General features: G+C 38.6%; 1 protein-coding gene and 1 long non-coding RNA gene across 2 annotated transcripts; one reads left to right on the top strand and one right to left on the bottom strand.

Moving 5' to 3' along the window:
• Positions 1-39763: 39763 nt before the first annotated feature.
• Positions 39764-40215, bottom strand: LOC140886701 (uncharacterized). The gene is made up of 3 exons (XR_012151631.1): positions 40174-40215; positions 40009-40037; positions 39764-39880 (listed from the first exon to the last, which is right to left on the bottom strand). It is a non-coding gene; the product is annotated as an uncharacterized lncRNA (long non-coding RNA).
• A 27183-nt stretch (positions 40216-67398) lies between these two features.
• LOC140886450 (CBL-interacting serine/threonine-protein kinase 14-like) lies at positions 67399-69182 on the top strand. Its single transcript, XM_073293025.1, has one exon. The coding sequence runs from the start codon at positions 67718-67720 to the stop codon at positions 69068-69070; it is 1353 nt and encodes a 450-aa protein (XP_073149126.1). The 5' UTR covers positions 67399-67717; the 3' UTR covers positions 69071-69182.
• Positions 69183-72089: the final 2907 nt, after the last annotated feature.

The raw sequence follows: 72089 nt of genomic DNA, 5'->3' as shown, positions 1-72089 counted from the left end.
GCGAACAGTCTTGAAACTTTGTTCTTTTGAAGTTGCATGTAAATGGGGTAACATGGCACACACACACGTTCGCATTCGACTGAAGGTGCATCATTGATGATTGAGAGTCGCTATGAACTTATTTTTAGATGAAAGTGGTTTTTTCTGAGGCTATGATATGAGTGATTCGTCCTTACTTATGTGTTTGTTGTTGTTTCATTTTGTTTTTGTATGACTTGCTCGAGGGCGAGCAAGGATTAAGTGTGGGGGTATTTGATGGGCATGTTTGTGTTGCATATTTTAATATCATTGTGTTGTTATTTTGCATGCGTTTATGTGTTTTAATTAAGCATTGTGTTCATATTTCATGTATCGCATCTACATTACATTCTCCCGTGTTTATTGTATAGGACGTAGCGTTTTGTCGAGGAAAAGATGGAAAAGCTTTTGAGCGAGAATGAATTACGGAGCAGCAATGATCCAAAAATCATATTTAATTTTATATAAGTCAAAATCTGATTTCCACTATCTAGAATAAAGTTCAAGATGTTTTGAAGCAGCTGTCCAAATTTCAGCTCAATCCGACGGCTAGATCTCTTGATATGAATTTTGAAAAATCTCTGCTCGCTGGGAGAAAAGTTGCTCGCTCGATCCGCAACATCTTGCGGATCGAGCCAGCCCAAAAAATATGAAAACAGTAGGTTCGGAATTTTCGCTCGCTCGATCTGCAACATCTTGCGGATCGAGCGAGACATGCTGTTCGGGAAAATATTTGTAATTTAGGAATTTTTATTATTTAGGACTCTAGCCTTAATTAAAAGATATATCTCAAATTTTAGAGTCAGATTTTTTTTTTGAGACGAGATAGGAGACGCAGAGGAGGCTCAAGAACCATCTTAGCGGCTAGGTTTTATCTTTCTTGTTCTTAGATTTTAATTCTTCTTGTTTTTATTCTTGGTTGAGGAAGACGAACTCTTGAATTTATTTATCTTGTGAGATTCAGATTTTCATTGTTTGATTTTTATCAAGTATCAAGAATTATTCTGAATTGATTGATATGCTTGTGTATGAGATTTTTAGATTGGCCATCTTAGGATTTCATTATACAGTCGAATGCTAAATTAGAATTCAAATCCGTAATTGTTTGAAACCTCTGATTTGTGAAGAAACTATGATTAATATTTTCTGCTGTTGAATTTGTTAAATCGTAGGAATAATAATTGACTAGGCTAAATTCATCCGCTTGTGTATGGGTTGTCTAGCTTTATCAGTTTTACTAGTTTGAATGCTACCGTGGATTTAAATCTAATCACTGGTATTGGTTAGTTTATGGGGTAAGGGTTAACTTAGACTACTGTTGTCTAGTTAACTAAAATTAAGGTGAAACAGGAATTAAATTTCCAATGATGAATATTCGATGTGAATTAATTATTTTTAGAGAATCGATGATCGAGTGAATGATTTCAAGGGTGTAGTCGACCGATGCCAAGTCTCGTTAATTTATTGATCTTTCTTATTTTAATTCTTGCATAGTAGTTAATTCTAAAATTTCCAAATCCCCTTTTATTTATTTCAAGTATTTTTAAGAACACAAATAAATTTCACTTTCCTCGTGGGAACGATCCCTACTCTCGCTTGTAGTAGCCCGTACCCTAATTGAGTAATTAAAGGATTAATGCTAATTAAATAAATTGGGTGTCGGACGGATCGGAAGCTCCGAAGGCACGATCGGAAGCTCCGATGAGCGATCGGAGGCACCAATCGATATTACGTCAGGCATGACGTGTGGCAAGATCGGAAGCTCCGATCACCCCTATCCGGAGTCAACAAGTGATATTTTGACACGTGGCAGATCAGGATCTTCGGAAGCTCCGATAGCAGGATCAGACGTTCCGATCGAGGTTCGGACGTTCCCATCAAGGATCGGAAGTTCCGATCGTTGTCTATAAATAGAGGGCCGAGGCTTCATTTCCAATTGCCAATTCCGAGTATTTCCCTCTCCTTTCTAGTCTATTCGAGTAGTTCTAGCCTTCCTAGGCTTGACCCGGCGATCGGCGAGGCGTTCGGTAGTCGTAGCGGAGTTGTGCCCAAGTTCTGGAGGCATCGACATCAAAGGGCTAACGACGGACGAAGGTATAGCTTTTGCTTTCTATAAATATTTAGGAGTATGCAATAGCTTAGTTAAGGCTTTTAGAGCGCTTTAATGATAGTAGTATCATTTGGCAGTGTAGAGCAGACTATAGGCGTGGACCTAGAGTTGGTAGAGCTTGCACTGTTTTGAGGTACGGAAGTACTGTTCGAGATATCCTGACTGAGTATGCATGTATTATGTGACTGCATGGTTTATATGTCATTGATTTATGCTGCATTTATTTGCATCTTGCTGTATCTCTTTTGAGATGTCTGTTAGTAGGGTTGTACCCTATCCTGTTAGTGGATGGACTTCCATCGATTTGGGTTCGGCGTATCCACGGTTATCTCGGTATGGGAGCCACCTCCTGAAGCGACGGCACAGCGTGCTACATACCAGAACCCGGTCTGTCTCTGTTATCTTATCCTTGACCTCGAGTTTATAGGGAGTTCACTTTGCATGCATGTATACTCATACTCTCGTACTAAGCGTTTTATGCTCACGTCTCGTACTCTGTGTTTTTGGACACCCTATTTCATGGGGCAGGTTTGCGATTGGACGAGGCGGGTGGATCCAGGAGAGGCTAGTCAGTGGTTGGCCAGCTGGAGCTTCGCTTAGGTTTTATTACTGTTGTTTGGGTTGATACAGTTAATCGATTTGGTTGTATATTATTTGGATAAATTACAGATTCCTTTACTTGGGATTGCATAATGTTTATTGGTTTCCACAGTTTTATTCTGATATCTGTTTAATTAAGTTAATTGCATGCCTAAGTTCTGTTTAGTAGGTGATCCGGGTAAGGGTCACTACATTTATGGTATCAGAGCATGCAAAAGAATTCTTGGGATATAGTCTTATCATGAGGTATTTTTGTAGATGGCAAATCGTGACGACCGGAGTTCTCATGGAAGTATTGGTGGGCGTTGGGGTGATGCCGACCGGGAGCCTCGTCGAGAACGGCGTCATCGTCATCATGACGACGAGCGTTTCACTGTGCGTCGATTCTTAGCTATGGGTCCTAAGCCCTTAGTTGGAGGTGAGTCTCCGAAGGATGCGGAGAATTGGTTAGGCCGCATGGAGACGACTTTTCAGACTTTCCAATGCGCCGAGGAGCAGAAGATGGAGACCCTTGGTTATCTTCTGGATGGACGTGCGCGCAGGTGGTGGAGGTTTACTTCTGCACCTTTTGTTGCGGCGAGAGGAGTGGCCACCTGGGCCGAGTTCCGCACAGCTTTCCAAAAGCGGTATTTTCCTCCTGCACTCCGTCAGTCGAAGGCAGGCGAGCTACTGAGTCTGCGACAGGGAGCCTTGTCTATTGATGAGTATCAGCAGAGGTTCTTTGATCTGCTATCCTATTGCCCCAAGATTGCTGATAGCTCAGAGATGAAGTATAATCTATTCCTTCAGGGCATTAACCCTGAGATCCATGACCGTGTGGCGGTTGGCGATGACATGTCCTACGAGGGTTTGGTGAGCCGTTGTCACCAGGCAAAGGATAGCATTCGACGGAACAGGTCTTTCTCTCAATCGAGGCCTGCTAGTTCTTTGGGTCCCTGTGCCCAATCTTTCAAGAAGTCTGGATCTACTTCTTCTTCCTCTGGTTCTGGAGGTGTTGTCCGTTTTGGTAAGAAGGACAAGTGTGATCACTGTGGGAAGAACCATCCATCCGATAAGTGCCGTAGAGCTTCTGGAGCTTGTTTCCGTTGTGAAGAGACTGGTCATATCCAGAGGGATTGTCCACTGTCTGGGGGAGGCGGTTCTGGTTCAGGTTCAAGATCGGGTTCTCAGGCCACCGTTCAGCAGAGGTCGCAAAGACAACCTGCTGGGAGTTCTCATTTGAGGCCACGAGCTTCTGGCCAGGTGTTTGCCTTGAGGCATGATCAGGCAGTGGAGGAGAATGAGAAAGTCATCGCAGGTACATTTCTGCTTTGTGGTATACCTGCTCTTGTACTTATTGACACTGGTGCATCTCATTCCTTTATTTCTGCACGTTTTGTTAAGAGGCATAAGTTACCATACATTGCACTAGACGTAGTGATGTCTGTTTCTACTCCGACGGGCCAATCTGCTTTGGCTAAGCGTCTAGTGATGGGTTGCCCTTTAGAGTTCGAAGGGAACATTCTGTTAGCGAATCTCATGGTCCTGGCGATGGATGACTTTGATTGCATTCTTGGAATAGATATGTTGACTACCTATCGAGCTTCAGTGGACTGCTATCAGAGATTAGTACGCTTTCATCCGGAGGGGAGTGAGAGCTGGTTTTTCTATGATGAGGGAGCGCGACCTCCGATGCCTTTGGTATCAGCTTTGAGAGCCTGTCGAGCTCTGGAGTCTGGCGAAGAAGGCTACTTTATCTATGCAGTTGATTTGTCCACTGAGAGCATTGGAATAGAGAGCATTCCTGTTGTGGATGAATTTCCAGATGTATTTCCTGATGAGATTCCGGGTTTTTCTCCTGCTAGGGAAGTCGAGTTTGGCATAGAGTTGATGTCGGGTACTTCACCTATTTCTCGAGCACCGTATTGTCTGGCTCTGTCAGAGATGCGTGAGTTGAAGAATCAGCTACAGGATCTTTTGGACAAGGGGTACATTCGTCCTAGTGTATCTCCTTGGGGAGCTCCTGTTCTTTTCGTGAAGAAGAAGGATGGGTCGATGCGGTTGTGCATTGACTATCGGCAGCTGAATCGAGTCACTGTGACGAACAAGTATCCGTTGCCTCGTATTGATGACTTGTTTGATCAGCTGCAGGGAACGTCAGTTTACTTCAAGATTGACTTGAGATCTGGGTATCATTAGTTGAGAGTCCGTGATCAGGACGTAGCCAAGACTGCATTCCGTACTCGCTATGGGCATTACAAGTTTCTAGTAATGTCATTTGGTTTGACTAATGCGCCGGCTATATTCATGGATTTGATGAACCGTGTCTTCAGGGAGTATTTGGACAAGTTTGTCGTGGTCTTAATTGACGACATCTTGGTGTATTCGCGTAATACGGAAGAGCATGTTTCTCACTTGCGGTTGGTACTGCAGACTCTTCGAGATGAGCAGTTGTACGCCAAGCTGAGCAAGTGTGAGTTCTGGATGGATAGAGTGGTCTTTCTTGGCCATATCATATCCAGGGAGGAGATTTCTATTGATCCAAGCAAGATTGAAGCGGTACTTAATTGGTCGCGTCCGATGACAGTTGCTGAGATCCGTAGTTTTCTGGGTCTAGCAGGGTATTATCGTCGCTTCATTCTGAACTTCTCTCAACTAGCTCGACCTTTGACGCAGCTTACCCGCAAGGGTATGGATTTCGAGTGGTCCTCCGAGTGTGAGGAGAATTTCTGTGAGCTTCGACGGCGGTTGACTTCTGCACCGGTGTTGGCATTACCGTCAGGATCTGGAGGGTATGTGGTATACACTGATGCTTCTCTTCAGGAGTTAGGTTGTGTTCTGACTCAGAATGGGCATGTGATCGCATATGCTTCTAGACAGCTGAAGCTTCACGAGGACAACTATCCAGTCCACGATTTGGAATTGGCAGCCATTGTGTTCGCTTTGAAGATCTGGCATCATTATCTGTATGGCGAGAAATTTGAGATCTTCACCGACCATAAGAGTCTCAAGTATTTGTTCACTCAGGCGGAGTTGAACATGAGGCAGAGACGTTGGATGGACTTGCTTAAGGACTATGATTGCGAGATAAAGTACCATCCGGGAGCTGCTAATCTCACCACTGATGCTTTGAGTCGCAAGGTGCGACTATCCGCACTTCAGACTTGTTTGATGTCTAGTGCGATCAGTGACTGTTGTACTTCAGGTTATACCTTCAAGCATAAGAAAGGTATGCAGAGTATCCAGATGTTTGCGATATTATCTGAGCCAGCCTTGTATTCTCGGATCCGAGATGCTCAGATGTCCGATTCGAAGACCCAGCGTTTAGCTCGTCTAGCTAACGAGGGTAGCTCGTTTGGATTTCATTATCAGTCAGATGGCTTTCTGTGTTTGTCTGGTAGGCTTGTGATTCCGCAGGATGAAGAGTTGCGAGAGGAGATTTTGTCTCAGGTACATCGCACTAAGTTGAGTATTCATCCTGGGAGCAACAAGATGTACAAGGATCTACGTACTCATTTTTGGTGGAAGGGAATGAAACGCAGTGTTTATCAGTTTGTTTCGAGATTTTTGGTGTGTCAACAGGTCAAGGCAGAGCACCGACGACCTGGAGGATTGCTTCACAGTCTGCCTATTCCTGAATGGAAATGGGAGTTTATCACAATGGACTTTGTGACCCATTTACCGGTATCCCCGAGGAACTGTGATGCTATCTGGGTTGTGGTGGACCGACTCACCAAGTCAGCGCATTTCATTGCCTATAGCCGAGAGTACTCTGTGGATCGCATGGCACGGATGTACATTCAGGAGATCGTTCGACTTCATGGAGTGCCTGTGAGCATTGTCAGCGATCGGGACCCCAGGTTCACTTCTAGATTCTGGGGGAGTGTTCAGCGTGCGATGGGTACTACTCTCAGTTTGAGTACTGCCTACCATCCGGAGACTGATGGTCAGTCAGAGCGCACTATCCGTACTTTAAAGGATATGCTTAGAGCGTGCGTCATGGATTTTGGTTCAGCCTGGCAGGATCATTTGCCGTTGATCGAGTTCGCGTACAACAACAGCTATCATACTAGTATTGGGATGGCACCTTTTGAGGTGTTGTACGGGCGATGTTGTCGTACTCCACTCTTCTGGGAAGAAGTGGGGGAAAGACAAGCCGAGGGACCAGAGTTTATCCAGCATGCGATAGACATTGTTGATCATATCAAGAAACGGATTAAGACTGCACAGGATCGTCAGGCCAGCTATGCTAATATCAAGCGTAGGCCTTTGCAGTTCGATGTCGGGGAGAAAGTGTTTCTGAGAGTGTCACCTTTCCGCAAGATTCTCAGATTCGGCCTTAAGGGCAAGTTGTCTCCCAGGTTTATCGGTCCGTTTGAGATCTTTGAGAGCATTGGCGATTTGGCTTATCGACTAGCTTTGCCACCGCATCTATCCAGTATTCACGACATGTTCCACGTATCTCTGTTGCGATGGTATGTGGCGGATGAATCTTATATTTTGCAGCGGTCTTAAGTTCAGGTGAACAAGGATTTGACCTATGTTGAGAAACCTATTCGTATCCTGGATTATAAGGATAAGGTTTTACGGAACAAAGTCATTCCTTTGGTTTTGGTTCAGTGGCAGCGCCGAGGCACTGAGGAAGCTACTTGGGAGCTTGAGGACAGGATGCGTGAAGACCATCCTGAGTTGTTTTGATTTCATTCTTTAAGTGTATTCAGTTGCAAACTCTGTAAATGTTTGATTTGAATAAAGAATGTTTCTGATTTATGTATTGCATTCGGTACTTAAGATCTGATTTTGAGGACGAAATATCTTAAGTGGGGGAGAATGTAGTAGCCCGTACCCTAATTGAGTAATTAAAGGATTAATGCTAATTAAATAAATTGGGTGTCGGACGGATCGGAAGCTCCGAAGGCACGATCGGAAGCTCCGAACATGATCGGAAGCTCCGATGAGCGATCGGAGGCACCGATCGATATTACGTCAGGCATGACGTGTGGCAAGATCGGAAGCTCCGATCAGGATCGGAAGCTCCGATCACCCCTATCCGGAGTCAACAAGTGATATTTTGACATATGGCAAATCAGGATCTTCGGAAGCTCCGATGGTAGGATTGGACGTTCCGATCGAGGTTCGGACGTTCCGATCAAGGATCGGAAGTTCCGATCGTTGTCTATAAATAGAGGGCCAAGGCTTCATTTCCAATTGCCAATTCCGAGTATTTCCCTCTCCTTTCTAGTCTATTCGAGTAGTTCTAGCCTTCCTAGGCTTGACCCGGCGGTCGGCGAGGCGTTTGGTAGTCGTAGCGGAGTTGTGCCCAAGTTCTGGAGGCATCGACATCAAAGGGCTAACGACGGACGAAGGTATAGCTTTTGCTTCCTATAAATATTTAGGAGTATGCAATAGCTTAGTTAAGGCTTTTAGAGCGCTTTAATGATAGTAGTATCATTTGGCAGTGTATAGAAGACTATAGGCGTGGACCTAGAGTTGGTAGAGCTTGCACTGTTTTGAGGTACGGAAGTACTGTTCGAGATATCCTGACTGAGTATGCATGTATTATGTGACTGCATGGTTTATATGTCATTGATTTATGCTGCATTCATTTGCATCTTGCTGTATCTCTTTCGAGATGTCTATTAGTAGGGTTGTACCCTATCCTGTTAGTGGATGGACTTCCATCGATTTGGGTCCGGCGTATCCACGGTTATCTCGGTATGGGAGTCACCTCCTGAAGCGACGGCACAGCGTGCTACATACCAAGGCCCGGTCTGTTTCTGTTATCTGATCCTTGACCTCGAGTTTATAGGGAGTTCACTTTGCATGCATGTATACTCATACTCTCGTACTGAGAGTTTTATGCTCACGTCTCGTACTCTGTGTTTCTGGACACCCTATTTCATGGGGCAGGTTTGCGATTGGACGAGGCGAGTGGATCCAGGAGAGGCTAGTCAGTGGTTGGCCAGCTGGAGCTTCGCTTAGGTTTTATTACTGTTGTTTGGGTTGATACAGCTATTCAATTTGGTTGTATATTATTTGGATAAATTACAGATTCCTTTACTTGGGATTGTATAATGTTTATTGATTTCCGCATTTTTATTCTGATATCTGTTTAATTAAGTTAATTGCATGCCTAAGTTCTATTTAGTAGGTGATCCGGGTAAGGGTCACTACATCGCTACTATATGTTATTTAGTTAATCTGAGTTGGGTTAATTTGGGCGTGACACGACTAAGCGCTACCACCTATGCTGCTTACAAAAAACTTCAAAGTATATCAAATGGATGTCAAGTCAGCTTTTCTCAATGGTCTACTTCAAGAAGAAGTATATGTTAAACAACCACCAGGTTTTATCAACTCTTTAACTCCTAATTTTGTTTTTAAGCTTGATAAAGCTCTTTATGGCTTAAAACAAGCACCACGTGCATGGTATGATATGTTATCACAATTCCTATTAGATCATGTCTTTACTATAGGAACGATCGATAAGACTCTTTTTAAGTTTGTTAAAGGAGATCACATCTTACTCGTTCAAATATATGTAGATGATATTACATTTGGATCAACTAATCCTTGTCTATGTGAGAAATTTTCTAAGATGATGCAGGAACAGTTTGAAATGAGCATAATGGGAGAATTAAATTTCTTCCTCGGACTACAAGTCAAGCAGCTGGATACTGGAATCTTCATAAATCAAACTAAGTACACCAAATAACTTATCAAGAAGTTTGGTATGGAGAATTGCTCTTCCATTTCTACCCCTATGAGCGCTTCTATTAAACTTTACAAAGATGAAGCAGGAGCACCAGTTGAGGTAACTATGTATCGAGGTCTAATCGGTTCATTATTTTATCTTACGGCCAGTAGACCAGATATTATGTTTGTTGTATGTTTGTGTGCAAGATTTCAAGCAGCACCCAAGCAATCGCATTACATTGCAGCCAAAAGGATTATTAAATATCTTAAAGGCACTACAAATGTGAGTCTTTGGTTTTCTAAAGACTCATAATTTAACCTTCTTGGTTATTCAGATGCAGATTATGCAGGTTGCAAGATTGACAGAAAAAACACTAGCGGATCGTGTCAATTTTTGGGAGATAGACTTATTTCATGGTTCAGTAAGAAGCAAACATCAATTGCCACCTCTACTGCTGAAGCAGAATACCTTGCAGCTGGTAGTTGTTGTGCTCAAATACTGTGGATACAACAACAGCTTAGGGACTATGGAATCAAGTCAAATGAAGCTCCTATATTTTGTGACAACACGAGTGCTATTGCAATAACTCAAAATCCAGTGATGCATTCCAGAACCAAGCACATTGATGTGCGCCATCATTTCGTTCGTGAACACGTACTCAAAAAGGAGATTCAAATGATCTACGTATCTACTGACCAGCAGGCAGCAGATATTTTCACCAAGCCATTGTCGGACGCTAAGTTTTCTTATTTTCGCAATATTATTGGTTTAATTGATTTAAATTAATACAAGCATGAGTTTAGGGGGAATAATCGTTTATTTCATTTAAAGCACAAAATAATTTCATTACATGGAGTGCTTAACCCTAACCCCTAGTGAGTCTGAAGTCAGCATGAGCCGCAAAAATTCTGCTTCTCATTTCACGACTCCACTTTATCATCCAGACAGAGAGCGAGCCTTGACCATTGCAGACGTCATCCTCGAAACAGATGTTCTGCATCTCGTCTGTTTCTGCCAACAACATCATGAGCCGAATAGCAGATGGCCTTAGCACCACACCAGTGCTCTGGGTTCGCAAGCAACGCTTGCACCATAGAAACCCTGCAGCAAGGCCTGGACTAAGAGGCACAACACCTGAACGATACTGACGGCGAATGGCTTCCATCATATGCCACACGCTCATGCCTCTTTCCACAACTCTGCTTCTGTAGATGGACTTTCGTCTTTCGAAATCGGATTCATCCATTTTTGTTTGATTATTTGTTATTGTTTCAACTAAGCTATGATCTATTTACTTGTTTACATCACAGTATTTATAGGCGAAGAATACCGAAGGCCAAAGGTCATGAATGCCAACAGTTACCAACTGATTTATCTTCGAAAAAATCCAGAAAAGATACTGGCTCAGACTTTTGATAAGCCTATATTATCGATATTTGTGCACTCTTGCATTTATTTAAAAGCTTAAAATAAGTATTATTTGCAACAGTGATTTGTCATTATTAATATCTGTTTTCTTTCTCGATGATATCTCGTTTAATGTGTGATGTGACGTAACTTTATTGTTTATTGCTTACTGATTCATAAAAGCAGATAATGCGCAAAATAAATTTGTTTATTTCAGGAAAAAGAGAAGGACATATTACATGAGAGCCCTAAAGGCTTCAAGAGCCCTACCGATCTCCTTCTCCACCTCACTCTTCCAAGAGAGCATGAAGAACGTAAGCTCCCTGGTAGGAGAGCGAACGTAGCCAAGATCATCCGACCGGATGCGCTCCAGTCCTTCTAGCTCTTTGTAGAGCAAGAGGAGCAACAGGCCCTCTGGATTGAAGACCAACATCGGGTCCGATGACCCCAGCTTGTCTTCATATTGCTGCACAAGGGCAGCATAATCTCTCTCAGAATCGTGAGGATGGCCAGTTGAGAGAAACAGACGCAGCTCTTCAATCGTCTCCATTTCTTCAACAACCTGGAAGAACACAACATCTTTGTACTCTCGAGACCTTACTCTCGTCAGAACAGCGGCAAATTCTACTGCCAAATCACCTCCCGGACCCGGCATATTGTTTTCTGATTTATTGAATGATTTCTTATTGTTACATGACTGATATATTCACTTCATATTTATAGTCATAAAAAGAGAAGGTGAAACGTCGGGTGATATCAATCGTCTACTGAAAGGATCACGCATCAAATCAATACTCTGAAAATCAACGGCGTGTCCAAGACATCACATATCCTGATGTCAGACAATCAAGAATGATTACAGTCATTGGAATTCGAATCCAACCGCCTTATATTATATTTTATTATATTATATTCATCGTACTTACTTTAATTTACCGCGTATCTTTCACTCTCTCTCTCTTTCAAAATTCAAAATTTTAGGTGACGTGGCACCATATTTACCGATCATTTCGCACGTCTCACACAAACTTGTCTTGCAAATTGAACTCATATTCACTTTTTGCATCTGCATTCTTCACAAACTATTGATCAAATATTTTGTTTGCAGAAAAACTCAAGGATGTCTATCCAAAAGACTTGTCTGGCTATTAATTTCGATGAAATCCATTCCATCCAGAATGCGGAAATTTCAGCCATGTTCAACATGATTGAAGCTTTAGGACTTCGCAAATTTCTTAGCTCTGGATCAACGATCAGCTATGATCTGGTCAAGGAATTCTTTGAATCCGCCCAACTACATCATGGAAGCATCATATGTATCATCAGAGGACGGAAGATCGAGTTCAATCAACGTTTCTTCGGCGATACTTTTAACTTGCCCACAACTGGTTTGATGAAATGCGCAGACTTACCTGACGGTAATGCAACCCACTGGGCAGCTCAATTCACACTTGATGGCTCACCCATTAAGGTCAATGGCCTCAAACAAAGCTTGAAGCCAGCATACCGACTATTGGCTAACATAGTTGCAAAAACTCTTTTAGCCAAGGCTGGCTCCTACGACAAGATCACTCTCGAAAAGCTTCAGTACATGGCCTCCATTTCCTCCTGGTTTAACTTTAACTGGTCTTCGATTCTCTAATCTACTTTATGTGAAATGATTAGAGGCAAAGAAAAATCGGAAGGTTTTGCACTACAGATATGTTATCTACTTGCAGCTCTAGACATTGACTCCTCAGACTATGAAGTCCTTCATGCAGCCAAATGGTTAAATGCAGTCACAATACCTCTGTTCTTAAACAAGAATCAGGTGACTTCTGACCAGCTCAGGACTATCAAACGAGAAATTGGGGCAGATCAACAAACTGCCAAAAGCACTGCAGCTCCCCAAGTCAAGCGTACTCGACCGATCAGACAACCTATTCAAGTGGACTCTGATCTGGAGGATGAGGTTAGTGACAATGTTCCCTTAGTTCAAGTATTCGCTCACCCTTTTCCATCCCAAAAGGCAAAAATGGCTCCCAAGTCATCTCACCCGAAATCAAAGATGATCAAGTTGCTATCTACAGTTCACACCCCAACGTCTCAACTGACCACAACAACCACTAAAGTCTCAACATCTGAAACACTACCTACTCACTCAATCCAAATTCCCCAAATAACTTCCGAACCAATTTACAGCACCATTGTTACCACATTACCCATTTCTCTGCCCTCACCGAATTCATCAGTTGATATTGCTGCCGTCATCAGTCAGCAAATCTTGAGAACACAAGAGTTGGTTGTGAAGACCCAGATTCTTCCACCAAAAGGAATCACTATCCAGGAACCCTCGTTCTCTGTACTGACCACAACTTCAACCGACCCTCAGGGCAAAGAAAAACACCTCTCATCCCATTTCAAAGAGCCCAATCGGTAGGGAAAATGAAGGTTCTTATCATTATTTTTAGCATTCTCCGGGCTGTGCGGTTCAAACTACAAGAATTTGATGAATGGGTGCACTATCGTCTGAATGCTTCATATTCTCAGATCTTGCTTGAGAATAAACTGGAACACCTTTCCAAATTAGAAGACAAGATGTTCATTCTCACTGCCACATCAAGTCTTGAAACAGCACTCGGCAGATATAAGTTGGTGGACGTTCAGCTCCGTGATAGTCTCGCCCGATATATTCTTGCCAAAAGAGAAGAGCACTATCAGCCGATGAGCAAAACTGCCAAAGATGACACTGAAGTCATCTTACGTCTTAAGCAGTCAGTTGATGTCACTGACACCTTTTTACGAGAATATTGGATCAAATATTCCATCTCACTATCGGACGATGAATACATACAGGCGTATAACAACAAAATTCAGGCCATGATCCCTCTTCTAGATTCTCATGATAACTCGGAAGCATCTGACTTCATATTCTTAGCAGAGGAACAGGAATTTATTGCAGCACAAGACGAATGTCCCTTGACATATTTTCCGTTTGCTTCCTCATCAGCCGCTGAACCTACATCAAGTGCTGATCTCATCATAGACCCTCAACTGATTGACCCAATCACAACAGTTGCTGGTGATAATCTTCCTGAAATCCCACTCACATCAGTCTCAGATGTTATGCAATCAATTTTTGATGATGTACAACCAACATCTCCTCTTCTAGAGATCCATTCTGAAGACTCGCCTCACCCAACGACTGACGGCTCGCAGCCCTCCAGTCCAATTCACCAAACAGATCGGGTGATTGGAATCGATGTCCGTTCATCGATCGAGACCACCAAAGTCTCGCCTCCAAAAGATCAAACTGCCACACTTGCTTCAACTTCAGTTGCTGACTCCGAACCAGCGAATTATGCTTTGGAACGCATCGTAGAATATCTTCGCATGACCACACAGCGACTCAGCAATCGCAGACAAGGACAAGACGCTGGCATTGACAACACAAGATCAGCAATTATGTCTTGTCTTAACAGTTTGTCTTCTGAACTCGGCAGATGCGTCACTGAACTAAAAAATGACAAAGAACGCAATCTTCGAGCTATGGGTACTATTGCCGAACAGGTCTCTCAAACTGTTTGTCGCACGAATGAGCATACTTCAACGCAAATCTCAGTTCTTCAGGTTGACTTAACCGCTCATATCGACTCCCATATTGACACTTTTCAAACCACTGTCGGTGCTCAACTAGGAGAGATCATCTCTCATCTCACCCGTGGTGATGTCAAAAAGGGGGAAGTATCCAGAAAATCAGTTGACACCTCTCCACAGAGAATGCAAAGGAAGTAAGGTACATTTTATGTACATTTTATTTACTTAAAGCAATGTAGGTGTAATAGGTTTTCACTGCTACTTATCAATGATTGCTTGTAATATTAATTGTTCAATGCAATTCATCTTCGCAATGAATTCATTTCGTCTACTATCTTCTTTAAATGATTTTTAGGGCCTAGGTTTTGTCATCACCAAAAAGGGGGAAATTGTTGAATCCTGACTTTTGGTGAAAACAAAACAATACTTTGTTGTTTAGTCGGCCGCCATTTATTTGTATAAGCAGCTACGTCAACCGAACAAAGACATATCTACCGACGTCAGCCAAAGCATGCAAAGCAGTTGTACGTCAACAGAACAAAGACATATCTACTAACGTCAGCCAAAGCATGCCAAGCAGTTGTACGTAAACCGAACAAAGAACTCATCTACCGACTTCACCTAAAGCTTGTCAACCAACGAATAATGCAAAATAGTTGTATGTCAAACGGAACAAAGACATATCTACCGACTGAGATATCTACCGATCTTCAAATACAGAAAGCTACACGCTTCAGTTTCCCAGATCTCAGAAAGTGACAAGACAACTGAAAAGCAAAGGACGAAGCATTTAAGGATTCATCTGATAAAGTAATAAAGCCTTAAATAGCATTTAATGCGAGCGACACATTGAATAGACAATTAAAGGCGCTCCCAGTACGAAATATTCAGAAAGCTTTATCAGTAGGGCAATCTTGTCGTTGGACAAAAGAAGAAAGACGTTGAAGACAAAGGCTATATATATCAAAGCCTCTCTAGACAGAACATACGACACAACAACGCTTATTGAGAATTTGTCTATCTGAGCTCTCGAACCTATCTTGAATACTCGACCGCTCAAAGAGAAAACCCTTAGCTTAAACAGCCTTATCCGATCTTCGAAGAGATCTTTTCAAGGGTTGCTCAAATCCAGATATCGTTTGAAGAACGCTACCTGATACAAGGATTTGAGAAGTCTTAAGTCCTCGAGAGACTAAGACAATCATCATCAACATCTGAAGAAAAGTTTGATAAGAGCTTTAAATCTTATCACTATGAATCTAGGAGTTCCATATTAGGCATTGGATAAGTCCTAACTTGGATCGGGTGTATTGCAAGATGATTTAATAACCAAAGTCTTCTAGTGAATCCTTCCGAGGTGGAAGAAGGGGTGACGCAGGAGATTGAGCTCCGAACATCCAAGAAACATATATGTGTCTACTTACGTTATTGTATTGCATCATTCCATGGATATCATCTAGCATATTGAGAGCTATTTTCGCACTAATCTTAGTTGCTCTTATATCTCTAGTAGGCTAAAAGAAAACCGGTCGAGTGAACTAACATTTACTCAACCATAGCATTAGATTTTAAAGACTATCATTATTGTGTATTCACCCCCCCCCCCCTATACACACGATATCGACAACAGATAATTTAAATATGATGTAGTTAATGTATTGTTTGGTGTGAATGATTAATTTATGCATGTTTGTATATATCTTGTTTGGTGCAAATGATAAACTTATAGATAGATATTGTTCAATGACAAAGCACCTAAAATGCCCTTACTACCACGCACTGCACTTCTCAAAGCTATTTAATTCCTTACCAGAATCCACATCCTTCCTCATCATTTTCCCCCAAACATCTCGTTCAACATGGAGAAAACAAAAACATGTGAAGGTTGGATCTGATGCGTCTGTGACGATCTTTCAAGGGTAACGAATATAATTTATTCCCTTCTGTCTGGATATCCATTATTTCCTACTCTGATTTGATGCACCTTTGATGATTTTGCACATCGCCAGATTGTTTTTAAACTTTTTAGGAATTTCTGTGAATTCGACCTATATAGATGTTGAAGGTGAATGCATATTAAATTTGAAATAATTTTGAATTAGTGTTAATTTAGTAGGTAGAATTATTTTTTGAAAGAGGATTTTTCCATTTCCATCGGTGATTGATACCGGAAATACAAGACCTAATCCCCAATAAATGAGTTTGAGGTCCATTTTACAGTATACAAACATTTCTTGGTTGAAGGCCAACGCTTGTAATTTGACAGTATGGTTGTTTCAAGAGAGCTTCTCAATCAATACTTCTGTCTCTTTACCCTATATCATACTTTATGCTCAGATGTCCACTTCTTCAAAAAATGCACTAGATTTTAGTTTGTTTAATATGTATACAAAGCCACTTCTTTTAACCAACCTTTGATCAAATAAAATAACTGATAGCAACTTGTAGTGACTTTGTGAAGATGATGAAAGCCACTTTCAATTAAAGGACTCTTTTGTGTATTCATGTTTTTTTACATCTAAGCTATTTTATAAATTGCATTTATGCAGGTATTAAAATTTTGTCTACTCAAAATCAAATAGTGAGTAAACTCCAGCGGTGATTTGAAATGGTGATTTTTTCAATTTGCACTTGGTACCATATTTCAGTACAAAATTGTATTGTGTATGCTTCTTAATTTTGCCATTATCCTCTCGTGACAGGGCAAGACATATGTTGTCTTCAAAGGACGGAACCCAAGAATTTATAGTACATGGGAGGAAACAGAGTTGGAGGTTACCGATTTTAAATGCGCAGTGCACAAGTTTTATCCTACTAGAGATGAAGCATTGAAGGCTTATACTAAGTACATGGAGAAGAGCCACTCAATCCATGCTCCTTTTGCACCCATCCACGACGCATCCAGTTAAATGGCAAATTCGAGTGCAAGTAATCCGACTGAATTTATGAACTTAGGCCAACTTATAGAAGCACAGATTCAGTTGGCAAACGAGCAGCGCCAACTTTCGTTAAGGGTTGCGGAGATATATGAGGCAATCGAGAAAAAGCTGCGTTCGTTTAAATTGAACGACGATGCAAAGTAGATTTGCATGGGCTGCTTTCATGTTGTTTGGTTGCTGAAAACAAAACCAATAGTATTGTCATTAGTATTTTGGGTGATGAGAACATAGTGTTTTATGTATGGTTAATCTCCACTAGTTGATAAACTTGTAATTTTGTGCTTTCATGTTAACAAGTTTATATGACTAAGAGAGTGATGCAACTGAATATATATTTTGTTATGATAATATAAAACTATTGTATTTTCCATGTCCACGAAGAATGATGAACCAGTTGAATGTCCATTGCATAGATATCAATATTGATGAGAGTTTACAGAAATGCAAAGCATGATAGAAAGAAGTGATGCACAACCACCTACTTGTATAGTTTACTTATATAAAATTGAACTGCAGGCCAAGTCTAGTTGTAATAACCATTACCCAATTAAAAAACATGTCAGTGGTTTAGCACATAATTTATCTCATCATTTTTATTATTTAAATATACTTCCGGCACTTCAAGATCCCCATTTATGAAACTATATGTTGTTTTCTTAATACAGACTACCACACCAAAACAACAAATGAAGCAAATTCAACATCAAAACTCTGAACGTTTGAATGGGTTCACAAATCTATTATGTTCAAATTGTCTTAAATTATGTACATGATCAGTTTTTATAGCTGCTAATCTTTCTTAAATTATGTACACACTAATCAAACGTACATGATCAGTTTTTATATCCAGAAGTTCCAAAAAGAAATGTTAGTAGCCCTGTTAACCAAAGACTTGGGAAAATACACATGGACTTGACCAAAGTGATGCATAACCACTGATATGAATTCATCTTCATTTATTATATTTCACAGCACTATATGTCATTCAATAGTATAAATTTAAGTTTGATTGTTGGGTTGCCATTTAATACCCATCAAAGGCTTACCACATATATATAAAATAACGCTTCCAGCACATGCATTTCCAAGAGCCACCGAAATCCCCTCCACCGAAGTTTTGTTCGAAAGTCATATAATTACCCAGTACACAACATGTCTGTTGGGAATAGCTCTTCTGGATCCAATTCATGGCCACTCAACAACATGAAGAATGATGAACCAATTGAAATAATTCTCTTGTCAAGAGATTCGTCAGATGCTGAAGATGAAGAAGATGATGAAAATTTCGACATTGATGAAGACATCGAAGTGGTGCAGCTGTCTTTGGACGATAAAACCGAGCTTATACATAACTCTGATCTTGGAAGTGAGTCAACAGAAAACTCCACCAAAAATTCTTCCGAACCATCATTTATCGATATTGACAGTGCAAGCGCAGAAGATAAATCACAAAGCATCGAAGATAATGCTACCAGCAATGATACTTCCGTTATAGTCATTGAAGATAACAACTCTGAATCACTAGAAGTGGCAGCTCCATCTCCTCGTCCTTACTTTTTTGAAGTGATCTGTCGAGGAGAGTATTACTAGTATGTAAATAATGTTTTCGATGATTGAACCTCGTATTTTGCCAACCATTTTCAACAAGGTTATCTTAGCCCTGTTCTTTGTCGCATATAAGTGTTATATGCGCACATGGATAACACAGGGTTTAACTAAGTGAGAGGTCCATCATTAAGCAAGAAATATCTAGAGAATTTTCAGTGATAACTGTTGTGTAATGCTATACCCGCACCATGTTATGCCTATAAACCTTTTGAAGTGCCCGTTTAGTACGGCTCTGCCTCTATTGAGAGCTTTATATTTTCTTATGTGTTTAAAGTGTCTAAAACTGCACTCGTTCTTGACAATATCAAAGCATGACTTTGTTGGAGAACGCGGCGATCAGATCAATTAGGATTGATACCCGGTGCAGCGGAAGTTTAAAATTTTTGTATGGAACGATTCCATAATAGGTATCAACCTTACGATTAAATTGTGTGTGTGTATAAATTAAATAACGATTATAAAATTTTTACCTTTAATCTCGAATCGAGATTTTGGACACCAACAGATTGCTCTGCTCTTGTTGTATATCCCTGGAACTGATGGACGAACTGTTCTTCAATCAGGTCCACGAACGGATATTTAATCCCTCTGATAGATTGCACTAGAAAATCTATCAGAAGTTTCTACGAAGAGATTAACGAATTTGATCCGTTAAACCAGACTGTAATTCAAAATTCACAGGCTGGATTTTTCGAGCAGAGGGAGGGAGGGGGCGGCCACTTATTAAAAACGCAGCTAGGGTTTTAAAAATATTTTGTGACCTGTTGTCTAATTTCTGTACTGCAATAACTTATTTATAATGTAGGCCACTAACAGCTTAGGGCCCATTAGTCATAAGTTCAAGCCCAACAAGCAAAGCCCGCATGTTCAGAAATTAATATAAAATTCATCGTGACTCCGATTGATAAACCGATTTCACCAATGTGCACAGAAACCATTTCTGCACCTTTTAAAGTCAAGATAAATTTTTCTGAATCCGAATTCAGTGGTTTCCAAAAATGTCCATCCCTATGTCATTTTAGGAAATCTTACTCCTCTACTCATAATTAAGAAGTCCAACTTCTTTGTTCATTAAATTTAACTCTTTAAATTTAACTAGCTCAACGGGGATTAAAAATCTATTACACTGTGTGACCCTCAATGGTTCAGGGATACAGCTAGCCGTGGGCTCACAACTCCTTGTGACTCGGAACAACAATTTTCGACTTGCCCATCGAATCATGGTAAGAGCGCCTAGCAACATCGCCCCATGATTCCCTAGGTATCACTGATAGTGCCTACAAGAACCAATAGATTTTGGTTAGCGTACAGTACGGTCCCTTCATCCATATATCCCGATCGAATCAACAACCATTGGTATATCGAGAGTCGCTCGAGATTCGATAACTATGCAATACATCTTGAAGATCAAATAGTGACATCGCATGTGCTACTAAGAAACCATTTCTTAAACCACATCATGTACTCTGGCCAGAGATTCGTCACACTAATATCTCCTCAGATCGCATAGGATATCCACACTCGCAAGTATGTGGTGAATCCTTGACAACAAAGCATCGACTCCTATATGTGTTGTAACTGTACCCAATCCCGACACCTGATGACCCCAATAGAGTCGGTAAACGAGTCAAAGTACAGTACTAGCATATAGAGTCTCAATGATGTTTCAAGTAGTAAGGACTAATGGTGTACAACCAAAACCGCGGACTATATCCACTCGATAAGTGATAACCACTTGGAAAGTCTGGATAGGGTAGTTCGATCATTCATCATATGAATATCCATTTGCATGCTTCGAACATCTCTATGTTCTTTACCAATGAAACGTTGTACTCCGCATCGCAAATGCTAGTCTCAAACTCGAGCGATCCTTATCCTTATTATCGGACGGCTCAATCGACTAGGAATAGTTTGGAATATACAGTGACTATAAGATGTGTTTCATGATAGACATCTCCATGTTCTACCACATCTTACATACACTATAGTATATTCAAGGTCTTTATCAAAACAACAATAGTATATCACAATATAACAATATGAAGAAAGATAAAGTCATTGCCATTAATAAAAGTATAAATAATATTAAACAAAAGATTGTTTATACAAAGAGTCATCAAAGCCCTTAGCCACAAGTTGGCTCACCGGGCACCCACTCTTTCAATCTCCCACTTGCCCTAAAGCCAACTAGTCATACTACGTAGACTCATTGCTTCGCGATGTTTGTCAAATAATGGTCCTGGCAAGGGCTTAGTAAGTGGATCAGCGATATTGTCTGCAGAGGCCACTCTTTCGACAGTGATGTCTCCTCTTTCCACAATCTCCCGGATGATGTGGTATTTTCTCAGTACGTGTTTGGATCTTTGATGAGACCTTGGTTCCTTTGCCTGAGCAATGGCACCCATGTTGTCACAGTACACCGGGACTGGACCAACAACTTCAGGAATAACGCCCAACTCTTGGACAAAATTCCTCATCCAAACGGCCTCTTTAGCAGCAGCTGATGCTGCAATGTATTCTGCCTCAGTGGTGGAATCCGCTGTGGTGTCCTGCTTGGAACTCTTCCAAGAGACAGCACCACCATTGAGCATGAACACAAATCCAGAGGTTGACTTCGAGTCATCCACGTCACTTTGGAAGCTAGAGTCGGTATAGCCTTCCAATTTTAGTTCTCTTCTCCATATACCATGAACATATTCTTAGTCCTTCGTAAGTACTTAAGAATGTCCTTCACGACTTTCCAATGCATTTGACCGGGATTAGCTTGATATCTGCTCCTGACACTCAGAGCAAATGCTACATCCGGTCTGGTAGATATCATCCCATACATGATACTACCTATGGCTGACGCATATGGTACATGTGTCATTTTCTCTATCTCTTCATCAGTCTTGGGACACATAGACTTGGATAGAGAAATTCCATGACACATGGGTAGATGTCCTCTCTTGGACCCATCCATTGAAAACCGTTTCAATATGGTGTCGATGTAGGTTGATTGAGTGAGTCCTATCATTCTCTTAGATCTATCTCTATAGATCTGTATCCCAAGAATATAGGATGCCTCACCCAAATCCTTCATCGGGAATCTACCTGATAACCATATCTTTGTTGACTGCAACATCCCTACATCATTCCCAATGAGTAGGATGTCATCAACATAAAGTACTAAGAATGTCACAGCATCCTTAACTACTTTCTTGTACACGCATGGTTCCTCCGGATTCTTGATGAAACCAAAATCTTTTATTGTTTCATCAAATTTCTGGTTCCAACTTCTTGATGCTTGTTTTAGACCATAAATTGATCTCTGAAGCTTGCATACCTTATGCTCGCTTCCCATGGATGTGAACCCCTCAGGCTGCTTCATATAGATTTCTTCCTTAATGTCTCCATTAAGAAAAGCAGTATTCACATCCATTTGCCATATCTCATAGTCATACCATGCAGCTATGGCAATAAGGATTCTTATGGACTTGAACATTGCAACTGGTGAAAAAGTTTCATCATAGTCAACTCCTTGTCTTTGAGTATAACCTTTTGCCACCAATCGCGCCTTGTAGGTCAATACCTTACCATCAGGCCCAAGCTTTCTCTTGTAGATCCATTTACACCCTATTGGAACAATTCCATCGGGAGGATCTACTAAAGACCAAACTTGGTTTGTATGCATCGAATCTATTTCCGACTGCATAGCTTCAAGCCATAAATTTGAATCCGCATCAGAAATTGCTTCCTTGAAGTTTCTTGGATCACATCCAACATCGGGTTCATCTTGATCCCCTTCAACAAGAAGACCATATCGAATAGGAGGTCTAGAAGTCCTCTCGGATCTTCTAGGTACAGGCGTGTCTATCAATGGTTCCTGAGGTGTAGGATCGTAATTTTGTATTTCGGGTTCTTCTCGAATTTCTTCGAGTTCCATCATCTCGCCTTTCTTATCCAATAAGAACTCCTTCTCCAAGAAGGTGGTATTCCTTGAAACAAACACCTTTGTTTCAGCAGGATAATAGAAATAATATCCGATTGAATTCTTCGGATACCCTACAAAATAACATAAGCTGGATTGACTATCCAACTTATCTCCCACTGTCCGCTTCACGTAAGCAGGACATCTCCAAATCCTCAAGTACGAATACTTAGGAGCTTTGCCATTACATAACTCGTATGGTGTTTTGTCCACTGCTTTAGTGTGGACGTTGTTCAACAACAATACCGCCGTTTCAAGCGCATAGCCCCAAAACGAAGGTGGAAGCTCAGTGAAGCTCATCATGGATCGAACCATGTCCAACAAAGTTCGATTACGACGCTCCGATACACCATTAAGCTGTGGTGTCATAGGAGGAGTCCACTGAGAGAGAATCCCATTCTCTTTTAGATAGTCCAAAAACTCGGTACTTAAGTATTCTCCACCTCGATCCGATCGAAGTGCTTTAATACTTTTACCTAGCTTGTTTTCTACTTCAGCCTTGAATTCTTTGAACTTTTCAAATGCTTCAGACTTATATTTCATTAAATATAAATACCCATACCTAGAATAATCATCATTAAAGGTAATGAAGTAGGTGTGGCCATATTGAGTACCAACTCTAAATGGACCACAAACATCTGTATGGATCAAATCCAAAAGATTTTGACTACGCTCAGGTTTCCCCTTAAAAGGAGATTTAGTCATTTTTTCTTTTAGGCAGGATTCACAAGTAGGTAGAGAGTTAATATCAGACATATCAAACATGCCCTCTCCCACTAGCTTGTTCATCCTCCTTGAGGAAATATGACCTAGCCTAGCGTGCCAAAGGTTTACCGGGTTTTGGCTATCGATTTTCCTTTTGTTTGTTGTTGCCGGTTTATCAACATAATTTATTGGAACGTCTTTTAGTTTTAAGTTGTATAGATCGTTTTCAAGTTGTCCATTTCCAATTAAACATTCATTCTTGTAAATATTGCAAATCCCATTCACAAAATTGCAAGAATAACCATCTCTATCAGGCATAGAAACAGAAATAATGTTTTTAATCAAATCCGGAACAAATAAAACATCTCTTAAAAGTAACTTAAAACCGTTCTGCAAAATTAAATAAACATCTCCCACGGCTTTAGCTTCAACTCTGGAACCATTTCCGAGCCTCAGCTGGGTCTCACCCATTCTAAGCCTGCGAATTCTTGTCATCACCTGCAAATCATTGCAAATGTGAGATCCACATCCGGTATCCAATACCCAAGAAGTAGTATTAAGTGAAACATTTATTTCAATATAGAACATACCCTTCGCAGTTCGCAACTGCTCTAGATATTCCTTGCAGTTACGCTTCCAATGACCGGGCTTCTTGCAGTAATGGCAAACATCCTTGGATTTTTCCATGTTTGAAGCCTTTGTCTTGTACTTCTTCTCGGGTTCGATTTTCTTGGGTGGGGCAGAACGTTTCTTGCCCTTTGTACTTGGCCCCTTCTTAGCAGAAGAAGAGGAGCCCACCAAGAAAGCCGGTTTATCCTTCTTTAATGTGGATTCATATGTCACAAGCATATTGACCATCTCTTCAAGGGAGGCCTCTATCTTGTTCATATTGAAATTCACCACAAATCCATCAAACGAAGAAGGAAGAGACAGAAGTAGTAAGTCCACGTTGAGTTCATGCTCCAACACCAAATCAAGGGTTACCAACTTCTGTATGAGCCAAATCACTCGTACCCCATGATCACGGACCGAAGTCCCTTCACGCATGCGACACGTCATTAGCTCCTTTACAGTAGCGAACCTTTTAGCCCTCGATTGAGCCCCAAAAAGTTCCTTGAGTTGAACGTGAATGTCAGCAGCATTCACGGTGTCCTCAAATCGCCTCTGGAGTTCATCAGACATCGAGGCTTGCATATAGCATTTGGTCTTGATATCATGGTCCCACCATGTATCAAGTTTGGCTAACTCTTCCGGACTTACGTCAGCTGGTGCTTCCTTCGGAGGAGATTTTTCTAACACGTAGAGCATCTTCTCCGAAGTCAAGACAATCTTCAACTTACGGAACCATTCCGTATATTTTGCGCCATTCAACTTATTTTGTTCGAGGATCGAGAAAAGTGGATTACGCGAATTCATCTTATGAAATACTGAAAAGAAACAGACAAATATCAGTGATTGTTTAAGCAATTTACTAAGACATAAAATAGGCGAAATTTATTTTATGAATCTCACTCCCACTATTTTAACGATTTCACTACCCTCTAGTGAAAACGGGAAACTGTTTTTCTTAGTGAGAACATGGAGTCCAATTGACAAACTATGGTCCCGAATAATATCAGCCAACCATAATTTTCAAAAGGTAGAGCCCAATTGCTTCCAAAGCAACCTCCACGTTTTTACCTCATGTCCAATAAGGGCCCAATAATATGACGCCGTTTATTGTGACATGTCAAGATGACCCATCAATATTAAGTTGTGATGGACGGTCGCCATGTGGATCCCCCAATAATATGAGCCGATCCCATGGGAGTTCCACCCAACTTACAACATGTGTCGATCCAATGTACAGCTTTCCGACGAACGGGCCCCCCCAATAATATGAGCCGGACCGTATCCGTGGGTAGCATCTCATACATTGATCGTTGATGGAAGGTAGGAACATTTAAACAAATTTAAATTTCCTTTATTTATCTTGATATCAATTTTAAATCATATTTAAAATGAGGGATTTTAATTATAAAAATTTGTCTCATCATTTTTAAAATTTTGTATGTTTGCCGGATTCACACAATTATGTCTAAAACATGCATACAACAATAATATCACATATTATATAGGATGATCGATTCCATTTCTAATCGACCCGTGGTTGCCAATCACGAGTCTTAGTCCAATCCTAGGTAATATGCAGTATGCAATGCAATCCTATTACATTTGCTTTCAATTTACATTTCTTCTGTCTTTATTGTCTGCTGGGCCCACCTCCATCTTCAAATCTTGATCTCCCACTAAATCTAATGTATTTACAATAAATAACAATGACAAGTAGGGGATACATTTTTAAGGGGTGGGAACGGGCCATAAACCAAGCCCACTTTTATTACATATGACAATTCATATTGGGCCATAAACCAGGCCCATTAATAAAACCAACAACAATAAAAACAAATGTAAATTCCTAACATACACCTACAAAATTGGTCATGGCAATCGATCATCCTTATCCAATAACATTTAATTCAAAATTAATTTATTGGATAACATGCAATGGCAATTTAAATTTAAAAAGATAAAATCATATTTCATACATAAAATCTTATTTTACATACAAAATCATATTTTATCTTTTTATCAAATAAAATCATATTTTATCTATAAAATCCAATTTTATACATAAAATCATATTTTACTCAATATATCCATAAGATCATATCTTATCATCAATTGTACCAAAAATAATTAATTTCAAAATTCAATTTAACGGATAAAATATTTAAATTTTCCAAAAATTCAAATTTATCCAAAAATCAATTTTAAAATTTTCGGACTCGAACAATTCGATGCGACGCCTCGTGGACCAATCAAAAACAATTTTCGATCGGACCAAAAATAGAATTTTAACATATTAAAATTTAATTTAAAATTAAAAATTAATTTTTCCGCGGGCCGCCCGGGACATTCCCGGGCTGCCCGCGCCCCATAGGGCTCGGGCCGTGCAGCACGGCTGCCCCTAGGGCAGCGACGATCGCTGCCCTGGGCAGCGCGGAGAACGCGGCGATCAGATCAATTAGGATTGATACCCGGTGCAGCGGAAGTTTAAAATTTTTGTATGGAACGATTTCATAATAGGTATCAACCTTACGATTAAATTGTGTGTGTGTAAAAATTAAATAACGATTATAAAATTTTTACCTTTAATCTCGAATCGAGATTTTGGACACCAACAGATTGCTCTACTCTTGTTGTATATCCCTGGAACTGATGGACGAACTGTTCTTCAATCAGGTCCACGAACGGATATTTAATCCCTCTGATAGATTGCACTAGAAAATCTATCAGAAGTTTCTACGAAGAGATTAACGAATTTGATCCGTTAAACCAGACTGTAATTCAAAATTCACAGGCTGGATTTTTCGAGCAGAGGGAGGGAGGGGGCGGCCACTTATTAAAAACGCAGCTAGGGTTTTAAAAATATTTTGTGACCTGTTGTCTAATTTCTGTACTGCAATAACTTATTTATAATGTAGGCCACTAACAGCTTAGGGCCCATTAGTCATAAGTTCAAGCCCAACAAGCAAAGCCCGCATGTTCAGAAATTAATATAAAATTCATCGTGACTCCGATTGATAAACCGATTTCACCAATGTGCACAGAAACCATTTCTGCACCTTTTAAAGTCAAGATAAATTTTTCTGAATCCGAATTCAGTGGTTTCCAAAAATGTCCATCCCTATGTCATTTTAGGAAATCTTACTCCTCTACTCATAATTAAGAAGTCCAACTTCTTTGTTCATTAAATTTAACTCTTTAAATTTAACTATCTCAACGGGGATTAAAAATCCATTACACTGTGTGACCCTCAATGGTTCAGGGATACAGCTAGCCGTGGGCTCACAACTCCTTGTGACTCGGAACAACAATTTTCGACTTGCCCATCGAATCATGGTAAGAGCGCCTAGCAACATCGCCCCATGATTCCCTAGGTATCACTGATAGTGCCTACAAGAACCAATAGATTTTGGTTAGCGTACAGTACGGTCCCTTCATCCATATATCCCGATCGAATCAACAACCATTGGTATATCGAGAGTCGCTCGAGATTCGATAACTATGCAATACATCTTGAAGATCAAATAGTGACATCGCATGTGCTACTAAGAAACCATTTCTTAAACCACATCATGTACTTTGGCCAGAGATTCGTCACACTAATATCTCCTCAGATCGCATAGGATATCCACACTCGCAAGTATGTGGTGAATCCTTGACAACAAAGCATCGACTCCTATATGTGTTGTAACTGTACCCAATCCCGACACCTGATGACCCCAATAGAGTCGGTAAATGAGTCAAAGTACAGTACTAGTATATAGAGTCTCAATGATGTTTCAAGTAGTAAGGACTAATGGTGTACAACCAAAACCGCGGACTATATCCACTCGATAAGTGATAACCACTTGGAAAGTCCGGATAGGGTAGTTCGATCATTCATCATATGAATATCCATTTGCATGCTTCGAACATCTCTATGTTCCTTACCAATGAAACGTGGTACTCCGCATCGCAAATGCTAGTCTCAAACTCGAGCGATCCTTATCCTTATTATCGGACGGCTCAATCGACTAGGAACAGTTTGGAATATACAGTGACTATAAGATGTGTTTCATGATAGACATCTACATGTTCTACCACATCTTACATACACTATAGTATATTCAAGGTCTTTATCAAAACAACAATAGTATATCACAATATAACAATATGAAGAAAGATAAAGTCATTGCCATTAATAAAAGTGTAAATAATATTAAACAAAAGATTGTTTATACAAAGAGTCATCAAAGCCCTTAGCCACAAGTTGGCTCACCGGGCACCCACTCTTTCAGACTTAAGTGTTCCAAGCTGGTGATACTAATGTTAATTTGGAAATATAAGGTTTATAACCGCTTCCTTGTACAAAAGGTTTAGTACAAAGTTATAACATGACTGATAAGTTTGATTTTGGGGAAACATTCCACTTATTAAAGTGTTGTAAACACATGTTAATTTATTCATGTTTTCGCAGAATTTGAATGGAAATATGTACAGCTATGCGTTGACAGTACAAGCGCAAACACAATCGTAGAAATTTCAGGATTACTCAGCAAACCTCTACAAAAGGTTGAGGAGCACAACCTCTAGAGTTTCTGCTAGCACGCAAAAATGCATACTATTTTTGAGTAATGCTATTTATGATAGAACGAACTTGGCTATGTATTGCAATATGTTTCATTTATTTAACAAAACAAGATCGGTCCAGTAAGCAGTTCAATTTATTTACCAAAACATAGTGTTAATTCCCAAACAAGATCGGTCTAGTAATTAGTTCAATCAGGGGCCAGTAGCAAATTTAACACCAAAAATTAACTGCACAAATTATTGAAAAATTAAAAAAAGCAAAAAATTGTGATATATAAACCATTGAGAGCTCCAAACCCTCTCGTTCTAGTGTTACAACATGCCTTTGTCAAAACTACACCTAATATTATAATTCAATCCCACAAAAATGCAAAATACAATTATTGCAGACAAGTTTGTCTAGGAATTACATGGAGAGTTTTTCAAAGTCTTTTCTGTCAAAGTCCATATCACCAAAAACCAGTTGCATCAAATGCATGGTATCTTCATTATGCACAAAATAAGACCAAAACTTCAAAAAGACATCTTCATTGCAAGCCAACCAAACGCAATTCATCAAAAACCAGAAAAAGGTCCTCCACGTAGCAATCGCCTCTCTAAGATCAATCTTTCAGTATGCTTATAACGCAAGAACAATGATAACTTCGCATGGTTATCCACCAGTAACTCGATAACAATGACTTTCTCGTCATCAGTCAACTCAGGTATTGTTTCCATCGCCTTCACTACACTGTCTTGCAGCAGATTCATCTTCTCCTCATCATCATGTTTCTTTGTTTTCAATTATTTTATGAGGTCTTTCATTGTATCCTTGGTCATTTGTGAAAAAGTAGTAATTGTATCTACAATCGCATCATCATCATCGTCTCCTTGCTTATGTTTCTTACCCTTCTTTTTTTCCAGAACCTGATGGATGTGACGAGGGTGTCACAAATATAGTCATCAACTCACCACCTCCCTCGTCAACCTCAAACAAATCCTACAAGGTCATTGTTGTATTTTTTGGTACATCAAGTGTCATCGCAAGGATTTCTTGAACTGTAGAGACAAAGTGATCACGTTTATCGCCGTGTGCCTGGTCATTGCCAAATATTTCTGTCCAGTCGTGGTAATAAGTCCACCTCTTGTATCTGAGTGTACGTACATTGTGGTCTGCCTATGTATGAAAAAGAGACCATAAAATGATTTTTTTAATTAAAAAGTCAGAAATGACAATAACTTGGAATAACAACCTTAATAAGTCCTTCCCACACGTCGATTGAAGCTTCAATTATCTTTTCGGTGTCATTTCATCCTACTCCACTTTTAGTCAGTAAGCCCACCAATGCACCATACAGTTTCTTCCACACGTGAACTTTTGAGTAATATGGGGATTCTCACGCAAATTTGCTTCAGGGAATGCTGCTTTCAAATGATTTTTCAGAAAGCCCAATTACCCTAGCCGAAATCCATTGCCGCTTTTCCAACCTTTAGTGGACACTTCTTTAAGTGCTTGTATCAGAACCTCTTCTTCACGTTCACTCCAAGTGCGTCTTGTCTTATCAGTTTTCCTGCCCTTTCCAACACAACTCTCACCAGTTTCTCTACTGTCCATGATGCTAGACTAGTTGATAGTGTGGGCCTATTACCAAATAAAATAAAATCCAAAGGTGAATCCACATCTTAATAAATTTAGTACCCGAAAACACATGACTGCAACCATAAAAATAAACCTCTAAATAGAAACTCATCCACTTAAAATATTCAAATACAAAATACCATCAAATCCTTCAAGTGCTCTAAAAGGTTTGAAAAACTAAACAACATATATGTCCACCAGTACATTCACTCAAACATGACTACGGAACTATGTACAAGTTGAGTTTAGTTATTATAATTATTCCACATTGACATTGCAAGATTTTCCCTCCATATGTCCCATAAATCTGATGATTCAAATCTGTTGATGAAATCGTCCTGCAACTCATGGCTTGGACTGACAACCTCGTTGTTCAATTCCTCAATGTGATCATTGGGCATTTCAGTCCTGATGAAGTTATGCAACAACATACAAGCCAAGATGATTTTTTTTTGTGTTTTCAATGGATAGAAAGAAGGCTTCGTAATATGGCCCATCATTTTTTCAGCAAACCAAAGGCTCTTTCAATCACATTTCGAGCTTCAGAGTGTCTCTAGTTGAATACTCCTTGTAATTTTGGGGACCAATTGCACGGTTTCTCCAAGCATCTCTATGGTAACGTACTCACCTGTAAGGAGTCAAAAAGCCCTCGACGTTGGCGTATCCATTGTCACATAGATAATAGCAACCTAAATATTATTCCAAAAATTTATTTCAGCACATGTATGGTTATGAATAATAATTTTCAGATCCAACATTTAAGTTGTATGAGTACAGTAAACAAATTTATTGATAAGAAATTCAGAATGTGAAGAACCTTTATGAACTTTAAATACATCGTCATCGGTCAAAGCATCGCGAAGAACACTCGAATCTACTGCAGATCCCTCCCACCCCGTAAGTGCATAGATGAACTTCATGTCACGATCGCAGACCCCAAGAACGTTGATTGAAATTGTATCTTTTCTTGTTCTATATCGTGCCTTTTCCATGGACGGTACATTTACACTGATATATGTTCCGTCCAATGCACCAAGACATCCCTGTACAATCACAATGTATTGGTTATTTTTTCATATATCCTTATATATTTTGTACAAGAAATGAAAACAAATTCTGAAGTTACCCTGAACCATTTCAAACTGTCGTTAATGCAAGTGTCATCAACATGCGACGGTTTAACCAGTAGTAGGGGATGTAACATGAGTATTGATTGGAAAACTTCATGGAAATATATGTTGATGGTATGTCCACTACGTACATAGTCATGACCAACCACACGATTTTTCTTGTGATGGGCCAGTATAGATAGGAACATAGCGACTTTCTCTTCAATATGCACATATCTCCCCTCTACTAAACCTCCAACATGTGTTACCAAGTAACCCAATCGTGCAAATGCATTTCTATTCATCCTTAAGTTTACCATTGTAGTGACCCTTACCCAGATCACCTACTAAACAGAACTTTAGGCATGCAATTAACTTAATAAAACAGATATCAGAATAAAACTGCGGAAACCATAAACATTATACAATCCCAAGTAAAGGAATCTGTAATTTATCCAATAATATACAACCAAATCGAATAGCTGTATAAACCCGAAACAACAGTAATAAAACCTAAGCGAAGCTCCAGCTGGCCAACCACTGACTAGCCCCTCCTGGATCCACCCTCCTCATCCAATCGCAAACCTGCCCCATGGAATAGGGTGTCCAGAAACACAGAGTACGAGACGTGAGCATAAAACGCTCAGTGCGAGAGTATGAGTATACATGCATGCAAAGTAAACTCCCTATAGACTCGAGGTCAAGGATCAGATAACAGAGACAGACCGGGCCCTGGTATGTAGCACGCTATGCCGTCGCTTCAGGAGGTGGCTCCCATACCGAGATAACCGTGGATACGCCGGACCCAAATCGATGGAAGTCCATCCACTAACAGGATAGGGTACAACCCTACTAATAGACATCTCGAAAGAGATACAACAAGATGCAAATGAATGCAGCATAATATCATGGAATATAAATCATGCAGTCACATAATACATGCATACTCAGTCAGGATATCTCGAACAGTACTTTCGTACCTCAAAATAGTGCAAGCTCTACCAACTCTAGGTCCACGCCTATAGTCTGCTCTACACTGCCAAATGATACTACTATCATTAAACTGCTCTAAAAACCTTAACTAAGCTATTGCATACTCCTAAATATTTATAGGAAGCAAAAGCTATACCCTCGTCCGTCGTTAGCCCTTTGATGTCGATGCCTCCAGAACTTGGGCACAACTCCGCTACGACTACCGAACGCCTCGTCGGCCTCCGGACCAAGCCAAGGAAGACTAGAACAGCTCCAAAAGGACTAGAATGGAAAGGAGAACTCGGAATTGGCAAATGAAAGTGAAGCCTCGGCTTTCTATTTATAGACAACAATCGGAACTTCCGATCCTTGATCGGAACGTCCGAACCTCGATCGGAACGTCCGATCCTGCCATCGGAGCTTTCGAAGATCCTGATCTGCCACGTGTCAAAATATCACTTGTTGACTCCGGATAGGGGTGATCGGAGCTTTCGGTCCTGATCGGAGCTTCCGATCTTGCCACACGTCATGCCTGACGTAATATCGATCGGAGCTTCCGATCCTGATCGGAGCTTCCGAACTCTACCCAAGTAATTATGATTAATTCCTCAATTACTGATTTTGGTTACGGGCTACTACATTCTCCCCCACTTAAGATATTTCGTCCTCGAAATCAGATCTTAAGTACCGAATGCAAATACAGAAATCAGAAACATTCTTTATTCAAATCAAACGTTTACAGAGTTTACAACTGAATACAACTTAAAGAATGAAATCAAAACAACTCTGGATGGTCTTTACGCATCCTGTCCTCAAGCTCCCAAGTAGCTTCCTCAGTGCCTTGGCGCTGCCACTGAACTAAAACCAAAGGAATGACTTTGTTCCGTAAAACCTTATCCTTATAATCAAGGATACGAAGAGGTTTCTCAACATAAGTCAAATCCTTGTCTACCTGAACCTCAGACTGCTGCAGAATATGAGATTCATCCGCCACATACCGTCGCAACAGAGATACGTGGAACACGTCGTGAATACTGGATAGATGCGGTGGCAAAGCTAGTCGATAAGCCAAATCGCCAATGCTCTCCAAGATTTCAAACGGACCGATAAATCTGGGAGACAACTTGCCCTTAAGGCCAAATCTGAGAATCTTGCGGAAAGGTGACACTCTCAGAAACACTTTCTCCCCGACCTCGAACTGCAAAGGCCTACGCTTGATATTAGCATAGCTGGCCTGACGATCCTGTGCAGTCTTAATCCGTTTCTTGATTTGATCAACAATATCTATCGCCTGCTGGATAAACTCCGGTCCCTCAGCCTGTCTCTCCCCCACTTCTTCCCAGAAGAGGGGAGTACGACAACGTCGCCCATACAACGCCTCAAAAGGTGTCATCCCAATACTAGTATGATAGCTGTTGTTGTAAGCGAACTCGATCAAAGGCAAATGATCCTGCCAGGCTGAACCAAAATCCATGACGCATGCTCTAAGCATATCCTCTAACGTACGGATAGTGCGCTCTGACTGACCATCAGTCTTCGGATGATAGGCTGTACTCAAACTGAGAGTAGTACCCATCGCACGCTGAACACTCCCCCAGAATCTAGAAGTAAACCTGGGGTCCCGATCGCTGACAATGCTCACAGGCACTCCATGAAGTCGGACGATCTCCTGAATGTACATCCGTACCATGCGATCCACAGAGTACTCTCGGCTATAGGCAATGAAATGCGCTGACTTGGTGAGTCGGTCCACCACAACCCAGATAGCATCACAGTTCCTCGGGGATACCGGCAAATGGGTCACAAAATCCATTGTGATAAACTCCCATTTCCATTCAGGAATAGGCAGACTGTGAAGCAATCCTCCAGGTCGTCGGTGCTCTGCCTTGACCTGTTGACATACCAAACATCTCGAAACAAACTGATAAACACTGCGTTTCATTCCCTTCCACCAGAAACGAGTACGTAGATCCTTGTACATCTTGTTGCTCCTAGGATGAATACTCAACTTAGTGCGATGTGCCTGAGACAAAATCTCCTCTCGCAACTCTTCATCCTGCGGAATCACAAGCCTACCAGACAAACACAGAAAGCCATCTGACTGATAATGAAATCCAGACGAGCTACCCTCTTTAGCTAGACGAGCTAAACGCTGGGTCTTCGAATCAGACATCTGAGCATCTCGGATCCGCGAATACAAGGCTGGCTCAGATAATATCGCAAACATCTGGATACTCTGCATACCTTTCTTATGCTTGAAGGTATAACCTGAAGTACAACAGTCACTGATCGCACTAGACATCGAACAAGTCTGAAGTGCGGATAGTCGCACCTTGCGACTCAAAGCATCAGCGGTGAGATTAGCAGCTCCCGGATGGTACTTAATCTCGCAATCATAGTCCTTAAGCAAGTCCATCCAACGTCTCTGCCTCATGTTCAACTCCGCCTGAGTGAACAAATACTTGAGACTCTTATGGTCGGTGAAGATCTCAAATTTCTTGCCATACAGATAATGACGCCAGATCTTCAAAGCGAACACAATGGCTGCTAACTCCAAATCATGGACTGGGTAGTTGTCCTCGTGAAGTCTCAGCTGTCTAGAAGCGTATGCGATCACATGCCCATTCTGAGTCAGGACACAGCCTAACCCCTGAAGAGAAGAATCCATGTAAACTACATACCCTCCAGATCCTGAAGGTAATGCCAACACCGGCGCAGAAGTCAACCGCCGTCAAATCTCACGGAAATTCTCCTCGCACTCGGAGGACCACTCGAAATCCACACCCTTGCGGGTAAGCTGCGTCAACGGTCGAGCTAACTGAGAGAAGTTCAGAATGAAGCGACAATAATACCCTGTTAGACCCAGAAAACTACGGATCTCAGCAACTGTCGTCGGACGCGACCAATTAAGTACTGCTTCAATCTTGCTTGGATCAACAGAAATCCCCTCCCTGGATATGATATGGTCAAGAAAGACCACTCTATCCATCCAGAACTCACACTTGCTCAGCTTGGCATACAACTGCTCATCTCAAAGAGTCTGTAGTACCAACCGCAAGTGAGAAACATGCTCTTTCGTATTGCGTGAATACACCAAGATGTCGTCAATGAAGACCATGACAAACTTGTCCAAGTACTCCCTGAAGACACGGTTCATCAAATCCATGAATATAGCCGGCGCATTAGTCAAACCAAATGGCATCACTAGGAACTCGTAATGCCCATAGCGAGTACGGAATGCAGTCTTGGCTACGTCCTGATCACGGACTCTCAACTGATGATACCCAGATCTCAAGTCAATCTTGGAGTAAACTGATGTGCCCTGCAGCTGATCAAACAAGTCATCAATACGAGGCAACGGATACTTGTTCTTCATAGTGACTCGATTCAGCTGCCGATAGTCAATGCACAGCCGCATCGACCCATCCTTCTTCTTTACGAAAAGAACAGGAGCTCCCCAAGGAGACACACTAGGACGAATGTACCCCTTGTCCAAAAGATCCTGTAGCTGATTCTTTAACTCACGCATTTCTGACGGAGCCAGACGATACGGTGCTCTAGAAATAGGCGAAGTACCCGGCATCAACTCTATGCCAAACTCGACTTCCCTAGCAGGAGGAAAACCCGGAATCTCATCAGAAAATACATCTGGAAATTCATCCACAACAGGAATGCTCTCTATCCCAAAACTCTCAGCGGACAAATCAACTGCATAGATAAGGTAGCCTTCCCCGCCAGACTCCAGAGCTCGACAGGCTCTCAAAGCTGATACCAAAGGCATCGGGGGTCGCGCTCCCTCACCATAGAAAAACCAGCTCTCGCTCCCCTCCGGATGAAAGCGTACTAATCTCTGATAGCAGTCCACTGAAGCTCGATAGGTAGTCAACATATCTATTCCCAAAATGCAATCAAAGTCGTCCATCGCCAGGACCATGAGATTCGCTAACAGAATGTTCCCTTCGAACTCTAAAGGGCAACCCATCACCAGACGCTTAGCCAAAGCAGATTGGCCCGTCGGAGTAGAAACAGACATCACTACGTCTAGTGCAATGCATGGTAACTTATGCCTCTTAAAAAAACGTGCAGAAATGAAGGAATGAGATGCACCAGTGTCAATAAGTACAAGATCAGGTATACCATAAAGCAAAAATGTACCTGCGATGACTTTCTCATTCTCCTCCACAGCCTGATCATGTCTCAGGGCAAACACCTGGACAGAAGCTCGTGGCCTCAAATGAGAACTCCCAACAGACTGTCCCTGCGACCTCTGCTGTACGGTGGCCTGAGAACCCGATCCTGAACCAGAACCAGAACCGCCTCCCCCAGACAGTGGACAATCTCTCCGGATATGACCAGTCTCTCCACAACGGAAACAAGCTCCAGAAGCTCTACGGCACTTGTCAGATGGATGGTTCTTCCCACAGTGATCACACTTGTCCTTCTTACCGTAACGGACAACACCTCCAGAACCAGAGGAAGAGGAAGATCCAGACTTCTTGAAAGTTTGGGCACGGGGACCCAAAGAACTAGCAGGCCTCGACTAAGGAAAAGACCTGTTCCGCCGAATGCTGTCCTCCGCCTGGTGACAACGGCTCACCAAACCCTCGTAGGACATGTCGTCGCCAACCGCCACACGGTCATGGATCTCAGGGTTAAGGCCCTGAAGGAACAGATTATACTTCATCTCTAAGCTATCAGCAATCTCGGGGCAATAGGATAGCAGATCAAAGAACCTCTGCTGATACTCATCGATAGACATGGCTCCCTGTCGCAGACTCAGTAGCTCGCCCGCCTTCGAATGTCGGAGTGCAGGAGGAAAACACCGCTTTTGGAAAGCTGTGCGGAACTCGGCCCAGGTGGCCACTCCTCTCGCCGCAACAAAAGGTGCAGAAGTAAACCTCCACCACCTGCGCGCACGCCCATCCAGAAGATAGCCAAGGGTCTCCATCTTCTGCTCCTCGGTGCATTGGAAAGTCTGAAAAGTCGTCTCCATGCGGTCTAACCAGTTTTCCGCATCCTCCGGAGACTCACCTCCAACTAAGGGCTTAGGACCCATAGCTAAGAATCAACGCACAGTGAAACGCTCGTCGTCGTGGTGACGATGACGCCGTTCTCGACGAGGCTTCCAGTCGGCATCACCCCAACGCCCACCAACACTGCCATGAGAACTCTGGTCGTCACGATTTGACATCTACAAAAATACCTCAAGATGAGACTAAATCCCAAGAATTCTTTTGCATGCTCTGATACCATAAATGTAGTGACCCTTACCCAGATCACCTACTAAACAGAACTTTAGGCATGCAATTAACTTAATAAAACAGATATCAGAATAAAACTGCGGAAACCATAAACATTATACAATCCCAAGTAAAGAAATCTGTAATTTATCCAATAATATACAACCAAATCGAATAGCTGTATAAACCCGAAACAACAGTAATAAAACCTAAGCGAAGCTCCAGCTGGCCAACCACTGACTAGACCCTCCTGGATCCACCCTCCTCGTCCAATCGCAAACCTGTCCCATGGAATAGGGTGTCCAAAAACACAGAGTACGAGACGTGAGCATAAAACGCTCAGTGCGAGAGTATGAGTATACATGCATGCAAAGTGAACTCCCTATAGACTCGAGGTCAAGGATCAGATAACAGAGACAGACCGGGCCCTGGTATGTAGCACACTGTGCCGTCGCTTCAGGAGGTGGCTCCCATACCGAGATAATCGTGGATACGCCGGACCCAAATCGATGGAAGTCCATCCACTAACAGGATAGGGTACAACCCTACTAACAGACATCTCGAAAGAGATACAACAAGATGCAAATGAATGCAGCATAATATCATGGCATATAAATCATGCAGTCACATAATACATGCATACTCAGTCAGGATATCTCGAACAGTACTTTCGTACCTCAAAATAGTGCAAGCTCTACCAACTCTAGGTCCACGCCTATAGTCTGCTCTACACTGCCAAATGATACTACTATCATTAAACTGCTCTAAAAACCTTAACCAAGCTATTGCATACTCCTAAATATTTATAGGAAGCAAAAGCTATATCTTCGTCCGTCGTTAGCCCTTTGATGTCGATGCCTCCAGAACTTGGGCACAACTCCGCTACGACTACCGAACGCCTCGCCGGCCTCCGGACCAAGCCTAAGAAGACTAGAACAGCTCCAAAAGGACTAGAATGGAAAGGAGAACTCGGAATTGGCAAATGAAAGTGAAGCCTCGGCCTTCTATTTATAGACAACGATCGGAACGTCCGAACCTCGATCGGAACGTCCGATCCTGCCATCGGAGCTTCCGAAGATCCTGATCTGCCACGTGTCAAAATATCACTTGTTGACTCCGGATAGGGGTGATCGGAGCTTTCGGTCCTGATCGGAGCTTCCGATCTTGCCACACGTCATGCCTGACGTAATATCGATCGGAGCTTCCGATCCTGGTCGGAGCTTCCGATCTCACCTTCGGAGCTTCCGAACTCTACCCAAGTAATTATGATTAATTCCTCAATTACTGATTTTGGTTACGGGCTACTACAACCATGCACTGCACATCTCCTATGTTAATAATCTTGTTCAAATGGTTCATTTGCAAACCAATTTTTTGGGTCATGCTGTACGATGATGATGATCTACGCTTGTCTCGGAGTCATTTTGCACGTTTTTTTTGTACATCTCACAAGTAACAATATCAACATTGAACGACACATTATTTGGTGTAGCATCACGAAAGTACAACATGCCTATGCTTAATGGCCATCTTCAAAGATATTTCACACGAAATTATAATTAATTATGGTTAACATTAATGGAGTCAAAATGAAAAAAAGGTTTTCATAATTTTGTGGAAACAAGGATAACCTAAAAAAAAAAATATCTCAAGAAAAGTATTAAATATACTATGCTTTACCAAATAAGGAACACATATAGCAACTTAGTTTACCTACATGTGTCATCAACTTTCTTCTGTATACATGCTAAAGATTTTAACATGTGGTTATTCAAACATAATGAAGTGGTCATCAGACCCAACAAGTGTAGTGTTATTACACAACAGTGAACAAAATTGCTACGCTCATTCCTTCCCAAACTTCATCGATATTCCAAAAATGGTTAACCAAGCACGGAACCTCATGTATCGATGCCAAGCATTTTAATAAATGCACAAAATTATGTACATATGTCAGATTATAATTAATTATTGCAGAGGATGGATTATATGTTCATACATATCAAATTCTCAGAATATTGTTGGACGAACGATGTGTTTTTGTTTTCAACCATAAACAGAGATGAGGAGCAGTGATATCACAGAAATGTACTTCATCGGACATGAAAGGCTTCTGAAATGGGCATTGCCACGAATTCTTCAACACATTCGACACTATGGACAAGGTTGAGTCTCATTTTTTTAGTTGCGCAGATTTGTTGCCGAAAACAGACTTCTAATTTCAAATAATATCAAAACACATAAAATTAAATTTTGTGAGCCAAGATTATCAAAAAACTTACCTAACTAGTACCGAGTCTTGAAAATGCCTCTGTAAGAAGTAAAGAGAAGAAAACATCAGAATATCATAATCCAAACGATCCATTTTCTTGGATCTATTCGTCAACTACTATGGTGCTATGGAGTTGCCTACATATCGGAGGAGTTTACCATACATAGAGAAATACCCTAATCTTTGCCTTCCATTTCATCGCCGCGTTAAAATGAAAACCTTGTTGGGGGTATTCTGAGAACGGGCAACAAGGATAGAAAGAGGGATAAACAATATATGGATATTTGATGAGTTTATTTAAGCCAAGGTAATAAAGACATATCCCATGTAGGAGATATTAGGGTCCATTATTCAACATGCTACCAAACTATGGTTTAACCTATTTTAAAAGTCACTATCCCATCTAATATATCCAACCAAACGTGTCGTAAGAGTAAGTCTCTTGTAAGAAATTCTCGCGGATCTTTATTTGTAAGATATGTCTATATTGTTCATATTTTATAATCAAAAATAATATTTTTAATATAAAGTAATATTTTTCTATAATTGATTCAAATAAGATATCTATCTCGGGTGACTCGTGAAATCATCTAATATGAATCTGTTTGCATGAATGTTTTAAATAATATTATATGACGCAATGTGTCAGAATCAAATTGTTGAATATAATTATGGGCTGGGCCTTGCTTTCTGCAAATTAGTTTGTTAATCGAACATTGCCTTTTCGCTCGATCGTCTGCCACACATAACACATTTCATTCTTCTATTAGCTTTTCCCCTTTTGGGCCATTGCTTTTTCCCATATATAATTTTTATTAGTGTAACGAATTATATCAAACGTTATACCTTTTTACTAGCTAGAGGACAAATTTTTATATATAAACAAATTGGATTTAAAAAATATCTCTTGCACAATGTTATAGAGAACAAGTAAAAATAATTTTATTATATAAAAAAATAAATTGATGTTATGAATATCTTTTTAACTTTAATATTAACAAGATATATGTATATAATTTGTGGCTGGCTTTTGTATGAGAGACAGTATTATAATCGCCCCGTCGCAACATCACTGCCTGCCTCTTGGTAGAGATTAAATGCCACCCAATCAATTTTTTTTTTTTTTATGTTTCAATGTCCATTTCTCCATGCTGGTATATATTTATATTTAAATTAAATATATATACACACACGAAAAGGCATCATTTTCATAAAAAAATATAAAATAATTAATGTCGTCGTTTAGTACACCTATGCGCATATGAATAATATATCTTGTCTCATTGTTTTTTTTTAAAGAAGTCTAATTGTTTTGTTATAAGCTGTATTCATTTGATTTGGCAGTCAAACATATTTTTATCTAGAAAATTTTGTGATTTAATTTTTATCCAAAAATTTTTAATCTATTTTTTTCATAATAAAAACCAAAATTTGAAAATCTTCTTCTATATTGTATTTAGCCATTTATATGTGATAACGATTATATTTAAATAGAATCTACGGTGTTTATAACCATTTGAACTATTCAAAATTGACAGATTGTATTTTTGTACGAAAATTACAAAATTGAGTTTTCAGAGAAAATTTTGTTTTGGTGTGATTCTTTGAATGTGTAGGAAATATCATCGTTGGGTTTTAGGATATTTAATTTTCCTCCAAAAATGTTAATTTATTGTTTTTTTCCAAGACTTTTATAAGAATCATCGAAAATATTGTATCAGTTGTCATACGCAGTAAATCATATTTAAAAATCAATTGTTAACCTACAACTATTTGCAGTATTTTATATTTAGATTAGATATGTGGTTTTAAATATCGAGTGCTATGTCCATTTCTATATTCGTCCACATCATTTATGACTAATTTAATTTAAATTTAACGTGACAAAGATATGTGCGGCTGCATATTGTACTAGTAAATTTAATTGGTGATAAATGCCTGAGAGGTGCATATTCTATTAAGCACTGATCATACCTACAAGTACGGGGAAACGGACAACTATTAATATATATATATATATAGAGTTCTTTTATGGTATTCAATACTATATGCCCACTTCATATCCACCATGTACAATAGATGAGTTGACTTGTATATGGTGGGCATGAAGTGGGCATATAGTGTTGGGCACCATAAAAGAACTATATATATATATATATATATATATATATATATATTATATATATATATATATATATATTATAAAGTGCTGATTTTCTTTTTTTTTTTACGTGAGAACCCGCAGCCGCTACCCTTAGGTGCGCTCTGGATAAACCCCCAGATTAACGAAATAGCCTGCGTGGTACACTCTCTCTCCTTGTTTGATTGTTGTGTGAAGATTTTCAAAAGAAGCGATGACGTATTTTATTGTAGTAAACTCGGTATTTAATTAGTTCAATGAGAAAATTGCATTTTTCTTTTGTATGTATGCTTGTGTTTTTGCAATTTGGAATCTCTATATTCTCAAATTAATGTTTTAATTAGGTTTGATATCTTTAATTTTGTTCAATATAATCATTTTTTCGATGTGTCACCAATATAATACTATATACGTCAGCTGATACTCATATAAATGCCTAATATGATTGCCGAGAATGAATGTGTGGATATTTACTCCCTGCCCATCTCTTTCGGTTTTAAATGCTTGATTTAGTGGAGATAGCAACGGATGCGCATCTCATATTCAATAAGTATTTTTTTTATGGTTTATTCAAATTTGTAAATTCGTTACGAGATCACATGAAGGGGCGGCCCTGGCCCTGGGCAGCCAGGGCCCCACCCTTGTGTGGGGCCCCAATTTTTTTTAAAAAAAATTATTATATATATATTTATTTATATATAAATTTATATATTATGCCCTCACACAAAATTGATCCACATAAAAGAAATGTTCGAGTTTTTAATTTTGAGAGTTTCGATAATACTTTACTCTTTTGTTAGTTTGTGGTTGTGTGCGATTACGTGAATTGACTATCAATAGTTTAAGAATTCAGAAAATAGAAAAATACAAAATTTACGAAAATACACAAACGCATTCAACAAAACGATCCAAGGTATGAATTATAAGACTCTTGTTCAAATTTATTTTATTTTCGAATTTTGATATATTGTTTAATCTTATTTTGATTTAATGTTTTTGTTCACATTATTTTGGTTTAAGGTAAGATGTTAATATTTTTTGTAATTTTAAATAGATTCTAAAAGTTCGAGGATTGCAGGTTTGAAAATGAATATTTTTCCTATGATCATGTTTGCGTATCAAATTTTATTAACTATTCTTGTGACTGTATTATCAGTTGAGAAAAGTTTTTCCAAGTTAAAATTATTGAAATTTTATTTGAGAACCACAATGAGTGAAGAAAAACCAAATGATTTGACGATCCTCTCCATAAAAAAAACATATTGGAAGATATATTGTTGTGACCCTGCATGGAATCACCTACTAATTGGCAACTAATAGCATGCATTAAACTTAATACAGCAAAATACTTAACAGAGTAAAACGTGCGGAAACATAATCCATAAATTACATATCATTTTAGTAAAATATATTCAGGCTTAATACTGTAGTGATAAAACCATATCGAAAAACTTAAAAGTAAACATTATACAGCTATATCGAATCCTGCTGTATAATAAACTCCTCAAGGCTCCTGCTCCCTAGTCCTGCCTTGAACTACCAGCTCCGTCCATCCTGCGATCTGCCCCATGGAATAGGGTGTCCAAGATAATAACTAGGACGTGAGCGCTAACGCCCAGTACATAAACATGAGTAAACATATGTATATAGTGCATGCAACATGATGACTGGTAAAGGGTCATCTGAAAAGTCATGCTCAGTACCGGCGCCACATGAGTGATGCCACCGCACGGATCAACCTCTGGGTGCAACCACACTCGTCAAGTACACCAGAGTAGTCAGACATAAATGTCCCCATCGTCGCGGTACTCTCAGTGACAGACTATCGAGTATAGAGCTGAGCGGCTCTATAATTAGGTATATCAAGGTATAGGCTAAACGTGTATATGCACATGACATATGAATATAGAAAGAGGTAAATCATATATCATGTCATATAATAATGCCAAATAAATGCAACATATAAACATGTATACTCGCTGGCAATCTCAGTCAATGTATACGTACCTCTAAGCTAGTTCAAGTATAGTAGGATCCTAGGTTCCAAGCCTATATTCAGAAGTTCATCGTATCACTACACAAGTTCTATAAGCCTTAACTAAGCTAATAAGTACTCCCAAAACTTAAATAGATTCCCGGATCATACCTTCGTCCGTCGATAGCCCTTTGAAGTCGCTAGTCCCGGATGACTATAACCACTCCTTGGTTATTCCAGAACCTCTATTATAACCGATAAGGCCCTCAAGTATATAACTCATACTATATAACTGAAGAAGAAAACTCGAGAATTCGTATTCAAATTATGACTCCGAAGAGCCCTATTTATAGCCAAAAATCCGTCGGAGTTCGAAGCCTCCGAACAGGGTTCGGACCCTCCGAACCTGCATGTACGACACTTGTCAAAAATCGCGGATTAGTCATCTAGCATTGCTGTCTGGGGGAGTTCGGAGCCTCCTAAGTGTTGGGTTCGGATCCTCCGAGCCCAGGTTCGGATGGTCCGAACTTTGTATTTGAGTTCGGATGGTCCGAACTTATTTCGGTGCCTCCGAACTGTCCGAGACCCCCAGGACCCTTCCTACCATTTTCGGACGTTTCGGAGCTGATTTTCCACTTATTTTTATCAAATAAGGACTCCTTAATTATGTTTTGCCACATTTAAAATTATATGTCATATCATAGCATGGAAAGTGGAACTTGGCTATCACCCTTATCTGCAGCGATCCCTCTGGTAATTCTGAAGTCCAATTATGCCCTGGAATTGGTTAATTACTAATCCTTAATCATGTTTAACATATCATTATCTTAAAATAGAATCTGGGTTACTACATATATCCTATGACGACATAATTAATGATTTTGTTTCAAAAACATAAAAGAACCAATTTTAAATAATATTTTTTGTTGATTAAAATATTTTAAAAAATTATTTAAACCTTCTTTCATTTGTGTACTTTATTGATTTATGTATTTTGGTTTATTTTAATTATGTTATTCGAAAAATTATTTTCAAGTTAATACCAAAGGACTCATAGTTTGCCAAGAGCCTCGTTTTTCTTAGGACCGCCCCTGATCACATGCATTAGTTAAGCTCTCGTGATATTATTTTTCCTACAAAACATAAAGAAAAAATGGAAGTTCGTAATTGTTTTGTTTCATGATCATATATATTGTCAGCCCGTATTCATAAATCAATACCGAAAATACAAATTAGCTAGCAAGCTGTTAGTCAACACGGATATATGTTTTTTTTATCGGTTAATTATAATTCAGTTCCCAAATCTAAACAAAAATTAATGATCAGTCTATATCAGAAAAATTTTTTGTTTAAACTCCCTGGGCCCACATGTTTTGTTTCGGATAAAATTCGATACAAAACATGAAAAATATGGTACAAATACATGATATTTGAGTATCAAATGTGTTAGATCTAGTATAAATATATTATTTTCAAGTACTAAAAAATATTGATATTAATAACACATTTATCTTATTTGGATGAAAATCGGTACAAAACATTGAAAATATGGTACGCATATGTGATTTTTGAGTACCGAATGTGTTATATTTGGTACAAATATATGATTTTTGAGTACAAAAACACATGTTGCAAGTTCACATTAATAAAGATGTTTAGATTTTATACTCAAAATTATATTTTTTGTTCTCGATCTTGAACAATTAGTGCTCAAATATCTTGTATTTGTACCATATTTTCAATGTTTTGTACTTAATTTTATCCGAGTAAAATAATGTGAGCCCAGGAAGTGCAAACAAATTTTTTCTGACAAGGGACTGATTATTAATTTGCTTTTGAATTTAGGCACTGAACACCAATTCACCCTTTTTTTATAGGGTTGGGGTGCATGAGTGTATATATATATTTCAAGGTTTTTCTTTCGTTCATATTCGCAGTCCAATTTTAATATCATTTTTCACATGTGAACTTGAAATGTGAATTATTAATTAAATGTATATATTTTGCATGTGTGTGGCTTATCCAAATCCGGCGAATTCATATTGTACGTTAAAAAAAGCTTGCCGGAAAGGGAGAATATATATATACATATATATATATATATATATATATATATATATTATATATAATATATATATATATATATGAGTTTTGTTATGCTGCCCATCAACCTTGCCCACTTCTGTGCCCATCATATATAAGTCATGAGTTATCCGTACAATAAGTGAGTTGATTTGTACATGGTGGGCACAGAGTTGGGCATAGTTGGTGGGAGCATAGAAAAACTTATATATATATATATATATATATATATATATATTCCCTTATTCCCTAAGCTTAAATCGGAAGCAACAAGTTGTATTTTATGCATGTGGTTTTGACGAAGAGCGAAATTAAAGTTTGTCTTTTGTTTTACATGACGAGAAATTTCGTGGAAACCACAGCATAAAGTGTTAGGGGACCAACGCATTGCGTTTTCCATTGCGCGCATAAACGCCAATTTCCCATGACCAATGGATACAGATTTTTTTCATATATACTAGCGTAACCGTGCATGGGGACAGGCTAGATAATTTCGTGAGGGTAGGTGAATTGTTTTTCGAAATAAATTAATGATCATCAACGAGTAAATTTTTTTAAAATTTTGTGAGGGTATAATAGGCAAATTTTTTTCGAAATAAATGATCATCAATGATTTTTTTTTTTTAAAAAAGATTACTCATTAAACTATTCAAAATTCCAATTTATTATTATAACAATTTCCAAAGAACCAACATTATAATCAAAATATTGTTTGAAATAAGAATCAATTTTCACACTACTTGTATTAAACTCATTTTTTGTTGGTTGACGTCACAACATCATCCAAGTAATTAAACAAAACTTGGTAAATTCAACTAATCATTCATGGGGCGTTCTAAAAAGTAAAACAAAAAACAAAAAAAAAAAGAAAAGAAAAGACATATGAAAATTCAATTATCATACATTTAAATTTATTAATGAACCAATGCAATACAGAAAAAAGAAAGTTCACATAAAGAGCTTTATTAATTTTTTTTTTTACATTTAATCAAATGAAATAATACGAGTCTGTAACATATTACCAATAGTTTACCTAGCAATATCTCTAAAACATAACCAAATGATAGTTTATGAAATAAAATGCAAGCGTATTTACATACAATAAAATAGCTATATACATACTATAATGATAACAATACAGTATATTAAGAATTAAAAATCAAAATAACATAAATATAATGAGCTGGATAGTCCTAAAAATCATAATAACATAAATATACTGAGTTATGATGTCTAACTTCCCAATGTTTACCAAGTCTAGACAGTAGGAAGTGGTTTTGTTATTAGCATGTCTCCGGGGTTATCCAAAGTTGAAATATTTTCCATTTTAACTTTTCACCGCAGTCTGATGAAGTGCATCCTTATGTTAATATGCTTAGTCCTCTCATGATGCATCGGATTTATGGTTATATGCAAAGCACTTTGGTTGTCGTTCAACACAGTAACCTCCAAATTTTCACCTTGCTTTATATCTTGCTTTTTAAAACATGAGAATTCCTTTTTTATAAATCCATTTACAACCCACTGTCTTGTTACCTTTAGGAAGCTTCACCAATTTTCATGTCTCATTTTTATACAATTAATCCAATTCATCATTCATAGCATCATTCCAATTATCCCTCTCTTTACATGTAATTTCTTCCTTATATGACTGCGTTAATTTCTTCATCATTCAATAATATTTCAGCTGCACTTAATGCATGGGAAATTAAATCTACATATCCAAATTTGATTGGTGGTTTTATTTCCCTCCTTCCCCTATCTCAAGCCAGTTCATAATTTTCCAAATTATATGTTGCATTTCTGGTTTTCTTACTAAGCTCCACATCAACTTGAACACCATCAATCTGTCACCTCTTGGTTCATTTGGATTTATATACTGTTGAGTTTCTAAGATGCTATCCTCATTGAATGTAACCTACCGATTGATAGTGCATTTTCCAACACCATTTTCTTTGATCCAGATTCTATATCCTTTGGTTTCTTCAGGGTAACCTAAGAAAATTCCTTTCTTAGCTCTTGGTTCCAATTTTACATTTGAAACATGCATATATGCGATACATCCAATATCTTAAGGTGTTCATATATCAATCTTACTAAATCTCAGGACCATACTTCCATTAGAGTTCTAAATTTAAGTGCTGTTGAGGGAGATCTATCAATCAATTAACAAGTTGTACTCGCAGCTTCTCCCCAGAGATTGGTGAATATAAACTCTAAACACTTTCACAATTGTGATTCGAAATGACGAGCTAAGAATCACATATCAGGACTAGTGTCAGCGAGCAGAGATTGGTGTACTGATAAGGGTAGTATGTTTGAGATCATCGTGGGATTATTTCTCCAATTTATTCCAGACAAACAATCCTACTGCATCTGAGCAACAACTTGTGCTGGATTACATAGAACCATGCATCACTGAGCACGTGAATCTGGCCTTGTGTATGTCTTTGACAATTGAGGAAGTTTAATAATCAGTTTTTGATATGCACCGTGTTAGGATCGGTTTTGTGGGGGTTGATCAACTGCTTGACTGATGTTTCAAGATATTGTAGCAGTCGATCCTCGAACTTCTTAAATTTTTCTAGTTGAGGTTGGTCAACTGAATCATTGTCTTCTCGTGTATCAATGTCAATTGTCAAACAAATAAAATGTGCGAAATGATGTCAACTGACAGATTGAACTAGTAATTCGATTGACTGTGTGTGAGAGTGAATATGTGAAAGTGCTAAACTGCAAATAAGAAGACACACAAAATTGTTTATGGATGTTCGGAGATTTCAATAACTCCTACGTCACCTCTTATTCCACCTCGGAATGATTCACTCTAGAAAACTTTGATACTCCCAATATCGATATGCCCTTACTGTGACTGTTGCAAAGTACTAGACTGAGGTAACCTCCCCTTGAATAACCATCTGAAGCAAGAAAAACTTCCAGACACCCTCTGAAGCTTGAGAGAATTCCAGAGTAATAAATATAGGGTCACGCTTCCGTCTAGTCATTTATCCATACACTCTACAACACTTAGTATAATTCATCTTAGTCCCCTTGATGATACACATCATTCTTGGTAAACATTACATCTTGCTAGAATATTCTAGGAAGGACATCTAGAACTATTCATCTTGAAAAATATGCATAATTCAATCCCGATTATACATGCCAAAGAATGCATTGTAATCAAATATCTGATCAATCAATCACTTGTCAAACAATCAAGATATTCCCAAAGATTACAATTACTTGAACCACTAATCCAGGTTCTATACAATCTTTATTAATCAAAAGATTATACTGAAAGATGTACAATACAAGAATAACTTAGTAAATCAAAACTGAAATCTTTTAATACATCTGATTTAAAAAACTTACAACTGAAATACTATTTACAACAAAACTTAATACAGTATTTAAATTCTTGCAGAATTCTTTCATTCCGTCTACTGATCTTGAACATGAGGTTTTCCATCTGCTACACACAAAACCATCAATACAGGCATGTCAGCAGACCTTCTTCCTCGCAAGATCTAAAAGATTTTATATCCTACTAGAGATGCCCAAAGCTTCATGAGGCAATCTCTTGGCAGGATATTCTGACAATCTCTCCAACTACTCGTGGAGAGTCTTCCTTTGGTTAAAGCCGGATGGGTAGTCATACACCATGCACTCCAACCAATTCTAAGAAGTGACTGGCATTGAAAACTGGATCTTTTCTTCCAGCTACGTCCTGCTGGGATCCACATAATACGAAACTCTGATGTCAATCTTGACAATGACAATCTTGGGAAAGACTAAATACATTGCTATTCAAATTCCTAATACTGCTATCATTTTTGAATCCAACTCACAATCCTGGAAAAGATAACCCAAAATAAATACTATGTCCCAAAGAATCTTATTGCATTCTCTATTGAATCTAAACATGATTATCAACTTAATCTTGTAAAATAGAACCGGGCTACTACAAGCTCCCCTGTCCTGTGGACAATCTCTCTTCAAATGACCAATCTCCCCACATCGAAAACATGCTCTTGCAACCGTACGACACTTGTCAGTCGGATGATTCTTACCACAATGGTTACACTGACCCTTCCTTCCAAAACGCATTACTCCCCCAAATCCGGAGGAGGAAAAAGAAGCATACTTCTTGAAAGACTGAGCATGTGGACCCAAAGAACTCGCAAGTCTAGAAGATAGGAAAGAATTGTTACGCCGAATGTTATCCTTTGCTTGGCGACATCGACTAACTAGTCCCTCATAAGTCATGTCATTCGCCCACAGCTACTCGATCATGGATTTCCGGATTAAGGCCCTGGAGAAACAGATTGTACTTTGCCTCAGTGTTGTCAGAGATCTGGGGACAATATGGTAACAGATCAAAAAACTTCTGTTGGTACTCGTCAATGGACATCGAGCCCTGCTTCAAAACCAGCAATTCACTAGATTTCTCCTGTCGGAGTGCGGGAGGAAAGTATAACTTATGAAAAGCTGTGCGAAAGTCTGCCCAAGTAGCAACTCCTCGTGTTGTGATGATAGGTGCGGACGTAGATCTCCACCATTTCCTAGCACTTCCTTCTACTAGAAATTTTAAAGTCTCCATCTTCTGTTCCTCAGTAGAACGAAGCTCCTGGAAGCAGATCTCTATACGTTCTAGCCAGTTATCTGCATCCTCTGGAGTCTTGCTGACCGGCTAAATCGGTATCAACTAGCAAGTGCACTAGGTCAAGTAATAGTAAAGTGGACAGAGAGTCCAAGTATCGAACCCACAGGGACTGTATAAATATGACTACCAAAATATAATTATTTTTACTTAATCTAAACTAATAAAAAAGAGTGAATTCAGATTTTAAACTAATAAAAAAAATTACAAATAAAATAAATTCACTAAAACGCAGCAGAGATTAAAGGTTGAATTTAATTTGGAAAAAGCTCGATCAAGGACACACGTAAGTACCAAAAAAATTATGTAACAAGTCGTCGATTCAAGACTCAAATTTAATTTTAATTCACGAGAATTCTTCTATCTTGTTCAAAGAACTATTTATAGAACAATAAAACCTATTCAAATATTGACAGATTAATATTTTGTAATTTTAATCAAATTTGAATGCATGACGAACTGTGAAAATTCAGTTTACACTCAAACCACATAATGAAACCAAATTTTATTTCTAGTTGGTTTTACAATATGTTAATTATCGAAGTGATCAAAATCGAAACCTTCTCTAACGAATTGGAATCAATTAACATGCAAGCAAATAACTGACCAGGAAATTCACAAGATAAATATAAATTCGATAATCAATAAAAGAAAATCAAGTCTGAAAATCTCAAATAAACAAATCGAGTATTCTACATAAATTGTCTGGCCCAATCACGTGGCCTTGATCGAAAGAGAAAACTACTCAATAAATAAATTCATGATTTAAACAATATTTTTAATCATGAATAATCAAAAGAAAATAAGAAAAGAAGAAGAAATCTTCTCCCAAGCAGTAGCAGTAGCCGCCCTCTCCCGTTCTTTGCGTCTGAAATTTTGGAACTCCTTGAAAAATATTAAAAATTTCCTATTTATAGTGCACGGATCCCGTATCAATTAGTTTCCTTCACGAAATAAAATTTTAAAAATATTTCTGACGTCAGAACACGCGCGCGCGCCTGAAAGTGTCCTCGCGCGCGCGCAAGTCTTCCTCACAGACTCCTTGTCCTCCTCTCTTGCGCACGCAGTGCAATAAAACAGCATCTCAAATAACCTCTCGCGCGCACGCGAGACAGGATCTCGCTCGCGTGCGTTTCGATTCTCATGTTTCTGGAACTTTGTATGGCTCACGCGCGCGATAGTGGCCTGCCCGCGCACGCGTCTCTAGCTCAGTTGGTTCCTAAAAGCTCCATTAACCTACAAAATTCAACGAGGAGAGTAGAATGCATAAACAATAAATAAAAAACAAAGAAAACACACGAAGTAAAATAAATGCATGCAAAATAACCATAAAACAACACCAAATAATGCATACACAATAAACTTATCAACACCCCCATACTTAAACCTTGTTCGCCCTCGAGCAAGATATGCAAAAAATAATATGCACACAAAAACATGAGTAAGGACGATTCATGAGAGTGCACAGCCTCCGAGAAGTTTAATCACAAAAACAAAATCACATGCGCTCTCAACTTTTCATAATACACCTGCGGTTTAACGTGAACGTGTGTGTGTGAACTGTCATTCCAGTTTCATACAACTTAGACCGAATTCGTTTCAAAACTAATTAGCGACCTATGACAAATTAGTGCAAGTTTCACTCTTCAAGTGTACATTCCTTCCAACGACCTCTAGACTAAACCCACCTTCCTTGAGATAATGAATTACACACCTCCGGATTTTGCACCCGGTATTGCTTTAGCCCCAATAATTACCCGCTGACTTAGCTATAACTAGCTAGGATACAAAGAATCTTTCTCTTTTTTTTTTCTAATCCCCTCGTCTATAGCCCGGATGGAGCATCAACCCCATTTTATCCGCAAACTTAGCTATGGAACAATGATTAGGATTTCAATCATTGTCCAAGACCGGATGGACTTGTAAAAAAAAAAATTTCCTAGGTGCGCCCAAGATCATAAGTGTAAACTAGAGCCTCATCAAAATTCATAGAACACAATCAAGATCCACAAACCACCTATTGCCATGCAATGGTCAAACAGACAGAAACTTCATCAAATCTTTCGTTACACTCCACTGGTCTAACACAAGTGCTTATAAATATTCACGATTTAACCTACAGTTTCTCATATCCAGTCAAAAGCAATTTTTTTTCAAAAATCCAATTTTTTCAAATAAACTTCATCATCATTGGCTATTATGACTCATCCTACTCATGCAAGACAAAACAAACAACAACAAAAACAGACTAGATGCAAACAAACACAAAACATTATTAATGCAACAAAAACACAACAAACAATAAATAAACTAGTCTACCACACCCCCATACTTGAACCTTGTTCGCCCTCGAGCAAGAAATACAAAAAACAATATGCACACAAAAACATAAATAAGGACGATTCATGAGAATGTACAGTCTCCAACAAGTTCAATCACAAAAACAAAATCACAAACGCTCTCAACTTTTCATAATACACCTTCGGTTTAACGTGAACATGTGTGTGTGAACTGCCATTCCAGTTTCATACAATTTAGACTGAATTCGTTTCAAAACTGCTTAGCGACCTATGACAAATTAGTGCAAGTTTCACTCTTCAAGTGCTCATTCCTTCCAACGACCTCTAGACTAAACCCACCTCCCTTGAGATAATGAATTACACACCTCCGGATTTTGCAGCCGGTATTGCTTTAGCCCCAATAATTACCTGCTGACTTAGCCATAACTGGCTAGGATACAAAAAATCTTTCTCTTTTTTTTCTAATCCCCTCGTCTATAGCCCGGATGGAGAATCAACCCCATTTTACCCGCAAACTTAGCTATGGAACAATGATTAGGATTTCAATCATTGTCCAAGCCCGGATGGAGTTGTAAATTTTTTTTTCTAGGTGCGCCCAAGATCATAAGTGTAAACTAGAGTCTCATCAAAATTCATAGAACACAATCAAGATCCACAAACCACTTATTGTTGTGCAATGGTCAAACAGACAGAAACTTCATCAAATCTTTCGTTACACTCCACTGGTCTAACACAAGTGCTTATAAATATTCACGGTTCAACCTACAGTTTCTTATGTCCAGTCAAGAGCAAATTTTTTCAAAAATCCAATTTTTTCAAATAAAATTCATCATCATTGGCTATTATGACTCATCCTACTCATGCAAGACAAAACAAACAACAACAAAAACAGACTAGATGCAAACAAACACAAAAGATTACTAATGCAACAAAAACACAACAAACAATAAATTAAACTAGTATACCCCCCATACTTATCCAAAGCATTGCCCTCAATGCTTCAGAAACAATGAACAGAATGCAAGAACAAACACACAAATGCAAGACGAACAAAAATACAATGAAAACAAAAATAACACTCCCTTGATTTTCGATTCATCCTCTTCCTCCTGGACGGTATCCGTTGGGTAAGGTAGCATCAATCTAGATATATTGGCAGGCATGACCAACTGGCATGGGAAAGAAACAAAAATCAAATATAGATAAAAATAAAAATACGCAAAAAGAAACTAAAAATCAAAGTAAAGAACACTGGGTTGCCTCCCAGCCAGCGCTAAATTTATAGTCTATAGCCTGACTATATTCCTCTCTTAAGTGGCGACATTCAAGGTGGCTTATCCCCCGACTTGGAAAAATTCAGATCAGTCATGCACTTGCATGCTACATCTCTATAGAAATTTTGCAATGGACCAATTCCTGCGGAGATCTGAACCTGCTGACATTCATCACCAATAGCATGAATCACATCAACCAAATAAACAACAAAACAAGATTTTAAAGTTGGGCTCTCAGTAGCCGACTTAAGCATATTAAACACAAATTGCTCATTATTCAGCCTCAACACCAATTCTCCTTTTTCAACATCAACTAAGGCTCTACTAGCAGCAAGAAAAGGACGCCCTAGAATCAGAGGAACCTCACAATCCTCATCCATGTCAAGAATAAAAAAATCTACATGATAAATAAAATTTTCTATCTTAACTAGGACATTCTCTACTACTCCTCTCGGGTATTTAATAGATCCATCAGCAAATTTGAGAGAGATAGCAGCAGATTCAATATTGCATATACCCAATTTCTTAGCAAGAACACGAGGCATCAGATTTATGTTCGACCCTAAATCACACAAAACATTTGCAAATGATAAACTTCCAATTTGGCAAGATATAGAAAATCTTCCTGGATCTTGAGATTTTGGTGGAAGCTTCTTTTTCAGCACTGTCGAGCACTCCTCATTCAGTGTAACCTGCGTAAGATCGTTCAGCTTCTTTTTGTTCCTCGATAAATCCTTCAGAAATCTTGCATAATTCGGCATCTGAGCTAATGCATCTGCAAAAGGTATGTTAATATGTAGTTTCTTGAAAATTTCAAGAAATTTTTTAAATTGAGAATCAAACAATAATTGCTTAGCTCTTTGGAGGAAAGGTAGGGTAGAAATATCAACATTATCATTAACTTCAAATTTGAAGTTTTACCTTTCTTACCTGCCTTTGAGGAATTTTCAGCACACATATCCTCCTTAGACTCTGAACTTTTTGGCTCTTCCATCATCTTCTCTTTGTCCATTTGCTTCTCCTCAGACTGTGGTCGAGTCACGACCATGATAGCATTCACGCATCTGGGATTTGGTTCAGTGTTACTTGGTAAAGCTCCAGCAGGACGGGTTGATAATTGGGTTGCGATCTGACTCATCTGAATTTCTAACTTCTGCAGCATACTTTCCTAATTCTGTAACCGAGTCTCAGTTCCTGAAACGTATTTCATCATGATCTCCTCAAAGCTCGGCTTTTTATCCTCTTGCTTGTGCTTCCAGTTCTGATTATAGTTGTTGTAAGAGTTGTACAGCTGCCTTCCTTGATTTCCTACAAAATTAGCCGCTTCAACTTCAAACAACTGTTGCCTTCTTGCAGATTCCCTTGCGCGTGATTCACTGACGCTACTTTCATGAGTGCCACTTGATGTTTCAGAGCGTCGATCTTCGCATTCAGGGCCATCAAAGCATCGACTTCTAGAACTCCAGCCTTCTTTTCCTTCTTCACATCCGGCCACCCTATATTACTTTCAGCCATGTTTCCAATGATCTCCCAGGCGTCAACTGGCGTTTTTTCAGAACAAGCATCCATTAGCCGCAACATCCAGCATAGATCGAACCGACTGATCGGCTCCATTGTAGAACGTCTGAGTCTGCTGGATTTGTGTGAGATTATGTTAAGGACACATCTTCATCATCTTCTTAAACCTGGTCCATGTCGTATGTAAAGATTCACCCTCCTTTTGCTTGAAAGATATAATATCTAAAAACAATTTCGCCATCTTTGTAGGAGGGAAATACTTGTTCAAGAAGATTTGAATAAGCTCAGTCCAGGTGGTGATAGATCCTGTAGGTATATCATCGAGCCATTTAGTCGCTTCACCTTGTAGAGAGAATGGGAATAACCGCAGTCTTGCTGCATCAGAGGTTACCCCGTTAACTTTGAACGTGTCACAGATCGACATGAATCGCTCCAGAGCGTAGGGGTTTTCCACAGATGTGCTCACCAATCTTGCTTGCAGTTGGATCAGCTGAATAGTAGAGGGTTTCAGCTCAAAATTGTTTGTCAACAGTGGGGCAAACGATGTTAGACCCATATCCTTCAACAGGACGCCTAATCAGATCCCAAACAGTACGGTTGTCCTCCATCTCTTCTTCTGGCAGATGAGTACCTGAAAATTTCAAAGAAAATAAGAGATTTCAGAATTTAATAAAATAAATTAAAATACAGTCTAGTCTCAAGAGAAACAAAAATTCTGATATCACAAACAGTCTCCAGCAACGGTACCAAAAACTTGACCGGTTAAATCGATATCAACTAGCAAGTGCACTAGGTCAAGTAATAGTAAAGTGGACAAAAAGTTCAAATATCGAACCCACAGGGACTGTATAAATATGACTACCGAAATATAATTATTTCTACTTAATCTAGACTAATAAAAAAAGTGAATTCGGATTTTAAACTAATAATAAAAATTGCAAATAAAATAAATTCACTAAAACACAGCAGAGATTAAAGGTTGAATTCAATTTGGAAAAATCTTGATGAAGGACACACGTAGGTACCAGACAAATTATGTAACAAGTCGTCGATTCAAGACTCAAATTTAATTTTAATTCATGAGAATTCTCCTATCTTGTTCAAAGAACTATTTCTAGAACAATCAAACCTATTCAAATATTAAAGGATTAATCTTTCGTAATTCTAATCAAATTTGAATGCATGACGAACTGTGAAAATTCAGTTTACACCCAAACCACATAATGAAACCAAATTCTATTTTTAGTTGGTTTTACAAAATGTTAATTATCGAAGTGATCAAAATCGAAACCTCATCTGTCGAATTGGAATCAATTAACATGCAAGAAAATAACTGGCCAGGAAATTCACAAGATAAATATAAATTCGATAAATAATAAAAGAAAATCAAGTCTGAAATTCTCAAATAAACAAATCGAGTTTTCTACATAAATTGGATGTCCCAATCACGTGGCCTTGATCGAAAAAGAAAACTACTCAATTAATAAATTCATGATTTAAACAAAGTTTTAATCATGAATAATAAAAAGAAAATAAGAAAAGAAGAAGAAATCTTCTCGCAAGCAGTAGCAGTAGCCGCCCTCTCCCGTTCTCTGCGTCTGAAATTTTGGAACCCCTTGAAAAATAGTACAAATCTCCTATTTATAGTGCCCAGATCCCGTATCAATTTGTTTCCTTCACGAAATAAAATTCTAAAAATATTTCTGACGTCAGAACACGCGCGCGCGCCTGAAAGTGTCCTCGCGTGCGCGCGCAAGTCTTTCTCACAGACTCCTTGTCTTCCTCTCGCGCGTGCGCAGTGCAATAAAACAGTGTCTCAAATAACCTCTCGCGCACACGCGAGACAGGAGCTCGCTCGCGCGCGTCTTGATTCTCATGTTTCTGGAACTTTTTATGGCGCACGCGCGCGATAATGGTCTGCCCGCGCGCACGTCTGCAGCTCAGTTGGTTCCTAAAAGATCCATTAACCTACAAAATTCAATCAGGAGAGTAGAATACATACACAATAAATAAAAAACAAAGAAAACACACGAAGTAAAATAAATGCATGCAAAATAACCATAAAAACAACACCAAATAATATGCATACACAATAAACTTATCACTCGCCTCCAACTAGTTGCTTAGGACCCATCTGCATAAATTGATGCTTACTAAAACGCATGTGATCATCACGGTAGTGCCTCTCACAATGCTGACGATATCCCTGATGATGTCCCTGAGCATCATCATCACCCCATTGTCCAACACTACCATGACTACTCTGATCATCCTGACATGCCATCTACAAGACAAGCAACGATTATCTTGATCAAAATCTATATCCCAAGATTACTATGCATGCTCTGATACCATAAATGTAGTGATCCACACCATGATTACCTACTAATCAAGAGTTTAAGCATGCATTTAGCTTAATTAAACAATAATCAGAAAATATCAACGAAGACAATAAAAAACAGATACAATCCCAAGAAAAGGAATCTGAAAATACTTATAAACAACCATATCGAATTAAAATGTATCAACCCAAATACATCAATACTGAAAGCTTAGACAGACATTTCTGTAGGAAACCCGTAGCCTAAGCCCTCCTAGAACCACTCGCCTCATCCAATCGCAAACCTGCCCCATGGAATAGGGTGTACAGAAACAACATTACGAGGATGTGAGCATAAAACGCTCAGAACGAGAGTATGAGTATACAAATATTATATGAGCATGAATGCAAGTGATCTAGATACCAAGACACGAGGGTTAAGAAACAAGCTCACAAGTCGGGCCTAGGTATATAGCACTCTGCGCCGTCGCATTCGGAGGTGACTCCTATACCCAGTGGATAATGATGACCTGATACTAGTACTAATTTCCAACCATAATGGTGACCTGACACAAGACTTACGTATCCAATCATCCGCTACTCATAGGGTGAGCGCCCTATTATAGGATATCTCAAGAATACAGGATCAATATGCACATGGATGCAGCATAATATCATGACAGGTATATGCAGATAAAATTATGCCATATAATTAAATAAACCATGTAAACACATAATATATGCATACTCAATCTGGATATCTCGAACAGTACTTTCGTACCTCAGATAACTAGGCAAGATATATCAGCTCTATGTCCCAGCCTATAGTCCGCACTACAATGCAAATACTCATGCATCATAATCTTATTCTAAATGTCTTAACTAAGCTATAACATACTCCCTATTTTTTATAAGGAGCCAGAGCTATACCTTCGTCCATCGTCAGCCCGCTGATGACGATTGCCCCAGAACTTGGGCACCACTCCGCTGCAACTCCGAAGCACCTCGTTAACTCCCGGACTAAGCCTAGGAAGGCTGGAAACACCCCAAAACACCTAGAATACACTAATAACCGAGAGAGATAAGAGTGATTTTGGTGTGAAAATGTGATCCTCTGAACTCCTATTTATAGGCGGAGATCGGCCTCTCATAATGGGGGTTCGGACGCTTCGATCTCTGCATGCAGACCACGTCACTGCATGCATAGTTCGGACGCTCCGATCTCTACTTCGGAGGCTCCGAACTGCTGCGTGTCCGATCAGAAATGACACCTCACCAGTTTCATGGCCTAACTGAGTTCGGACTCTCCGAACTCAACGTAGCCTCAGATCCTGGAGCAGACCTTCCAAAGTCTGCGAAACCTCCAAACTTGGGTTCGGACCTTCCGATCCGTCCTTGATAAAAATCCATATTAAGCCTCTAATCCATGCTTAATCAATTTTAACCACTTTAAACTTGTAAAAGAGAACCGGGCTATTACACATTATCTGTCAAGATAGTACACTATGATTGTCTCTTCTTTTGGCTCTTTTTCTGGTACAAAAAAACTTATCCACAAGAGTTCCATTGATTTGACTTGAATTGCTCAGACTCTTGATCAGTTTAGTCTTACTTGGGTTGAGATCAACTGATTCAGTTTAGTTCCCTAAACTGAACTCAGTTGCCTTCATCCTTTCAGTTGAGCTCTGCTCAACTGCTCCGATGAGACTAAACCTTTACTATATGTATTCAGTTTGTCTTTTTTTTTTTCAATATGTTAATGATCAATTTACTTGATATCTTCATTTTGAATTTGAGAGCTTCTGTCAGTTTATGTATTTTATGCTTGGCTCTTGATGACATCGGGCAACCTATGAAGTAAACTAACTTATGTTCATATCAACACTCTGTCATTCCAAGACACCCGGATAAAACCCCAAGCCCAGATGGTATGTCTACATTCTTCTAACAGAAATTTTGGCAAGATATTTTGCCAGGAAGTTACAAAGGCAGTACTAGGAATCCTGAAAGTGGAACTGTCTTTTGATGATTGGAATGATAATGTTGTCACCCTCATTCCGAATATCGAAAAACCCAATGACTATTAAGGACTATATACCGATCAGCCTTTGTGACGTCTCCTAAAAAATTGTGGTTGCAACACTGAAAAATGGATAAAGGTCGGTTCTAAAAATTATAGTGACCAAGACTCATAGTGATTTTATCCCAGATTGGTTGATTGCAGATAACATTATTTTGTGGTTTGAGTCTCTGCACTGTATTCGAAGCAGAAAAGTAAGCAAGAAAGGATATGCAACTCTGAAACTTGATATGAGGAAGGTATATGACAGAGTAGAGAGGAGATATTTGGAACGATGAATAAACTAGGTTTTCTCCGATATGGATCGGTAAAGTTATGAAATGTTTGCAGAGAGTCTTTTACTCCTTTGATCTAAATGGAAAGATTGCAGGGATAGTGAAACTGGGACGAAGCCCGCAACATGATGTTCATATTCCTCATTACTTGTTTTTCCTATGTGCCCATGGGTTATCATCCCTTCTAATTTGATATGAAACTCGGAGAAAATTTATAGGAGTCTGTATTGCTAATTCATGTCCCTCGATTTCGCACCAGTTCTTCGTAGATGATAGCTTTATTTTCTTTAAGGCAACAGTGGAAGAAGGAAATGGCATTAGGGACTTCCTATCAGTATATGAGAGGGCTTCGGGTCAACTAATCAACTTCGAGAATCATCGCTCTCCTTTAGTCTAACACCGATTAATGTTGCTATTAAGATAAAATCGACATTATCTATATCAATAACGACGTGACATGAGATTTATTTGGGTCTCCCAATGTTTTCTCTCCAGAGTTAGAAGCTTCAGTTTCGATATTTAATAGAACGAGTGGTGAAAAGAATGCAAGGTTGGGGGAGTAAATCATTTTCCACTGGGATAAAGAGACTTTGATCAAATTTGTGCTTCAGTCGATTCCTACATATGTAATGTCTTGATTTCAAATACCGAAATATATAGTAGAGGCATTAGAGAGGGGCTCAAAATTTTGGTGGGTATGAATGATGGAAAGAAAAGGTTGCATTGGAAAACGTTGAAATTACTTAGCTCGCCAAAATGCATGGGAGTTATGAGATTTCACCAACTTAAGCCTTTTAATAAAATTCTACAAGCAAAACAAGTATAGAGAATAATTTTCAATCCCACATCTCTAGTGGCTCGAGTTTTGAAAGCAAGGCATTTGAAGCACCAAGATATTATGCAAACATTGACTGGAAACAATCCCTCTTTCATTGGAGAAACCAAGGCATTTTAAGCACCAAGATATTATGCAAACATTGACTGTAGACAATCCCTCTTTCACTGGAGATCATTATTGTGGAGCAGAAGTTTACTTAGAAAAGATTTGTGTTTGAGAGTTTGTAATGGGGAGAAAATATCATTTTCCTGATATCATTGGATTCCCGTTTTCATTCTTGCTCGAATTTTCAAGGTGATTCAAACGCTAATGATACAGTTGGCTCGATCATACATGAAGGAGCATGAAATGTTCCTCTAATGCATTTTGCATAATTTTATTGTTTCAAACATCCTGGCCATTCCGATATCAACTTCACTGTTCGAGTATTCCTGATACTGATACTACAATCCGAAGGGGAAATACTCTGTGAGGAGAAGGCTATAAACTAGAAATCGGAGTCTATGATCCTCCCAAACATAATTCGGAGTTGCACTCGAAATCTTGGTGTAAATTCTTATGGTATTTATCGCTTCCACTTAAAATCGAAATCTTTTGGTGGAGAGCTCTACATAATATTATTCCGAAGGGAATGAATCTGATGGCGCATCATGTACCAGTGTTAGGAAATTACCTTCTTTTTATTTTTGGGTATGATTCCATCTGTCATGCATTATTCTGGTGTCCTAAAATTCGAATGTGCTGGAAAGGAATGTGTAAGGTCTAAAAAGTCCACTAGCTTGATCACGATAAATTAATTGATTTTTTATGATTTATGCATGTTAGTTATGAATATTGAATTGTTATGTTTAAATTATTTGATTTATTTAATGCCTGAAATTTTATGTGTTGTGATGTTATTTTTAAAGTTTTTAGGTTTGAAATTTAATTCTGGACCGTAGGGATGATGCTAGCCTTCGAAGCGAGATAAGAAAATGTTTTATTTATTTAGATAAAGTTAAGGCAGTGTATTTTAATAGTTGGGAAATTTTTAAAAGTTTTATTTGCAACTAATGAGCCTTTTATGGAGCCCATTAGTCATAAATTAGTAGCGTTCAAAATTTATTTTATTTTCTTCTTTGGAACACCGCTTACTCTCCCCCAATTTTTCCTCTCACGTTCAAACTCTAGGCAAGGGTTCTCCAATTTTCTCGAGGCTAGATCGTTCTTCCGTCCCGATTAAATTCCAAGCAATCCAAAGTCAGGCAAGTTTTTTAATGTTTTAAAACCCATTCATGGATATAATTATTTTGAAGGTAAACCCCGTGTGAAAATTAGGTTTATTGATGCATGATTTTAGAAAATTTCATGAGCATGATGTTTATTCGTGAAGCGTGATGCGTTCCTGATATTTTCGATGTAAAATTTATCGAGATTCAAGGGTTTAGATGATAGGAACCAGAATTTTTGGTGTGTGTGTTGATTATGGAGAGTTATGAATCAAAGCATTGGATGTTGTTTGTTTTTGGGCAAATATTTTTCGAATTTTGAAGATTTTACATGTCCAATATTATTTTTTCAGATGTCCAACGTTTTTGGGTGTATTAAGATCGAAAAAAACCGAAATGAATCAAGTCGAGCGCCTGCGTGTCAGGCAGCGGAATTGTGCGCTAGGACGCATAGAAGTTGCGCCCCAGCACGCCCATGGGTTGTCCAGTATTATGGGGTTGTGTCATTTTGAGTTCCAAACGTACATTTATGGTCTTTTAAGCTATTTTAAGTACTTTTAAGAGATCATATGCAAAATTTTCAAGATTTGAATGTCCGAGACGGGCGGAACGACTCACGTGGATCGGTTAAACTATATAATGCATCTTTATGTGATTTTTCCCACGAAAGCTATTTTATCATGAAATTTTGGAAGTATGTTATGCATGGATGAGTTCTTACATCAGTTCTAGTTGCATGATGTTTATCACGAAGTTGAAAAGTGAGAAATGATGAAGTTATGAAACATATGAGAAGTATGATGAAATGATGTATGCACGAAAATATTTTGATGTTGTATGTGAATTTGTGGTGGTAAAACGAGACGGATAATGCAGGGTTTTGGATTTTCGGGTTGAGCTTCGGAAGTGTCTTCCCAAAATATGTGCTCAAGAATGCAAGGTTTTGGATTTTCGGGATGAGCTTCGGAAGTGCCTTCTCAAAATACGTGCTCAACGCATGGTTTTGGATTTTTGGGTTGAGCTCCGAAATTGCCTTCCCAAACTATGTGCTCTAACGATGGTTGTCATAAATGCATGTATTTCATCACCTAAGATTTCAAGTTTTTACTACATGTTCATGTTATGTCATAAATTTGAGTTTCAATTTTTTTTAATGAAAAAGTTTATATGCATTTTTTTGTTGAGTCTTTAAACTCGTTATACTTGAATAGTGCAGACAATGACGATGCTTTAGATGATTTCAGCGATGATTATGGAAATGGGCATGAAGTGAAGCATGGAGTCGGGCTGGTAGGTGATGCATGAGCGCGATATTTATTGATGGAATGTGGAGTAACAATATTTTTGTTTGAAAGTAGAGACAAATTTTAGTATTTATCTAACGCAGGATTTTGGATTTTCGGGTTGAGCTCCGAAAGTGCCTTCCCAAACTATATGCTCAAACGACGGTTGCCACAAATTCATGTATTTCATTACCTAAGATGTCAAGTTTTTACTACATGTTCATGTTATGTCATAAATTTGAGCTTCAAGTTTTTTTATGAAAAAGTTTTATATGTATTTTTTGCTGAGTTTTTAGACTCACTATACTTGAATGGTGCAGGTAATGACGATGATTTAGATGATTTCATCGATGATTATGGAAACGAGCATGAAGTGGAGAATGGATTCAGGCCAGTGGATGATGCATGAGTGCGATATTTATTGAAGAAATGTGGAGTAACAATATTTTTGTTTGAAAGGAGAGACAAATTTTAGTATTTTATCTTTTAATGGCCATGTTTGGCAAAATTTATCTTTTAATGGCCTTGTTTGGCAAAATTTGAAGATTTTTTATTTCATTATTTATGATGCACTTTTAAATACTTTTATTTATTGAAGAAGATTTTTATTTCCGCAAATGTTTTTGCAAATATTTAAGTATGTATGTTTCAGTAACGTTCCAATAGAATTTGGGATGTTACAGAACGATTTTCAAATCTCTGATGGAATAGGTTCGCAATATGGAAATCATCGACGTGTTATCGTGAATGATGAGTTGAAAATATTTCGAATTATTTGCTATGACTTGGGCTGTCTGGCATGATCGAATGAGAGTCCTACATGATATTGAGGGTACTCTTTCTCAGATTACTTTCGATTGGAGATTATCCTTGTTGTGGGATTTTCATGATGCACTCGATTACTTTAAGACCGACATTTTGTGTACACACAAAGTTCGTCACATCACCGTTGGAGCAAGCCACCGATAAATAAACTGATAATGAATGTAGACGATGTAGTTAATGAGAACCTTGGGAGATACGCAACTGGCGGAGTGGTACGGGACCATGAAGGAAACTTGTTGTTGGATTTTGGAAATTAGATTGCAAAACCTCTATCAGTCACCCATGCAGAGCTTTTAGTGATCAGAGATGGATTGAAGTTGTGCAGGATCGTGGAATTGATATACATGAAATACACATTGATTTTCTTTTGGCGGTGCAAGCAATCACCAACCCGGAAGAGGATCTTAGCCATATCAGATCCATAGTGGAAGAAGTCAAGATCATTATTGCACGCCGTCCAAATATAAAGTTAGCACATAGTAAAAGAATGGCGAATGTGGTTGCACACAATATTGTTTTATTTTTTTTGCTCTTTTCTTCCCTCTTGTTTGGGAGTTTGAGAGTTTTTCGTTTTGGTTGATTAATCTTGTAATTGATTATTTATCTCATTTTCAATAAAATTACAAGTTTTACCTTTAAAAAATAAAATTACTTATAAACATTCATAATTTTTTTGGGGTAAAAATTAAATAATGAATATTATTGTAATTTTATTATGGGTTTCACCAAATTAATTAAGTACTAGTTTTTCAAGGGATAGATATATAGTAAGATTATTTAAATTAGATAATTTATAGTAACTAAATTTTGGTGTATCACGAAAACTCATGTTAGACGTTTCACATATCAATTCTGTGAAATGCATATCTAATTTGGATAACTCATTAAAAAATATAATTTTTATGCCAAAAATAAAAATAGACGTGATTGATCCGTCTCAAATAAAGATTGATGAAGTAATCTAAAAAAAACTACTCTTTGCTTAAGTCTTTTTTAAAAAAATTTATAAATGTCACTCACATATGTTTCTAATGGTAACATATATTATAAATTTAAGTAAACCTTATCATAATTTTTATTCAATTTTCCATCTAATAAATTAAATTACCGCACCTATTTTTGATTTCTCATGCAATTAAAAAATAAACATCAGCGTAAATTTATCGTTGACTTTTACACATACATTACGTATGTTTCAATCGCTAGTATAAACGTACACAATATGTGTGATCAAGATTTGATTTCATTTGAGTGTCTGTTTCATTAAATTTACACTGAATCACGGGTTTGGTTCTAGCTAGAATTTTATAAAAACAAAAACTCACAACATTTCAAATAAAAATATATTTATTTTTAAGCGATCAGCCAATTTTTACAATAAAACGAAAGGCCAAGTAAAAACAAAAAAAAATAATATATTTAACCAAAATATCTAAATTGATATTAAACGTTAAATGAATGTAAGAATAGAGTGGTCTTCAAATAAAACAATGTTAGGGAAATGGCAATTCGTCTGTAACATCACGCGTGCAAATGCGTACGGTGTGTATCATGTGGAGTATACATAATACACTTGCTCAACTTATATTCTTCGTCACGAATTGAATATATGTGCGACCTAGCTAGCTTCATGAGAATAATAAAATACAAACTATTTGATAAATTTAATTAAATAAATATTTTCTCACTTCGTACCTCAATTTCACACCAAACTGAAAAATGATAAAAATGATAACCCCCTCAAATATGATTTGTGCCTCAAGTTTATCGTTAATTTCTATACGTGCAAAACACGTGTGTTTCAATAACTCATATACATTATCTAGGAAATGAAAATAAGTTATTGGGAAAGAACGATCCATATGTCAAAAGGAATTTAAGCATTGTGTGTAAATTATCAGTCGAATTGATTATTATTTTTTTAAAATTGTCTTGGATCCATAGTTTTCTAAAGAAATTGTTGACCCGAAAGGTACCCATTTCATATGAGTCAGAGGTTTATTGGCACATGCAAAGGTTAAATCGAAGATGTGCACGAGCGAAAGAGACCTGAAAGAGAGAGCAATATGGTCGACCCTCAGAACGTATCCCCACAATATTTTAGCAAAAAATATGCTCCACACGAAAATCAAACCCGCAACGCTGAAAATTTCTTACCATCCATATATAGTTTTCTATTCTTATAATTTAGTGGGCTATCGTATGCACTTAATAAGATAATAATAGTAGATGCCGCGTAGCTTATTTATTCAAAATTTTGGATGCTTCAAGTATTGTTTATGCAAAAAGATTACATAATGCATGGAGGATTTAAAATTTTAAAAAAAAGAGTATATATATATATTTTTGTGAGTTGTGATGTATTTATTATTGTCATTAATTAATAAATTAAACTAGTCCTCTTAATTCAACCATGTGGAATTTGTTTGTTGTTAGTGTGAAAACTATCCCTTAATTTTTTACGCAACAATTTTATTTAAAATTTGAAGTCTTTAATCGATAGAGTTGGCATTAAATATTTTTTTGGCATCATTATCATAATCACAAGAATCCCCTAATAAATAAACTAAAGCAGCGATTTTCTCTCTATATATTTTTCTCTCTCTCTCTCTTCAACCTCTTTTAAGTATTTCTCACCTCCCTCTCCCTCTCCCTCTTCTTCTTCTTCTTCTTCTTCTTCTTCTTCTTTTTTTTTTAAAAAAAAAAATTCCTTTTTCTTCCATTCTCATTCCAATAGAATTTTGTATCAATCTAATTTATTTTCATCTAGAAGGAATTTTTCTTTGTTAATATATATATATATATGATTTTTGCAAAGATCGAATAAAAAAAAAAATTTGTATATATAATTTGATTCTGGCCTGGTGTATGTATATGTTCCATCCTTTTCTTAAAGAATATTATGATATATACATAGTTGGATTTGTGATTGATCAAAATGACGCTGGAAGGATTAATTTCAAAGGCGGAGGATGCCGCCGCCGGAGAAGAGATTAGCCTGAATCTGTTCAAGAAATACGAGGTGGGAAAACTCCTGGGCTGCGGCGCCTTCGCCAAAGTGTACCACGGCCGCGACCTCCGCAGCGGCCGAAGCGTGGCCATCAAAGCCATGAGCAAGCAACGCGTGATGAGGAAGAACCTGGTGGCGCACATTAAGAGGGAGATTTCTATCATGCACAAGCTGGACCACCCTCATATCGTGCGCCTCCTGGAAGTACTCGCCACCAAAACTAAGATCTACTTCGTCATGGAATTCGCCAAAGGAGGCGAGCTCTTCACCAAGGTGGCCAAAGGCAGATTCAGCGAGGATCTCAGCCGCAAGTATTTCCAGCAGTTGATCTCCGCCGTCGGTTACTGCCACTCGCTGGGTATTTATCACCGTGATTTGAAGCCCGAGAATCTTTTGCTGGACGACAATTGGGAGCTCAAGATTACTGATTTCGGCCTAAGCGCCGTCGTCACCGATCAGATTCGACCCGACGGTTTGCTCCACACATTATGCGGAACCCCGGCTTACGTTGCGCCTGAGATCCTCGCAAAACAAGGCTACGATGGTGCCAAAATCGATGTTTGGTCCTGTGGAGTCATTCTTTTCGTGTTGAATGCTGGTTACTTGCCTTTCAACGATACCAATCTCATGGCTATGTATAGAAAGATCTACAAAGGAGATTTCCGTTGTCCCAAATGGACCTCCCCGGAGCTCAAGCGCCTCTTGTCTCGCATCCTCGACCCCAACCCCGCCTCAAGAATCACCCTCGATGAGATACTCTTGGATCCTTGGTTTCAAAAGGGGGAGACTGAAACTGAGAGTAAGACTAAACCCAAGGAATATTTATCATCTGTAGATCATCATGAAGAATATTCCGGCCGTTTCTTGAACGCCTTCGATTTGATCTCCTACTCCTCCGGCACTGATCTGTCGGGGTTATTAGGGGATCCCGTTAGCTCAGAGATGTTTGTGTCTGCCGAGACGCCGGAGAGGATAATCCAGAGGATCCAGGAGGAGGCGGCGGCGGAGGAGGGGATGATGAGGGTGGTGAAGTCGAAGGGGATGATGAGGATGTTGAAGCTGTTGGTGAAGAATAATAATAACTCATGTGAATTGACGGTGGGGGTCAAGCGGTTGACGGAGGAGCTGGTGGTGGTGGACGTCACGATTGGTGGTTTGGAAGGTGGTGATATTTGGTACGACAGATTGAAGCCACGGCTGAGTGATTTAATTCATCAATCGGAACACAATATCTCCGGCGACGTAACTCACTCCCACCTTTTGGGGGAATCCAATCATTAATATATAATTATATTTTATAATAATAATTAAATAAATAGATAAGAAATTTTTCAATTACCAGGTTTCTGTGTAAACTATTTTTCCCTGGTATTCATCCCATCTTATTAATATACATGCTGCATCTTTAATTTCTTGTTTGCGGTCTTTAATTCTTTAGATAAAAAAAAAAAAAAAAAAAAAAAAAAAAGGATTTAAGAGACAGGTTAAAATTTAGGTTCGTTGTATAAAATGTCCCATCTGAACACAACAAACCTTTAAGCGAAATGAATAAAAGTGGAAGAATAAGAATATATTATGTGATTTACATTGAAGCAGCTGAGTTGGAACAAGAATATTCTTTATTTTTACGTACGTAAAAGCAATCCCCAAATTAATCTAATCTCATCATTCAAGTGCGTATTAATTACACCCTAAACTAACCAATAATTAAATCCTCTTGGCTGTCTTTTCTCTGTTTATCAATCATACCAGAAACAAACACCTTTCTTTCTATTAGTGGCCAATTTACAAGATTTTTGGACTGGAGTACACATCACTCATGCAGCGCCTATGCAAATAATTAATAATTAAACAAAGAAGTTGGGTTGGTCGATGTTAATGTAACATTCTAACTATTTATCCAAGGGTATATTTCCATGAAAATATTTTAAATTTATAAATTTCGATATTTTATGGTTAACAGTGAAATTATATATTGAAATTCAAATGAAACTATTATTGTGTGAACTTGAAATCTATTCCAATTAATATTAAATTTTATATAAATATAAAAAAGTGAATTTTAAATTTATGATGTTATTTCTTTAAACAACAAAAATATATTTGTGAAGATTGGATCACCTATTTAGTCATTGGTTGGATCAGGGTTTAAGGTGCACATTGAGATCAAGATTAAGATGCAGAGAATTATAGCTCGTCTAACTGACTCAACGGCAGCAATTATAGGAATTGGATACCCTAGACTTTGCATGCAATATATATATATATACGTAAAGGCTGGTGCATCAAGATCATGAGAAAGATTTCCTTCAAGAATACGAGTTGTTGATTGATTGTTCATCATCTTCACAGATCGTTCTTGTTCTTGATATTAGTTTGGTAATATCATTGTATGCGATTTGTGTTCTTTAGTGTATTCATCTTGTAAACTGATTTCGATCCAATAATTGATTGAGCCTTGGGCAAGGCAAAGTGGATGTAGGATATTTTTTATCCGAACCACTATAACTTCTGGTGTTCTTGTTTGGATTCATTTTATTTCTTACAGAGCTTTTGTTCTTCGATCGTGTGACCTTATCTTGAGTGTGAGTTAATCGATTGTGAATCAATACAAATCATAACAAACTGGAATCAGAGCCTCGTTTGAAGATGGGCACCACACGGTTCGATATCGAGAAATTCACGGGAAAGAACGACTTCAGTTTATGGAGACTGAAAATGAGAGCATTATTGGTCCAAAACGGAGTTGAAGATGCACTCCTGGGAGATGACAATTTGCCGGAGAAGATCAAAGGGGTTGAAAAAAAGGAAATCCTTGCAAAAGCTCATAGCGCCCTGATCTTGAGTCTTGGAGACAAAGTATTGCGTGAAATCTCTAAGGAGACTACAGCAGCTGCGATTTGGTTGAAGCTTGAACATCTCTACATGACAAAGTCTCTGGCGAATAGGCTTTTTCTCAAACAAAAGTTGTATACCTTCAAGATGCCGAATGGTAAGTCTATTGAAGATCACATTGACGATTTCAATAAAATCATTTTGGATCTTGAGAATATAGAGATTAAGGTAGAAGATGAAGATCAAGCCTTGTTGCTGTTGCGTTCTCTTCCTGATGTTTATGACAATCTGAGGGATAACATGATATATGGTAAAAAAACACTGACTTTGGAGGAAGTAGATTCAGCTTTGATGTCCAAAGAGTTGAATAAGAAGGCTGGAATTCAAGGCAGTGATCAGAGTGAAGGATTGTATGTCATGGGAAGATCAGAGAGGAGAGATTTTATGTAACACCCGGTATTTTTAATTACGTAAATCCGCCTGCATAATTAGGATATTTAATTATTTAAATTTATGATTTATGGGTTAAATAATTATGTGAATTTATTTGTGCATGATTTAATTTATTTTTAAGCATTTAACCCATAATTAGTGATTTTTATGATTTTTAGTATTTTAATTATTTGATCGCGTAGACGGGACCGTGGACGGACGAGATGACAACTTTCCACCCAAATGATTTTATGAGCCTTTTTAGAGCCTTAAAATATTATTTTGAGTTTTATTATCTCAAAATTTTAAGTATTTAATTTTATTTAATTTTAGGGGTCATTTTTATCCAAAATTAGCCAAAATAATGATTTTTAATTATCTTTAAAATTCCCCTAATTCTTAATTTCGGGATTTTATAAATTTTAATTTAAGTTTCCGATTTAAATTTTTTAGAATGTTTAAATTTTATATTATTTTAATTTAATAACCTAAAAACCCATTTTCTTAAATATTAAAACCTAAATCTACCCAACCCCACCCAAACCTCACGTCACTCCTAGCATCAGCCGCCACCCCCACTCCTTGTTCTTCATCCTCTCCACCCAGCAGTTCCAGAAAAGCCATAGCCATGGTCCTCGAAGCTCCGAAGTTCCTTATTTTCGTCCCGTCGTCCCGGAACCGTCCCACGCTCGTGTTTCTCGTCGTCTACGGTGAAAGGCATGACCTTTTCTCTACTTTTTGTGTCGTACCAGTGTATATGCGTGTGTGTAGTGTTATGCATCAAAAATTGTTTAAAGATTTTTCAGAAAAACGTTAAGGTGTTGGATGTATGCGCATGTTTCCTTGTTTCTCTTAATCATGGCCACGTTTATGGGTTAACCATGGAGGTATGTCTGCTGGTCAGGGCCTAGGAGGTGTGGGGGACGGCCTGGACTCGTGTGGCTCGAATGGCTCGAGCCAAACGAGCCCAGGGAGGAAATTGCAGCAGTTCGGTCGAAGGGGGCGCAGAGTAGGGTTCGAAGGGAAGGGCCGA

The sequence above is a fragment of the Henckelia pumila genome, chromosome 3, assembly GCF_033568475.1.
Source record: "Henckelia pumila isolate YLH828 chromosome 3, ASM3356847v2, whole genome shotgun sequence".
Taxonomy (NCBI): domain Eukaryota; kingdom Viridiplantae; phylum Streptophyta; class Magnoliopsida; order Lamiales; family Gesneriaceae; genus Henckelia; species Henckelia pumila.
This window is presented reverse-complemented; position numbering and strand designations above follow the sequence as displayed.

Excerpts from the sequence above, each read along its gene's own strand:
- LOC140886450 (XM_073293025.1), top strand. The coding sequence starts at position 67,718 with ATGACGCTGGAAGGATTAATTTCAAAGGCGGAGGATGCCGCCGCCGGA.